Here is a 72089-nt window from a genome sequence, read left to right on the forward strand (position 1 = left end):
GTCAGAGCCTACCTATTTCACCACCACTACCACTGCACATATAATTTATTAGATCCTCTCCTTGGGTCTTTGCAAATTTCACTGCCTTGCATCTCACAGAAAGCCATCCCACAATCACATTTTTGCCATGTTTTTGGGTACCCAGCATAAAACCCACCTTCATCCCGACCCCATTGAGCACCTCCAAGGAGGCCTTCTTCAAGAACTCTTACTGACTCCCTTGTTCTGGAACTCCTAGGCACTTATACTATACCTGCCGTGTTAATTTGCTCATACAGCTCAAGCCTATGTGATAGGCACGTAGACATATTTTGCTTTGTTCTATTTCTGAAATCATTTTCTCTGGGGAGGTTTTTCCTTACCACCTCAAGTGTAGTCTTCTAAGGGGTAAGGACTTTGTCATATCCAAGTTACATAATTTCCTGTGTATGCACCAAATATGTAGCATAGATGATGCTGAATAAAGGCTTATTTTTTTAATTTAATTTTTTAAAGAAGGATATTTATTTATTTATTTATTTATTTATGGCTGCATTGGGTTTTCGTTGCTGTGAGCAGCCTTTCTCTAATTGTGGCGAGCGAGGGTTACTCTTTGTTGCAGTGAGTGGGCTTCTCAAAGCGGTGGCTTCTCTTGTGGAGCACGGGCTCTAGGTGCACAGGCTTCAGTAGTTGTGGCACAAGGGCTCAGTAGTTGTGGCTCATGGGCTTTAGAGCGCAGGCTCAGTAGTTGTGACGCATGGGCTTATTAGCTGCTCTGCAGCATGTGGGATCCTCCCGGACCACGGCTTGAACCCGTGTCCCCTGCATTGGCAGGCTGATTCTCAACCACTGCACCACAAAGGAAGTCCCCAATAAAGGCTTATTTGTTTCCAGAATCTCCGCTTACCTGTTCTTTCGAAATGTGTTGCTGGATAGGCCCAAGGTTCTGGGAACCTCTGGAAGACACCAACAGTCCTAAAACATGAGTCACCTCCTTAGCAATGGGCCCACTCTCTTCCTCATTCTTATAGGAACAAGGTATTATGTTATAAGAAAAGGAACGAACCTATTTAAAAATAGGTTATAAGTAAAGGAATGAAAAAAGTATTTATGCTAACACTAACAAAAACAGAGCTGGAGTGACTATTTCAATAACAAAGTACATTTCAGATAAAAGAGTACTACGCAAGGACAAAGAAGATGCTTTCATGATGATAAATGGGTCAATTAATTGAAGGACATGAAAATCCTGGAAAAAGCTAAATTATAGTAATAGAAAGAAGACAACTGGTCAAGTAGACCTCCCATTGAGCTGCAGCAGTACCTTTGTTGTTGGCTCTCATGCAATGCTGGGGATGTGGGAAGTCAAAGGAGGGTAAAATTGGACTTCCCACCATTCTGGAGCATAAAGGTTTGAAGTGATTTTATTTAAAAGAAGAATCAAAAGAACTCTTATTAAATCCTAAATGTTTGGTTGTGAAGCAATTCATAAAAATTACATACAAAAAATTTTGTTTGTTAAAGTGAGAGTTGGAGCAACTCAAAAGTCATCAAGGGAGAGGAGATTTGTTACTATCAATCCTTCCAGGCTTATCTCAGGCATTTCCCCCATCTTATTAACCTCTAGTCCAACTTGCCTGATTGCAGTTCCTAAACTGCACCATCCTCTTTCTTATTTTAGGATTCTATACAGACCTAGAAGTTGCTCCCCTCCTATTTTGCCTACCTAACTTTCTCACTTTTGAAAACTCAACTTGATGTCGTTTTATGGAAGAAGTCTTTCCTTATCCTCTTCCTTAACTAATTAGGGTCTCTCTGCAGTTATCACTGGGATCACTCATCACAATTCTATAAAAATAGCAAGAATGCTGGCTAACCCTTTTATAACACTTATTATTGCCAAGAACTGTTCTAAGATGCTTTACTTGTATTAACACACTTAATTCTCACAATAACCCTATGTGATAGGCACAATTATTATTTCCATTCTACAGATGAGGCACAAAGTCACTTATGCAGGATCCTCCAGTTAGAAACTGACAGATTCACATCCAGGCAATTTGGTTCTAACATCTGTGACTCCATTTTCTGTCTTGCCCTCAAAAATGTAGGTGCCATGAGAGCAGATCATATGCTGCATATTCATTACTGTATCTCCAGCACCTGGCAAAGTGCCTGGCACACAGTGGATTCTCAAAAAGTGTGTTGAATGAACAAATGAATGAATGAATGAATCAAGTAGTTGAATAAATCTATACTATGGACAAACAACATAAGGAAGTAGTTTTGTAAAATGTGAGATCTCAAAGTGCTTGAGACTGGTCATTACCTACCTTTTCTGGCTCCTTGAACAGAATGCACTGTGCTCACATCCTCTCTAGGTGGAACTGGGCGTGACTTTGCTCCCAGGACCTGGAGTTCTTGCTAGCCTAGACCCCAGGCTAACACAAGCATTGAAACCAAACAGAACCCTGCGAGGCCTTCCTAGGGACAGAAGCTTTAGCCTCCTAGGCCTTCCCTGAGTTCCAAAGAAAAAATTTAATCAGAGAAGTAAGAAAATGCAGAAACAAAGGAAAAGAGTCAAGCAAGACAAAATAATAGTAGTTTATCCATACAACAAAGTCAAGGACCTTCAGTTCCTCTTCAAGGGCTATAGATAATACTCTGAGCCATATCCTTGAGTTGTTTTACAGATGCTAAAACCCCCACCAGGTGAAAGAAGTTAACTGCATGCTGACCACCAGCATGTAGACCCCAGACCAGTTGGAACCAGAAGGTTGATGATGTTGACTCCAATTACCTCATCACCAACCAAGCAGAAGAATATCCCCTAGCTGATCAGGTAGCCTGCGACCCTCTCCCTCACCTTGTCTTTAAAAATCCTTCCCTGAAAGCCAATGGGAGTTCAGGTCTTTTGAGCATGAGCTGCCCATTCTCCTTGCTTGCTTTATGTTGGATGCCTTGCAATAAAGGCTGTACTTTCCTTCACCACAACCCAGTGTCAGTAGACTGGCTGTACTGCAGGTAGGTGAGAGGGCCCAGGTTTGGTTCCTTAACAGCATGACACAAAGCAGTAAGCTCTGCAGCTTATTACCTGGGTTAACCCCTGTAGCTAAAATATCAACAGGGAAGGAGAGTAAATAGAGAAGCGACTTACTTTCCTTGTTATTGTGTGCTTCATGGTAAAGTTAGGCTTCAAATTCTCGGCACTTATGGGGATTAGACATAAATCTGCGATACTTAAAAAAGCTCTTGATAAAGGTGATCATCTTTAGCCAGCCTCTCTTTTGGGGAAAAAGAAAGGAGTATCACATATTCATTAACATAGCTTGCTGTTCACTGAGAGTCTATTATGTGCCAGAAACTTGACATTCATTACATTTAATCCTCACCACATCTCCTTTAAAATAATGTTTTAGCTCCAATTTAAAGGTGAGGAAACTCAGGTCAAAGAACTTGTGTAATCTTCTCCAGAATAAGGGGCTGGTAAGTGGAAGATTCTGGCTTCACCCAGGCATGGCTCAGGCCATTGACAATGCTCTTTCTGCCATAGTCTTTCTACAGTGAAGTTTTGAGATACCATGATTGGGAGAGGGAGTGTGAGAGCTAAAAACAGAAAGAAACAGAGGGCAGAGATAAGCATGACTCACAGGAAGGGAATAATGGCTCAGGCAGATTTTGAAATGTTGAAGAAATAAGGATATGAGTAAACCATTTCTAAGCATTATAAAAGAAAAATATAATTACATGCACACACTCATACAACCCCCCGCCACACACACAGGGACACACAAAAATGCATGTTATGTTTCTTCATCTGTTTCTTAATAGATACCCAATGATCATTCTCCAGTTTATTTACCCCTTGATAAACTGATACTTAGAGCCAGAAAGATCTAGTTGATCAGCTAGTTCAATTGTCTCATTCTATAGAGAGGGAACCTCAATGTAAGCATGGCTTTAGACAGCCAGTGGTAAAGCACAAAAAACACTGGATTTAGTATCAGAAGCTTTGAGTCTGGAGCCTAGCTTCACCTTAACTGGGTAATTTGGATCAACTTCCTTAACCTATGTCTCAATGTCTCTATGAGGAAGATAGAAACAACAGCTTTCAGGGTTGTGGTGAAGGTTAGTGACAATATATGTAAATCACTATGTGCACAAAGTGCACAAGTACCTGCTGAATCCTTTTTATACTTTCTTAACTAAGAGCAACTGGAAGACCTGAAATTAAAACAAGGCATCCTTGTGCTGGGTGCAGTATTCTTTTTACTGTCCCACATGATCATTCATGGTACACTGACATAGAGCTGATCCATATACGGAGGAAATAAAAAGGAGAAGTGAGGGAACAGCACGTTTTCATAGCTGGGGTATTGCTTCAATGGGCATAGGCATTATTTTTTTTCACTATTCTAATATAATTATTTTTATTTCACCCAGTGTGTATATAATTTTAGATAGTTGTGATTATAATACATATACAATTTGGGGATCTGTTGGGTTTAAATTTTTTTTTCTCACTTTTTTTTGAATTGCATGAAAGATTCTTTAAACTCTACAGTGCTTTACAATTTTCAAATGTCTCACACACATGATTTCATATAATCGTATAACCCTTTTCCTCCCCACCCTTATATTGCCCCTCCCTGATTCCCTCTTCTCACTGGTAACCATTAGTTTGTTGTCTGTATCTGTGAGTGGCATAGGCATTATTTTAGAGATACTTTAGCATTATCTTTAGAGTCAGATAGAGCTGGGCTCAAATCTTTCTGATGACCAATTCTACAACACATTGAGCAAGTGATTATTTAAGAGGAGCATGTATTTTTTTTCTCAAACCATATGAAGAGACTTTGCTGATAACATTCCTGTCTCCTCTTTCTTTCCTTTTTCTCTCCTCCCATGGGAGAAAGAATGAGTTAGATAATTGATGAGTTTGGAAGAAGGAAATGGGCATGCTTTGCTCTTTACCCTTTGGATTCTCTCTGGGAGCTGCTTGACTGCAGACACCTATGTTCAAGTCTGCCCTTTGTCATATAGTAAGGGGTTCACCCAGGTAGGTGGAGGCCTAATTGTTCCTCTATGTCAGTGACTGGACTTGTAAGTAAGTAAGGGTGCAGAGAGGATTATCAAACCTACCTGGCTTCACAGCCAATCCATGTCCTCCAAACTAGTTTTCAGCAGTAAAAAAACCCTGACATTTTGATCTCCATGTGACCAGCCCCTGTGCCTATCACTCAATTAGTTCTAATCACAGATAGTGAAGACAGGGATTTCCTTAAATTCTCACTGTAACAATTTCTCTGAGCCTCAGATTCCTCCTTTGTAAATGGGGATTTGAAAACCTATCCCAAAGAGTAGTTGTTTTAGTGAATAAATAAGCTAACGGTGAAACTCTTGTGTAGTCGACAATGCCTAGGCAGTGGTTTCCTTTTCTCCAAAGTCTTGTCTTCACCAACTTTCTCACTGACCTGCAGGTAAGTTGCTGTCTTTGAGGGCTTCCTGGGTAAAGCTAGTGGTATTTCAGTTTCCTTTTCTGGAGGATGAGGTGGAAAGAGATCTTGGTAATCTTTAAACCTGCCAGCAGAAGAGCAAGACTATCAAAGAAGGCAAAAACCTGGCACATAAAAGGTAACAGTCCAGGAAAATGTATCGCAGCTTTTAGAGGAAGGGGGATTTGGGGAATGGTGCGATACTCAAGAATACACTTCTTACCATTCCAAACCTTTGCTCATGTCAACCTGTTCTTCCTGATCAATACTGTAGTGTTCCTTGCTCAGGCAGGTGAACAGAAATGTGTGTGTGTGTGTGTGTGTGTGTGTGTGTGTGTGTGTATGTGCAGGTAGGCAGGTAGGTAAGAGGGTTCAGGATAAGTTTGGCTTTTCTTTTGCAGGGAAGCTCTGGCAATGAACCATGAGTGTGGATTAGAGACCAACGTGGCTTTCAGAAGCCAATGAGCAGCTCCAGGGAAAAACTGCCTTCACCCAGCAACACTCACCACTTTTCTTCCAGAGATTTCATGACACAGCCCTGGAGTATTAACAATGTTGTTGTGCTGACATGATGCATGTGAGAGACTTCTTTGATAATAGGGGCATCACACTGCAGCATTCCTTCTAAAAAATGCAAGAGAGAGAAGAAAAGCCATCATTTTCTTCTGTACCATTTCTGAGGTAGCTGGGGGTGTTTTTCATCTTAGGGCCTTACAGTTCCTTATTCTCAATCTGCCTAGACTCAACTCTCCAAAATTTGTTTGAAAATCTCAAAAACACATTTGGAATGTTATGTGCAAGCATACTTGTAGAGCAAATACTTTCCTGGTTTAGTTCCATTAGAATTTCAAAGATAAGTGCTTAAAGGGAGAGAAATGTTTAAAGGACTTCATTTCTGCAGCTAGTTTGAAGTTTTCAGTTTAGAAAGAGAGCAGAAGAATAAAGGATTCAAGTTAAATGGCCGAGGCAGATGGAAATCCAAGATTACCAATAGGTCTTCTGAGGGCAATATGATCCTTCAGGTGTTCAAAGACTACAGTGTTCATTAATGAGACTTAAAAACTTACCGAGGACAGGATCTGCATACTCTTCTTCACTTCTAGCTCATTCAAAATGATGCACAGAACTTGATATCCTGAGACTCAACAAATAAATATTACTTACAAGTAAAGACTTGTCAATTTTACCTCTTTTTGTACTTTCATAATGTTTATAACCTTATCTTGGTTTACTACAAGCAAAACAAACACACACACAACCTATCTGTTCATCTGTGCCAAAATAGGGGGCTTTATCTTCATTGCTTTGCAATAAGATTTGTTTACCTCCAGGTTGGGATCATGCTCGCCCTCTTTTGTTTTCCTCTAGAATTACAGATCAGTATTTTGCTTGCAACTTCTGCTTCTGGACAAGATGAATTTACATGAGTCAGATTTACCCTCCTGCCTTAGGCAAGAAAATAAGACAAAACCTATGAAACAGATTTTCAGGGAGACAGTTCTCCTTTTTGGTACTTTTCAGTACTCTTTACAACCCATGGATGGTGGATACTCCAGGTTTGCATGCTGCTAACTCTTGCTTTTGTATTTAACTACAGTCTCCTTGATTTGAGCATCAAATGACTTGAGTTTGAATTCAGGTTCCACCAACTGGACAAGTTAGTTAACTTCTCTGTTTTACCTTCCTCATTAGTAAAATGGAGTTTTTTATCCCTATCTTTTAAGGATTAAATAAAATCCTATGTTCAGGGTTGAATAAAGTTAAATGAGAGGATATAATTCACATATTAAGTACAAGTGTCTCTTTTTTTTTAACATCTTTATTGGAGTATAATTGCTTTACAATGGTGTGTTAGTTTCTGCTGTATAACAAAGTGAATCAGCTATGCATATACATATATCCGCATATCACCTCCCTCTTGCGTCTCCCTCCCACCCTCCCTATCCCACCCCTGTAGGGGGTCACAAAGCACTGTGCTGATCTCTCCGTGCGATGCAGCTGCTTCCCACTAGCTATCTATTTTAAATTTGATAGTATATATATGTCAATGCTACTCTCTCACATCGTCCCTGCTTACCCTTCCCCCTCCCCGTGTCCTCAAGTCCATTCTGTAGGCCTGTGTCTTTATCCCTGTCCTGACCCTAGGTTCATCAGAACCTCTTTTTTTTAGATTCCATATATATTTGTTAGCATACGGTATTTGTTTTTCTCTTTCCTACTTCACTCTGTATGACAGTCTCTAGGCCCATCTACCTCACTTTTACAAATAACTCAATTTCGTTTCTTTTTATGGCTGAGTAATATTCCATCGTATATATGTGCCACATCTTCTTTATCCATTCATCTGTCAGTGGGCACTTAGGTTGCTTCCATGTCCTGGCTGTTGTAAATAGATCTGCAGTGAACATTGTGGTACATGACTCTTTTTGAACTATGGTTTTCTCAGAGTGTATCAGCCCAATAGTCAGATTGTTGGGTCATGTGGTAGTTCTATTTTTAGTTTTCTAAGGAAGCTCCATACTGTTCTCCATAGTGGCTGTATCAATTTACATTCCCACCAACAGTGCAGGAGGGTTCCCTTTTCACCACACCCTTTCCAACATTTATTGTTTATAGATTTTTTTGATGATGGCCATTCTGACCGGTGTGAGGTGATACCTCATTGTAGTTTTGATTTGCATTTTTCTAATGATTAGTGATGTTGAGCATCCTTTCACGTATTTGTTGGCAATTTGTGTATCTTCTTTGGAGAACTGTCTATTTAAGTTTTTGGCCCATTTTTGGATTGGGTTGTTTGCTTTTTTAATATTGAGCTGCTTGTGTATTTTGGAGGTTAATCCTTTGTCAGTTGCTTCGTTTGCAAATATTTTCTCCCATTCTGACTGTTGCCATTTTGCCTTGTTTATGGTTTCCTTTGCTGTGCAAAAGCTTTTAAGCTGCATTAGGTCCCATTTGTTTATTTTTGGTTTTGATTCCATTTCTCTAGGGGGTCGGTAAAAAGGGATCTTGCTGTGAGTTATGTGAAAGAGGGTTCTTCCCATGTTTTCCTCTAAGAGTTTTATAGTGTCTGGCCTTACATTTAGGTCTGTAATTCATTTTGAGTTTATTTTTGTGTATGGTGTTAGGGAGTGTTCTAATTTCATTCTTTTTCATATAGCGGTCCAGTTTTCCCAGCACCAATTATTGAAGGGGCTGTCTTTTCTCCATGGTATATTCTTGCCTCCTTTATCAAAGATAAGGTAACCATATGAGCATGGATTTATCTCTGGGCTTTCTATCCTGTTCTGTTGATCTATATTTCTGTTTTTGTGCCAGTACCATACAGTATTGATTACTGCAGCTTTGTAGTATAGTCTGAATTAAGGGAGCCTGATTCCTCCAGCTCTGTTTTTTTCGTATAAGAAGAAATAGATACTCTGAATATATATGTATTTGAAGTATGAAGATCTTGTATTGTATTGTAAAGCCCATCAATAAACAACCACTATCAAAGAGGCACCAAACAGCCAAGAAGCAGAGTGACTTAGCCAGTTGATATCAGCAAGTCTCTGTCATAATCCACCCTAGCACTGGCACAATGAGCTCATGAACAGAGCATGTAGGTTGCAGGGTTGGAGGCTGCGTATGGACCCAGTAGCATGAGCCCCACATTCACCAAGGCTGACTTAGCTACCAAGGTGGCCAAACGTTCAACTTGCCAGCAACAAAGACAAATGCTGAACTCACATATTTCAACATCCCTTGTAGAAATCCAACTACCCACTTGGTAACAAGTTGATGACACTGGACATTTTTACGCCAGAGGGGGCAACTGTTCATCTGGACTGGAACTGACATGTATTTCTAACTTCAAGGCTTCAGTCAGCATTGATGTTTGGGGGCTTACAAGTGTTTGATCTCCTGAATAGGATCCCACATAACATTGCCTCTGATCAAGGGATACACTTACAGTAAAGGGAGTTGGCAATGGGCATATGGTAATGGGGTCCACTAGTTTTGTCACCTGTGAGAGCTGCTAGCCTGGTAGAGTAACAACCTTTTTTTTAAAGGTCTCGCTGTGAAACCAGCTTGGAGATGATACCTTGGGCCACGTCTTCCAGGATAAAATAAAGAACATTATATGGTGCTGTGGCCCCAGTAAGTTGAATATTGAATATGAGAATCAAGGGATGAAAGTAGAAGAGATCCATTTACCATCAGAATCAGTGATTTACTGAGGGAAAATTTTAATCCTTACAACTTTAGGTTCTGTGGGTCTAGACCAGCACTGTCCAATAGAAATATAATGTGCACCATGTATACAATTTAAAAATTTCTAGTAGTCAAATTTAAAAAGTTAAAAGGAAAAGAGTGAAATTAATTTTAGTCATATATTTTATTTAACTTATTGGTACCAGCTACACACCAAGAGCTCAATGGCCACATGGGGCTAGTGGCTCCTGTGTAGGACAGAACCAGCCTAGAGGTCCTGGTTCCCAGAGTGGGAATGCTTCTACTAGGGACACAGTAGGAGCTCAATCACTTCAAGTTTCTTATGCCAAGAGGCTAGCAGACAAGCAAAGGAGTCACCACACTGACAGGGCAATTGACTATAATCATTAGGGTCATCAGTTATGCAGCAGCGGCAGGGGAGCTTTCATTTGGCACTCTTAGTATTCCCTTGTCCAATTTTAATGATAAATTAACAAGTGAGCAGTCACAGCCTGAGAAGTCATGATAACCAGGGGCTCATGTTCTCAGGGATGAAAGTCTATGTTATCTTGCCAAGTTAGCCCCTCAAGACCAGCAGAGCCACTAGCTGAGCATAAAAGGAATCTATCATGGGTAGCAAAGCAGGGAAAAGTATTTGTTGTGATCTCCAGACAAGCTGTAGTAAAGTTTGTCAGCCTTTCTTGTATAAGTTGCCTAGGAAAAGAAACCAATCAGACTCCTGGAAGAACTGTTCCAAGATGGGTAAAATTTCCTTACAAAGCAAGTGGACAGTACTGAGTTCTGTGGGCATGGCTTAGCTCCTTTCTTTAGGAGCAAAGCACTCATTCCCCCAGCTGCCTGGAGTCATTGGCTGCTGACACTCACAGCTCAGGTCCCCTCTGGAAGTGGTCTTGGCCAAAGGGCACTGCCCAGCCTGAGGTTATGTCCTCCCAAAGGCAGCCACATTTGAGTCAATGAGAAGATACAAAAGTTTCTTGCCTCAGTGAGGGACAACTCTGAAGGCCCATCCTAGCTTTAACAGCTTCCTATAGGATCTGCTGACATTTATCATAACTACCTCACAGTTCAGCATCTACATCAGCCCAGTTCTGCTTTCCTCACTCCCTTATGGGTGTAATTTCTAAGACACGCCCCAACAAACCTCCTTCCACAAATCTCTGACTCCAGGAATCTTGGCAGAAGACAAATCTGCATTATTTAAAACCCCAGAGTGATAACTAGGTAAGAAGGTAGGAATTAACGATTTCATCCCCATCCTCCTTCATTTATAATTGCATCTGATTTTCATTAAACCCTTCTTTGGCTTTGTAGGAGAAAATATAAACAAGGTCATTCTCTGCTGACCATTCTTCTTTTGGCTTATGCCTCTTGAGTTTGGAGATTCTCTCTTACCTGGTTGTCTCAAATCTATCCCTGAGTTTAAACACTTACCTATTTGAGGTCCTTTTTCACAATATATTTTGTAGTCATCACTGGTCTTCTCTATGGCCACCTTTGGATACTTACAGCAGAGTTCCTCAAAGGACATTTTCTCTATGTCTATCAAGCAGGGAAAAACAGGAATGGAGTCTAGTTGCCCACTCTGGTTTCAAAGATTCATGTACTTTTTTTGAAGGTATTGCCTTTAGAATGTTATTTTAGTAGGACAATAGTGTTTTAATGAAATGTTTACACAGGGACACAAGTTTCCTAGGCCAAATTAGAAGCAAGATTACACAGCCTCCCCTGTGCTGCAGAATGAGGGTTTCTGCCCTTCTTGGGGACACCTGACCCATGGAGATTTTCTGCCTAGGGTATACTCGGGTAACTGATATGACTTTGAAAGAGGCACTTATTGTTAACACATATACAAGAAGTAATTCATCCAAATGAATACTGACCCCTTCAAACCCCGTCTATTATAGGGAGGAGCTGCGAATGCATTTCACATATTCTGCTACTGTGTCAAAGAATTTGATGCACTTATGGATAGTAGATGGCAAATAACATGCTAGGAACTTTTTCTCTTTCTTTGCTCTGTCTTTGGGAATTACTTTCAAAATTAGACAATTCATATATCTGAATATCATAAATAGTTGTGAATCATTGTCCCTTGAGAGTGAATTATTTTTTCTAGGGGTAGCTATACATCGTTTCTAGGCATGCATGGTGAATTGAGAGGGAAAGCCTTTTTGTATCCAAAATGAGATGGGGCAGTAAGACTGAGGCAGCAAGAGAAGTTTTAATGATGTATTAGGCAATGGCAGAATAGCAGCGCCTTGCCTACCAAGGTCAAAACACTCATTTGTGTTGTGAGTTCTGGGGTTTAGAGTAAGTCTAATCACACACAGCTCCCCTGGAGCTCTCCAGGGCAGTCCAGTACTTTTTGAGGTTATACTGGTGGAGTCTAGAAGGAATACGGGGTGTGGCCCTGTGAATGTCATTTGTCCCTATGCCAGCATTGTCATTGCCATCATTACCATCTCTCACCAGGGGAATCTGTGGTGGTAAGAGCAGTGGATTATTGCTGTAAAGAATCCAGGTTTCTAGTCCTGCCTCAATCCCTCCCTTGTGGAGAAACCTTGAGCAAGTCTTCTTACCACTCTGAGGCTCAGTTTCTCCACATGAAAGATGAGAGTATTCTAGCTCTGATGCTCAGTGAGTTTATGGGATAGTCTGAGTGGAGGCATCAGCCTACCTGGGAGTCAGGGCCCCAGCTTGGACAAATGCACAGGAGGCCTTTTATCGGGTTAGACTTGCATTTCCAAAAAGCACTGGTGGAGAAAGTAATGGGGTGTGCTGGGGGGAGGGAGGGGGCATCTCCATGGAGGTGATTCCCACTCTTCCTGACCACCCCTGGCATTCCATGGCTACCAAGGGAATGTCCCTTGCCCAGTATGTATGTGGTCAAATTTACCAGCCATCCATTCTTTCACTGTACTCTTGATCCCTAGGAGAGGATTTGGAATGTTTGGGATTTAGAGAAAAGGTGAAATCCTGAGGTAAAACAGAAGGCCTGTTCATGCTAGATTTAAAAAACTCATGCCCAAACATGTTCTGAGGAACAAGCATCCGAAGCATCCTGTTTTGTATACAGAGTGCACATCAAAGTTTTTAGAGTTGAGGGTTACATTTTTTAGTGTAATCTAACAAATACTACTTATTGAGGACCTGCTTGCTGTGCAAATGGATTACCTTCAATGCTTTCAATGGTGCCATCATCCCCATTCTATAGATGAGGAAAGGAGGCTCAGGGAGATAAAGTGACTTGCCAAGTAAGCTCACAGAGCAAGGAAGTGGTGGAAATGAATATTCAAAGCTTTTGCTTACTAATATGTATCCATATTTTTCAAAGTGAAGGTCATGACTCAATAGTATGCCAAAAAATAGAGTCATCACCAGCTTTTACAAAATAAAATGGAATAAAATAGAGAGTATGAGAGTGTATCATCTTATGTGATAAGTGCAGGTATTGCTTTGTGAAATTTTTTTTTTATATATACGCTCACATATATACACAGGTATATGTTCTCTGGATCATGAAGTCAAATGTATTTATTGTGCATTGAAGTTTGAGAAATATTGCAGTACTCTGACTGCCTCAGCATTGATAATTAAAGCTGTTTGTTCAATCTGAATAATAATGGCTACTCTTACTGTTGCCAAATGTTGTGTTAATGACTTTCATAGATGATCTTGGGTCATCTTCACAACAAGCCTATTATTCCCATCTTACAGATGAGAGAACTGGGGCTTCAAGAGAGGTTAGATACATTGCTCAGGTTCACACAGCTGCTAGTAGAGCTAGGATGTAACCCAGATCTCTGGGACAGGAGAGCCTGTGCTCCTAACCACTTCTTTCCACTGCCTGGGTGACTGGTGTGTTATGTTGGGAGGAAGTTAAAATATATAAAGGAAAAATATATTCGTTAAAATATATTAAAAATATATTCAAGGAAATGTTTTGGACCTGATTCTGGGGGAGATGTGCTGAGGTGGAATGTGCTTTTCAGATGCATGAAATGAAGTAGTCAGTGTAACTGTGGTTTTGCTTGGTGGGCAGGAGTCTGGCCAAACTTGAGAGCTCTGGCTCCCTTCAGATCCAGTGGGGGCCTCGGCAGTCAGTCAGTCTGGATTCAGATCCTGGCTCTGCCGCTTCCTGTGTGACCTTGGGAATGTACTTTATCCTCTCTGTGCCTCAGTTACTCTGTACTTACCTCATACATTATTTTGAAGATCAAATGAGGTCATCTTTGCATTGCACAGTGCCGACACATAGTAAATACTCACTAAATGTTAAATACTAATATTTCCCAGTGGCTTATGTGTAAGATAAAAAATTATGATGACTGACCTTACTTGCCAGAGACACTGGAGACTTCCTTTCTAGCCAGAGAGACCTGCCTTGCTTCAAATCCTCAGTAGCTATCTTTTGCCACTGCATAGATTCCACTTCTTCCATGTTAGCCAAACCCTGGCTTAACTCCAGAGATTCCTCAAATCTCTTATAAGGAAGAATGGTCGCTTCTTTGCTTATAGATTCTCTTTTATGCCACCTGGTTCTGGTGAGCCTGCTCTGAGTCTAAGAGAAGGGGATGGAGGCAGACAGCATTTGCTACAGGAACTAGACCAGAGGCAAGATTTTTACACCAGTCCTTCTGTGCCTCCCTGTTACAGGGAGTCTGATTATTTTCAATTTGTTAAGAACTATTGCTCCTTTACACACACACACACACGCACACACATGCACACATGCACACACACACACACACCCATCCCTCTTCAAATCAAACTCATTTTCTATAAGGCAGAAATTCTATATGAATGTGGCTTCTTCAGATTCAGCTTATGCACTTGAATCTTTTTCCTTGAGAGGATTATCTTTAGAACATCAGGGACCATGTCAACCCCCAGTTGTCAAAAGGAAAAATCAAACTTTCTTTTACTTTAACTTACAGCACTCCTAAAAGAGCAGTTACTCCCTTTTCTTTCCTCAACCTCATGATTCCTCCCCAACTCAAAGTCCCTCCTACTGTAAAAATGAGAAACCAGTAGTCCTCTTCATCCAGGAATTCAGCATACCAGCGGCTAAGCATCTGAAACCCAAACACTACCTAAGCGTTTTGAGGAGATGCTTGCTGTATCTCTCCTGCTAATATTCACGTGGGAGAAGAGTAGGCTGCAGATTCTGGATTCTCTAATTTGGAGATATAATGGAACAACCAACATTAGCCATGACTAACCAGGAGGTTCCTTTGCCTCTGTGAGTATGACAACTCCCACCGCGGCCTCTCTCTGAATCTCAGAGAACAGTAATCAATATTTACTTAAGAAGAGATATCACAAATCACTTACTGAAGGACAATTATTTGACATCTGCATACTTCTCTGTTCCTTTGCAAAGTACTATCTCATTTGATTTTTAAGATAATCCTGGAAACCAAGCATCTCCTTTTGGTATGTCTACTCTTAATATCTCCCACTTGAAGAACTTACCCACATGAATATTTCATTAGTTTAAAACAAACACGCAAACAACCAAAAGAAATCCCCTACAAGTCAGTGTTTAGCCAAGTTTATCTGTACTCACTTTTATTCTTCTTCTTTTTTTTTTTCTAATCTTCCTGGACCAGGGCTCAAACCCATGTCCTGTGCATTGGCAGGTGGATTCTTTTTTGTTTCTAATTTATTTATTTTTTATTTATTTTATTTTTGGCTGCATTGGGTCTTCGTTCCTGAGCGCGGGCTTTTCTGTAGTTGCAGCGAGCGGGGATTATTCTTTGTTGCGGTGCGTGGGCTTCTCATTGCAGTGGCTTCTCTTGCTGCGAAGCACAGGCTCTAGGCACACGGGCTTCAGTAGTTGTGGCACACAGGCTTAGTTTCTCCGCGGCATGTGGGATCTTCCCCGACCTGTGCTCGAACCCGTGTCTCCTGCATTGGCAGGCAGATTCTTAACCACTGCACCACCAGGGAAGCCCTATTCATTTATTTATTTGACAAATATTTCCTGAGTGCCTCCCATGTGCCTGGCACTGTGCACATGACGGGAAATATGCAGATCAATATGCTACAAGACTGGTTCTCAAAGAGCTCACCTTCTAGCATGATGAACAGCAGTATGACTTATGCTATGATAGAGGTGAGAACAAAGTTCTTTGGGAAAATAGTGGAGGAAAAGTTATCTATGTTTTGAGTTCAGGAAATCCAGGATAAATTCATAAAGGCAAGGAGATTTAAGCCAGAATTTATGCTTTGCAGGATAAGTAGGCGCTCACCATGTGGACATGGAGTAAAGGGCATTCCAGGCAGTGGGAAGAACTTAAGAAAAGACACAGAGAAGGGATGTATGTATGTATGTATGAGTATGATGAGTACTCCAGCATGGCTGAGGTGTAGCATTCCTGCAAAGAGCTCAGGGATGGGGCAGTGGCAAGGGATGAGGCAGGGAAAGTTGGTTGGGACCATATATAAGGGACTTGAATGCTTCGGTACGTAGTCTGGACATTATTTTGCAGGCAATAAGTTGCCAATAATAATTTTAAAGGTATGCAAGATTGTCTCCACAAACTGCCCAAGTCATTGCTGCCAGAAGTGAGTTTAAGAGTATGAATTCATAACTTTCTCAGATCTCCTAGACTCCTAGGGGAACCAGAGTGAGGTATATTCCTGAAAGAATTCAACTCAGTGATTGAATAATAGCAATACATAATGTAATATAGTGTTATTGACTAATGGATGAGCTCTAAATATCTATATTAAATATGAAAAATAGACTTGTGAAATGACTATTCTATTAATGTCTATTCTGTTTTCAAAGATTTATGAGTGGTAATGACAACATCATGGCATCATGAGATGCTCTCTTTGCCTCTCTCCTTCAATTTACAACCAGTAAAACATCCATAATTAAATAAATATTCCTCTGCCCAACACATCAGGATGCTGAAGGGTTCCACACATCTATCTGTACATCTAAAGATCGGTGGACTGGCAGAGGCACCTTCACCCCCAGCTCTTACCCCATTTTCTCCCCTCCTTCCCAGTCGCTAAGCCCATGATCCAGGTTCTCCCAGACACAGTGGAGGCGCCCAACATCCCAGTGCCTCAGGTGGTGATGCCCGTGACAGCAATGGCACTGGCAGCAGCAAGGCATCAGCAACCTCAGAGTCACAAGCAGCAACCATGAGGGCACCAGTGACAACTCTAGCAGAGGTGGTGGAGGATGAAAAGTGCCAATTCTCACATACAGCCAGAGGCTGCTCAGGTAAAAGAAGACAAAAACTTGTGCTATAGCACCACCTACTAAAAAACAAAAGAAAAGCCTCTAATTACTAACTTTTTGAATTGTTAGAATCAAGTTAAAAAGCTTTACCTAAAGAAGAAAGATGCTTGGTACTTCAAATGCACTGGCCAAGGAACAACTCACCAAGCACGATGAAAAACACAATGACACGGTATCACAAAAAGAAAACGACAATTCTCCAGAAACCAAACTTAAAGTCATGAAATATTGCCATTTAACTGATAGAGAATTCAAAATAGCTGTCATGGAGAAACTCAGTGAGCTACAACAAGACTTAGAAGAGCAGTTCAATGAGTTCAGGAATAAAATTAATAAAGAGAAGGAATACTTTACCAAAGAGGTTGAAACTTTAAAAAAAAACCAATCAAAAATTCAGGACCTGAAGAACTCAATAAATGAGGTGAAGAATACATTAGGAGGCACTGGAAATAGAGCCAACCATATGGAAAAGAGAATTAGCAAGGTCGTAGACAGAAATCTAGAAATGATACAGGGAGAAAGGGAGAGAGAACTAAGATCTAGAAGAAGAAAAAGAAGGGGACGAAGCAGAAGAAGAAGAAGGAGAAGAAAAAGAAGAAGAAGGGGAAGAAAAAGAAGAGGAGGAAGGAGAAGGAGAAGAGGAAGAAGAAAGTCTACAAGAATTATCTGATACATTAGAAAGGGCAGCATAAGGATAATGGGTATCCCAGAAGGAGAAAAGAGGGAGAAGGGAGCAGAGAGTTTATTTAAAGAAATAATACAAACCTGGGAAAAGAGCTGGATATACAAGTCCATGAAGTTAAGAGAACACCTAATTACCTCAACACAAAAAGACTTTCTCCAAGACACACTAGAGGGAAGAAATATGGGGATATATGTATATGCATAGCTGATTCACTGTGTAATAAAGCAGAAACTAACACACCATTCTAAAGCAATTATACTCCAATAAAGATGTTTAAAAAACCCCAAAAAACAGAAAACAACCTCAATGACAAAGAATTTTAAAGGCAGCCAGGGGAAAAATGGATGGTAACCTACAGAGGAACCCCCATCATGTGACCAGCAGATTTCTCAGTAGAAACTCTACAGGCCAGGAGAGAGTGTAACGACATATTCAAAATATTGAAAGCTTAGAAGCTACCAGCCAAAAATACTCTTTACAGCAGAGTTATCCTTCAGATATAAAGGAAAATAAGGGATTTCCCAGACAAACAAACACTGATTTCATCACCACGAGAGCTGCCTTACAAGAAATGTTGAAAGGAGCTCTTCTACCTGAAATGAAAAGGTAAAAGTACAAAAAACTTTGAGTGAGGTGATAAATAGACAGAATCAGAAAATTGCAACTCTGTATCATAATATGTTGTTAAACACAATTATAGCATAAAGGTCAAAGGGAAAGATCAGTAAAAATAACTATAGCTACTTCAGTTTGGTAATAAACTCAACATAAAAAGGGATCATTTGAGACAACAAAAACATAAAAAGGGAAGAGGAAAAGGACAGAACCCTTATAAGCAAGTAAAGATAGGATGCTATCAGCAGAAAAAAGACTATATCATCTATGAGATGTTTTATACAAACCTCATGTTAACCACAAAACATTAGTTTAGAGCAGAGACATGAAACAAAAAAAAAAGAAAGAGAGAAAACTGAGAAAAACATCATAGAAAACCACCAAACTAAAAGGGCAGACAGAAAAACACAGATAAAGAAACAATGGAGATACAGAGCAACAAGAAAAAAAAAGATAAAAGGCAGTACTAAGTCTTTATTTATCAATAATCACCCTAAATATAAATGGATTGAATTCATTAGTCAAAAGACCCAGTGGCTGAACAGATTAAAAAACAAGACCCAACTATATGCTGCTTCCAGGCGACTCATCTCAGCCCTAAAGACAAACACAGGCTCAAAGTGAAGGGATGGAAGATGATACTCCAAGCAAATGGCAGCCAAAAGAAAGCAGATGTAGTTGTACTCATATCAGACAAAATAGACTTCAAGCCAAAAGGGGTAACAAGAGACAAACATGGACACTGTATAATGATAAAGGGGACAATTCATCAAGAGGACATAACAATGATTATATATGCACCTAAAATAGGAGCATTAAGATATATAAAGCGATCATTAATAGACCCAAAGGGAGAAATTGACAGCAAGACAGTAATAGTAGGGGACTTTAATACCCCACTTACATCAGTACATAGATCACCCAGACAGAAACTCAACTAGGAAATAATGGCCTTAAATGAAACATTGAACCAGATGGATTTGATAAGATTTGTACAGAATATTCCATTCAAATGAGTAGAGTACACATTCTTCTCAAGGGCACATGGAACATTCTCAATCATAGACCATATGTTGAAACACAAAACAAGTCTCCATAAATTTAAGAAGATTGAAATTATATCAAGCATCTTTTCCAACACAATGGTATAAAACTAGAAATCAACTACAAGAAGAAAGTTGGAAAAATCACAAATGTGTGGAGGCTAAACAACAAGCTACTGAACAACTATTGAGTCAATGAAGAAATCAAAGGAGAAATTTTAAAAACCTGAAGACAAGTGAAAATGAAAATATGACATACCAAAATCTATAGGTTGTAGCGAAAGTGGTACAAAGAGGGTAGTTTATAGCAATATAGGCCCACCTCAAGAAACAACTCAAATAAACAACATAATTTTGTACATAAAGAAACTAGAAAAAGAGGAACAAACAGAACCCGAAGTCAGTTGAAGGAAGGAAATAAAAGATTTATGATTCTATCTAATAACTAGTGAATAAATGATCAAATTGATTTCTTAAGAAACAATGCTTAATAGAGCATTTTCCATTAGAAGAAATAATCAGACATGAAGCAAAATGATAGGAATAAATAATAAATAAAACAGTATCTAAAATCCCATGATTGCTTTTTAAAATTTGACCTATTTTTCTTTTTTCTCCTTTTTTTAAATTTATTTATTTATTTATTTATTTATTTATTTATTTATGGCTGCATTGGGTCTTCATTGCTGGGTGCGGGCTTTCCCTAGTTGTGGCGAGTGGGGGCTACTCTTCGTTGCGGTGCACAGGCTTCTCATTGCAGTGGCTTCTCTTGTTGTGGAGCATGGGTTCTAAGGCATGCAGGCTTCAGTAGTTGTTGCACACAGTCTCAGTAGTTGTCGCCCGTGGGCTCTAGACCTCAGGCTCAGTAGTTGTGGCACACAGGCTTAGTTGGTCCACGGTATGTGGGATCTTCCTGGACCAGGGATCAAACCCATGTCCCCTGCATTGGCAGGTGGATTCTTAACCACCGTGCCACCAGGGAAGTCCCTAGTTTTTATTTTTCTGCAGTTCTTTTTTGTTAGAATGTATTAGAGTTTCCTTCAGAATTGTGTTTGTCCATCACTTGGTAAACCTTCTTGACCTCTCCTCAGAACAGTGTGTGAAGAGCTAGATAGTAAATATTTTAGTCTGTGTGGGCCACAGACCAAACGGTCTCTGTTGCAATGATTCAACTGTGTAGTTATAGCACATGACGACATGTAAACAAACAGGCATAGCTGTGTTGCAATAAAACTTTATTTATGGACACTGAAATTTGAATTTCATATAATACCCATGTGGCATGATGCATTCTTCTTTTGATATTTTTCTACCATTTAAAAAATGTAAAACCACTCTTAGCTCACTGGTTATTCAAATACAGGAGGTAAGCTGGATTTGGCTCCCAGACTGAAGTTTGCTTACTCTGCAGTAGACAGGGGGAATCTGGACGCTGGCTCCACACTTACCAGGAAACAGCAGTGGGGCCTTAGACCCTGCTCTATCATCTGTACAATGAGAGGGGAGGCTGAGGTAACCTCGAGGGCTTCGTCCTATTCTAAGGTTCTATGGTTCTGATTAAGGGTCGTAAGAGGTGAACATTTGTGTACTACCACTTGTCAGACACCATACACACAGTGTCTTTCTTTGAGGGAGCCATTATGATCCCCAGTGTACTGAGGAGGAGACAAGGATCAAAGGGGCCTGGCAGCCTTCTGCCTAAGATCAAAGGATTTGAAAGTGGAGAAGCTAGAATTCAAATTCACTGCTGTCTGCTCTCCTCACTAAAACTCAATATCCTTTGTATCTTTTACTTTCTTTCAAAAAGAAACTTTTTATTGTTGTAAGATATATACAGCATGAATTTGCCATTTTAACCATTTTTAAGTGTACAATTCAATGGTGTTAATTACATGTGTCATTATGCAACAATCACCACCGTCTATTTCCAAAACTTCTTATCACCCCAAATGGAAACTGTACTAATTAAGAAACAATGCCCCATTTTCCTTTCTCCCAGCCTCTGGTAACTATGAATCTATTTTCCATTAGATTTTATTTAATTAAGGAAATTTTAGTTTAATTTCTTGTCATCCTACTTGGTCTCCTGCCAGTGTCTATGAAACTCCTTACCCCAGACATCTTCAGCAGCATCTCTCAACCTTCCTCTCTTTGGTTAGAAGCAAGAGCAGACTTTAAGGCTGATGCTCTGTCTTCCAGGTTCACACCCTTTTCTCTCTACTTATTTACCTTTTACAGTATAGTATCCTCAACATAAGTATAAACTTATTGAATTCACAAATATAATAACAAAATATGATTTTGTCCCAATTCTCTAAAATTAGGACAAATTCTAGAGGAATTTCCTCTATTCCATGTGGACTCTGTTTCCACATCAGTGAGTCAGAAGTCAGGATGTAGACATATTAGCTGGCATGCTATCAGCATTCAACAAAAGCTGATTGTATAATTGGAGGATGGTTGAACAGGTGGATGAAAATCAGAGTTCTCACCAAGACAGGTGTCTCAGACCAGAAAAGATTGTGGCAAAGCCCAAAGAAGGGTCATCTCCAACTAGGACTGATTGATTGACATTTGACTGTCTATCAGCCCTATTGAGAACTAAACACTGCACTGCCAGTAGTTTTCTAGATGCTGTGGAGACAGTACTGACGAATCAGACGAAAACTTCTGCCCTCATAGGGAGAAGGAAAATAAGCAAATTAAGTTAAATATATATGTATTTATATATACATATATATAACACAATATATATAACATACATAACATATATATAGTGTATTTATTTGAAATATAGTACCAGTATATTATATGTGTATACGATAGATGTACATTGCATACACAAATGCATACATGTGCATTGTAAGGATTCTACGTGTATTATACATGAATGCACACAAAGTGTGTGTATCTATGTATGTATGTAAGGAAGGATGGATGCATTGATCCAGATCGTGATAAGTGCTAAGGAGAAAAGTAAAATGGAGACGGGGTTGAAGTTTTATATAAAGTGGGCAGGGAAGGCCTCACTGAGATGACTTGAGTAAAGACCTGAGGGAGTGGGGGACTCAGCCGTGCAGGCATCTGCACGTTACATACAGCAGGAGCAGCACAACCGAGCTAGGGGTGTGTCTGGCTTAGCCAATGTGATAAGCACGGAGGCAGAGGAAGATGAAGCCAGAGAGGAGAGGCAGAGGACAGATAGTGTAGACCTTGTTGGTTTTAGCAAGGGCTTTGGCTTTTACTGGAGACAGCCATCTCTTTTCAAGGTCCTCACTGACTTTCTTTTACTTACTTTCAGTTAAATTACACAGTTTATGTTCTGGCAGAATCACTGTGGCCACACTGGAAATGAACCTGCTGAGGGCCAAAAGCAGACCCAGAGGCATCAGGTAGGAGGCCACTGTAGTGATCCAGGCGAGTTTGGACAGGGCTTGGATGAGAGTGGTTGTAACAGGTGAGGGGAGGAATACCAGACTCTGGATATATTTTTAAGGTTGAACCAACTGGATTCACCGGTAGACTAAACATGAATGTGAGACAAAGAGGAGAGTCATAGATGATATCAAGATTTTTAATCTTAGAAACTGTGATAGTCCAGCATTATCGATAACACAAATACCTTCAAAATCTTTGCTGAAGACCAAAGGCCTAGAGAGAGAGCTTTGCTGTGTGGATTTGCTGTTCCAGGAAGCAAAGCCTATCTAAGCCTTTAGCCCCAAATGCCTCTACAAAGGGTGGGGAAGGGAGGGGAGGGAGGACGGCTCTGGAGCTTCTACTACTCAAGAACTGTGCAAACAGCTTTGGCTGTGGACCCACTGGACTGATCTCATCCCTACACTGCCCAGATGTGCAACCCTGGATAATTAAGGTGCATTAGAAACTGTGCTGGACTTAGAGACAAGGACTCCTGGATTCTGACCCTGATTCCTCTGCTATCCTGCTGCGTGCCTTTGGGCTAATCCACACACCCTTTCTAAGTCTCATTTTCCTCATTTGTACAGTAGTGTCAATAACACTACCCTGTCTGCTGCTTGGAGGTGCTAAGAAGCCCAAAGGAGGTAATGAGTGTGCTTATCAGGTAAATATGTTATAATGTGCCAAATAGCTTTTTGTTTATAGCCATTGCCCTCCAGATCCACTCTCTACCCTTCTTCACCCTGCTTGTGCCTGGGGAAATTAACCTGTATGGACACATCAACACACTCCCTTGACCTCTCATTGGATATATCCGGAGCTGGTAGGAAAAGGGAAACAAAGGGTGGAGAGTGAGCTTGGACTACCTATTCCCCCCGATCCTTCCAGACGTCCCTCTACTGACAGTCACAGCTCCTGCCAAGTGCTCCACTCTCCACAGCTCTTTATCTCCTGGTTCTGGTAACTGCTCCCTCTCTTCCACTCTTCAGACCTAAGAGTGATGAAGGTGGCCCACCCTTACTGGCCCTGGGGTATTGCACAGGGTATCCACTGTGGTTTCCCTACCCTCCTTTGTAAGTAGTGCCTTTTTATTAAGCTCTCATCTGTTACCCAATTTGGCTCCACCATTTGTTATCTGCCAAGATCTTGACTTACAGTCATCAAACTATTACTTCCTGTGAGTCTCCAGGATAGTCCCGTGCTTTTATCTAATGTTTGGGGATAAGAATAAACCCTCCCACTTGGCCATTTCCGTGATGGCTAGTCTAGGAAAGGGAGACCCTGTATTTCAGTACATGAGGTTTAGAAAAGAGTTCTTAAAACTTCCCTCAGTAGAACAGTCCGAGGTTCACAGTTTTGGGAGCCTCAGTATAAGGGGGAATTGAAGACCACTCCTCCGCCTCCATCCTACTTTGGAGTTTTGGCTGCTTCTTGGGAATTTATATAACTTGCTCCTAAGTGATCAACCAATTCTTCAATATGGAAAGGGCTGTGTGGGTACTTATATCATTAAGTTAACCAGGATAGATGACCAGATAGGATTTTTGGTGAGTCTTGACCTAATCTTCCAGATACCAACCCATTTCTGTGAGGTATGGCCTACCTTGCAGATCTCCTTCTGGGCTCTGGGAATCCAGGGGTTCACATCCCCAGATGGCAGCAGCTCCTTCAGGCCTTTGATGGTTTGGGATTTTAGTGGTAGGCATAGACCAATCTGCTCATTCAGGTAGAGCTCACAGATCCGGTTGCCCAGCATGTGCCGAAAGATGACTTTCCCAGTCTTCCTGTTACTCATCAGGACACTGAGGAAATGGTGCAGGTCCTGCCAGAGGTCCAGGAGTTGGACCTCCACTTTCAAATTTTGCTTCTTCAGGTGGTGCCGGAAGGGACTCCCTGCACAGGCATCAGCACACAAGGCCCAGTGGGTGTACCCCAAGGAGAGGTTTTGCTTCACGGCCTTCTTGATTGTCATGTGGGGGGCGTAATTGATGATGGGGGTGACAGTCCTCAGGTGGGCAGAAAATGATGTCTCAATAAGGCCCTCCATGTGGAGGTGGCTCTTGGCTTTGTTCTTCACGTTGGACTTCTTGGCACAGAGAATATCCTTTCCCTGGGAACCAATGATTCTCTCCTTTGAAGAGGTCTCTTTAAGGGAAGGCATTTGTATAACCAACTTGCCTTGAGGAAACAGCTCCTGGGGGAGCAAAGTGTTGGTATCTGGATTGGTATCCACTTCCAGAGACCAAGAGCCATGGTCGATCAACTGCCACATCTTCCTCTTGGCCTTCCTTCTCGAGTACCGCTTCTGAGGGTGATGGCCCTTCTTGATGCTCATACTCAGAGGGAGCCCTCCTACGTGGGTATAGTAGATACTGTACAGGCGAGTCTCGTATTCTTGCATCAGAGCCTGGCACGATTACTCCTTGACCATGATCATCTTAGCGTGGGTGTAAAAGTTAGGGAGCCAATAGCTCTGGAGTTTGAACAGAGCCACATTTTGAGTGTGGCTCAGGATTTCCCTCCTGGTGGTTGACTGGTTGGGATGCCAGATAGAAAGGTTCAGAAGGGCCTCTGGAAAGAAAGATACAGGATGAAAATGATGTGGGATGGTGAGGTTTTTGAATTTTTCCAAATGTTTTTGTGTATAGCCTTTCATTCATTCCTCACGCAAACCTGGGGTGTAGACAGGTCAGATATATAGTGAACATGTTTTTAGGGTTTGTTCAACACACAGTGACCCCTTACTCTGATTACCTTCCTTCTTCCCCAGAGAAATAACCATTTTGTGGGATTCCTCTAGTTACTTTTTAGACTACTGAAAGTTATTGTAAAGAAAAGCAAGAGGTACACGAAAACATGTTCGAGAATAGGAAACATGTACCTCTGAATGGGATTTCTCAAAGTTAGATCTGACTGAAGGAAAGAGTTTGGACTGGACAAATTGAAAAAATCCCAACTAGCCCTGATTTTAGTGTCATCAATTCTCAGTTATCTATATGAATAAAGAGGAGTGTGACTAAGCCCAAACAGTGAATCTTCTGGAACACATTTGTATTTGGGTTAGGAACGCCTTCTCAGTTAATAAATAAATACATTGGAATGAATCTGATGTTCTAGAGAAGGGGTTGGCAAACTTTTTTCTGTAAAGAGCCAGTAGTAAGTATTTTATGCTTTGTAAGCCATATATAGTCTCTGTTGCACAGTCTTCTTCTTCTTTAAGCCTTTAAAAATACAAAAACACTCTTAGCCCATAGGCCACATGTACTGCATTTGGCCTGTGGACTGTAGTTTGTTCTCAAGAATCCCAATTGAAAAATAAAACAAAACAACAACAAAAACAAAACAAAACACGCCATGCAGGCTTAGAATTGCAGGAGCTATTCTATTACCCTGTCCCAGTTCCCCTTCATTCTTGCCAGCCATCCTTCACTGACAAGTACTATCTCAGGAACAGGCACATACCAGCTTCAGACAACTGGTCTCTCTCAAGCCCTTCCCTGTTTAGGGTTGGGGTTCCCACTGATATCACTGATGGAGAGGGAAGCAGTCTGCAAGGCAAGAGACTGAGGACTATCAGACACTGGACTGATTTTTTCTTATATCTCCCAGGGATTTCACTTCAGATATGCTTTATAATTCTTACCGATGTTCATATTGCAGAGTGTCACCACCCGCGAGCTTTCCTGCAGATGGGTGGCCTTCAGCATGAAGAGGAGGGACAGGTAGTGGTCTCTCATTTCCAGGTCCATCTCATTTATGCTCAGAATCTTCTCAGCAAGAATCCAGAAATCCACCAGCTCTTCACCTACGGGTCGGACAGGATAGGATAGGCACCGAGCTGCACCCCAATCTTGCCCCTCAGCGGCTGCATCTGCATGTGACCTCTGATCCCCCGACCCCCACCCACCAGCTTGCTCTAGTGCCTCCAACATCACCTTCAGCCACTCCTTTGGCTTAAGGCATCATCTCCAGAAACGTCCTAATGCAGGAACTGATGGGAGGCACGGAAAAAAGGGACTTAACGGATAGGAGTCTTTCATGAGTTTTTTTTGGTTGTTAGAAAAACTGTCAGTTTAGGGAAAACCACGAGACTCTGGGAATAAATCATTAGACATTTAGGTTTTGTCCAAAAAATAAAGATCAGGGGTAAAAGAACATTTCCTAGATCATGGCCCAGAGCAGCCTGCAGAAGGACACTGGAGCCAAAAGGTGCCAAAGACTACATTCCCTGTTTCACAACTTTGCCAGGCCGAAGTCTGAGTGACAAACTGTAAGACAGTCGGTCTAGTTCTTCCCTGCCTGATCCCTGGAGATCCAGAATTTCACCTTTAAACTAGGATTTGTTCCCCCCTGAAATTTAATGATGCTGAACTGGAATGTCAGCCAGTGCTCACTGCCAGCCTCCTAGACTCACCAACTACTGGACCCAATAGAACAGAAAGCAGGACACCCCAACCTTTTGCTACAGGGATTTACTTATGGACTTGTTCCTTGTCTGTCTCCCCACTGTCATGGCAGCTTTGGGAAGCAGGGACTTTATGGCTCTTGTTCACCTTTCTATCCCCACCTGCAAGCACAGTGGCTGCCGTACAGTGGTGCTCAGTAAACATTGTTAAATGAATGAATGAATGGAAGGGACTCTGATTGCTTTTGCCCTAACCTGCACGATGGACCCCAGTTTTAAGACTTTTACCCAAACTGCATTATAATATATTTTTTATATTCACCACAGACATACAGAACTGTTAGCAGTGCTCCGGAGGATCCTGGAAGCTGTTAAAAACTTGCAAAGGCCCCAGGAACAACCCCAAGAACCCACCTGCACTGCCCTTGAGGTAGGTACAGAAGCGCCACATCCCTCTGACCCCGCCAAGGCATTTCTGGAGTAGCCACTGGTCTGCCTTTTTCCATCTCATCATCTTGGCTGCCAGGAAAAGTCCATGGTGAGAAACTGAGAATGAGCTCTTCCCCCGGTCCCTCTCTCAGCCTTGCACATGGCCAGACCCCCATTAGCTCAGTGTGAGTGAGGAAAAATTGTGACCAGTGAGATGAGTTGGGCCCTGATTATGCGGTGCTTTTGAAGGTAGGCACCATACCCTCTAGTGACATTCATCACGTGACATGGGATGGACATAGAAGTATGTGTACAATCTACAGGTCAAAGTTACCCTCCAACGAAGGCCCCTTGCCTTCTATGGTCCCCCCCTGACAGCGATGTTCCCAATACATATCAATATATTGAAGGAGGGAGGTGAGTGTAATGGGAGATTTGTTACAACATTTTACTCAGTGGGATCTCCGGAATCTTAATGTTCCCTGGTTTCCTTTTTCCTTTGGCTACTTGAGCTGAGAATCAAGTTGTCCAATCAACCCTAGATGGAAATCTTATTCATTCATTCTTTCTACAAATATTTATTATATGCCTACTAAGTGCCAAGTACCATTCTAGGTGTTCAGGATACATCCATAAAGAGAACAAAAATCCCCACCCTCAAGGAGCTTATACTCTAGCAGAAGAGACAGACAATAAACAATAAGCATAATAAATACATTCTCTAGTGAGAATGAAAGTTATAAGTATTACAGGAAAAAATGAAACAGGAAAGGAGGATGTAGAGAGAGCTAGGGCAGGGGTTGGATGAGTGGGCAGTGGGCCGTCAGGGTAGCCTTCAATGAGGAGGTGAGAGCTGCCCAGAGACTTGAGGTGAAGGGAGATGCATGTGAATACATGGAGGAGGAGCGTTCCAGGCAGAGTGAACAGCCAGTGCAGAGCCTCGAAATGGGAATGTGTCCCTATGTCTGAGGAACTGCAGGGAGGCCAATCTGGCTGGAATGGAGTGAGCAAGAGAGAAGCAGGAGATGAGGTCGGAAAGGCAATGGAGCCAGGTCTCCAGGACCTGGAAAGGCATTTTAGGGGCGCTGGATGTCACACTGAGATGGGAGCCATTGGTGGTGGTGGTGGGGAGGGTCAGCGAGCAGAGGAGTGACATGAACTAACGAAAGTTTTAAAAAGCTCACCCTGGCTGCTGGGAGCAGGAGAACAAGAGCAGCAGTGAGGAGACTGATTCAGAGATGATTTCAATAGCCAGGTGAGAAATGATGGTGGCTTAGGCCAGGTGACAACAATGAAGGTGGTGCTACCTTTGATTCTGAACATATTGTAGGCAATTTGGCTGTCATTAACTCTCTCATCTCTGGCTGCAGTGAGACAAACAGCCCAGCCCATCAGACTCCTGCTTGTTGCTCTTGGTTCTGATTTTTCAGCCTAAGATTTCGCCACAACACAGCCTGAGCCAACCGTACATCTAAGGCTATGAAGGCAGCCCGTATCTGTACCTTACTGTAGGGCTGACAGGCACAGGATGCTGTGCAACCTAGCTGCCCAGATTTCTCCCCACACACACCCGCGTGCTTACCTCCTTCTGGGGACTTAACGAAAGTGAGGAACTCCTGACAGAGAATGTAATGGAAACACAAGTCGGTTTTACAGAAGAAAGGTAACCGGTATTTTTCCAACCAGGTCACTTAATCCATTGTACTTTGCAATCTAGAGTCCAAACATATAAGGAACAGAAAAGAGAAATGGAACTGAATTGCTAAGAAATGCAGCTTAGCAAGGGGCAATAAATAACCTCATGCTTGTAGTATTTGGCCCAGAGGAGAGGTGTGTTGATGAAAAATAGTATCTAAGGGAAGCAGAGACTGGGGTTGAGGTTCTCAAAGGACTGATTGGTAGGAAAGGAAAGGCTTGTTTTTTCATCAGAAAAATCTTTCTTATTCCTGGGTGAGGTTGTTTAAGAAAAGGTCAAAGTAAAAAAAAAAATCTAAGTTTTGCTTGAGAGAAGAGAAGCAGGAGAGATGTTAGTCTGTTGTGTCAAGTCATAACTCTACTCAACTTGCTTCTTTGTAAGCACACTTACAATTTCTCACAAGCTCCCAACCCATATCACCAGCACAACGTGTACAAAAACACACAAACACTCACACATAACATCATTTAGAATACGGGATGGATTCCTGAAGGATCTACCTACCAGAGAAAGGAAAAGAAAATAAAAATTTTAAGTCTCGGGGTTCTCCTAAGAAAGCCAAATATAAGAATCGAGTGGAGTGTCTTTCTCAGCTCTCCAGATCCCAGAGCAAAATAAAACCTTGTTGTGAGCATGGCTGAGTGACCTTTCTAATGCCACATGTCACAGGTAGGGCACGAGGAAGCCATTGATGAGTCCAAGGTCTACAGAGTGGAAAAGGAGAACAGGAAGGGGGGAAAAGGAGAAGAGAAAGACAGTGGAAAAGGACAAGGAAAAAACATATAAAGGGAAAAAAAGATTGGGAGAAAGATATGCCTCATGGTCAAGTAGTAACTAGGAACTGTTGAGTGTCATCTTGATTTGAGCTACACCTTACTATGCAAATAATTGCTATGTGGCCCATGGGATGCACTGCCTATCCCTCACCCATGGCAAGCATAGCCAATCAATTCTCAGACTCTTTCTGGCTTCGGTGTGGCCTCAGAGTTCTTCTCAACACAGTGCTCCAAGCATCTACTACCAAACAACCACAGTGGACACGAGAGGTTAATCCCTTTTGCTAACCATGGACTAAAATATAGAGGAAAGAACTCACCAGCAGTTGCTTGCCCAAGTGGTAAAAATCCAAAAAAGGAGAAATGTCTACCTGGCTTGATGCTGTTTGTCCTACTTACCTGCTTTATAGTTTCTTCCATAGTGACCCTCAGGAGCTCCTATCCCTCTCCCTCTCCCAATCCACACATCAAATTCAGCTGCCTCTTCCCCCATCCCAAACCATACACCATTCAAGAATCATACTCACCAAGTCATGGGGTATTTCTGGCCACAAGCTCCACTATGAATTTTCGAGAGTGTAAAATGGTGTCTGACCAAAGACCTGCAAAAGAAAGGTAAGAAACAGCCAAAGGGGTCTAGAGTTTCTCTTCATGAAAATGTCGCAGTTCATCTGCAGCCACAGGCGAAGAGAGGTTCCATTGCTTTTCTATTTCAAGGGACATTAATTCTTAACTTTATTCCACTGAATCAACTTGCTTTGTGAAAAACAACCAAGAAAGATTAAATTGCAAGATTCATTTATCTTTGGCTCCATCCTGACCTGGCCTGGGAGTTATCTTGCCTGTGTGCAAAGGCCAAAGCTCATGACATTAAAAGGTATTTATTTAGTGTATTGCATTATTCATTTCTACTGGACTTAGAAAGTTAGAGCAAAGGCTTAAAGCCTTTTCATGAAGAGAAATACCTTGGGATTTGCCTAAATTCTTTAACTGGAGAAAGTAGAGAGAACAGAGGATGTGAGGATTAAAGGTACAAATTACTTAGGGGGGCATTAAGAGTGTCCAAAATTGATAGAAAATTCTAGGCTACTGTCCTCTTTTGTCAGGGAGAAGGGTCTGTGACCTAGGCAGCTTTGAGATTAATGTGAAAGGGCTTCTATGTTTACAGGTAGCTATGCTTAGCAGTCTGACCGTAGGCATCAAAATGTCTCAAAGTGTCCCCAAAGTATTTGTGATAAACCAGAGGGGCTAAAGTGAACTCTCAGCACATCACGTCATTCTGACCATCTCCCCGAGACTGGAAGCCCCAAACTTTTGTCATTCTGTGGCCCCCTCCTTCCCTTCCCTTTGTTCTTGGCTGTATCGATGGAAGGTGATTGTGTTGCCTGCACTTCACAAATATCGGTCTATGAAGGAGACTCAATCCTTCGTGACCCCTCCCTGCTCTGCACTCAGTGTTGGACAAGACACGCCCTGCCTGACATGTGAAGTTACCTTTATGGGATGTGCGGTGGGACTGTGAAATCATGAGATTTTGTGGGAGTAGTGCGTGGGAGCATTTTCACCATGTGACATTTGTGCCATTGAGGGCAGGAGGCTGATGTGGAAAACATGCCGGGCCTGGAGCCACAGGACCTGGTCAACTCTAGGACTGCCCCAGATTTGCCAAGTGATCTTAGACAAGTCATTTAACTTCTGAGACCCATCTGTAAGGAGGGAGTGATGTTGACCTTACAGGGTGATTATGGAAATTAAATGGTAGAAATTTGTAAATTGACAGCAGCATTCAACATGAAATACCACTGTCTTCCTAAATAGACCACAGCTACTTAAATGGCCAGGACTTTCTCAGGATTCTACTTCCCACATTACATTCGCCATTTCTATGACATTATTGTGGGCTGCATAATTAAGCTGACAAGCTGATTAGCTAAAATGCCTTAAGGTTACTTCTGAAACCTTTCGTTAAGACAGTGGCAGATGCTGGAGTATGAGTGAGGATCACCCCCAAACACCTGCTCTTCGAGGCCTTTTCCTCCTTCCCTTTTTTACCATGTCGCTTTCACCGCCATCCACCCAGGCACCGAAGCGTGCTACCCTGATCCCTCTCTTCTTGTTACCACCTCTGTCTGACATTCAAAGTGATAGGTCCTGCATTTCGCTTTGGAAAAATCTCTCCTATTTATCCATCCTCTTCATCATTTTGCCTTTAGACTCTCATCACCTCTCACCTAGACTCTTGAAACAACCTCCTGACTAGTTTCCCTGCCTCCACTGTGGCCCCCTGACAGCGCTATCCATGGCCAGACTTCTGCAGAAATAATTTTCCTGGATGAAAGTCTGATCATGTCACTCCTTTACCTAAACCTCTGATGATTTTCTATCGCCCGCAGAATGATGTCCAAACTCCTAAGCTCGGCCTCCCTGCTCTCGGAGGCCTGGCTCTGCAGCCTCATCTCCTGCTATGTCTGCCGGTCACAACTTGTTCCTCAGCCTTACTGAGTTACTTAGAGTTTCCCCCAAGGTGCCATAGGACTGTATTCCATGGTGCCTTTACTTACTCTGTTCTGTCCCTAAAGCCTCTGCTTCTCTTGATACTCAGCCCCCCAGTCTTTTCCTCTTGCTTCTTTATCCACCCTTCCCTCCCCATCTTCGTCCCCAGCCAATTGTCAAATAACTAGTCTTCTTTCCAGGCTTGGTTTGTGTGACCTCTTCACTGGCACCTTTCTGACTCTTCCAGGTAGGAGTGGCCTCTTCCTCCGATGTACTCCACTACCTCCTAGAGACTTCAATCATGTCATCCACAACCCTTTGTGCACTCACCTTAAATATTGGTCTCTCACATTAGACTGGAATTCCTTGAAGACACAGATGGTATCATTAATATCTGTGTCCCCAGGACTAAGCCCAGTGTCTAGCACAAAGTGGCCACCCAATAGGTGTTTGTGGAATAATAGTGTTTTTTCCTAGTTTTGTGAAATTTCACGTTTTAACAGGTAGCATCCATGGAAAAGGGTGCACTGAGATAAGCAAATATTTATAAGGCACCAGCATTCAGATGTAACCAAATACTTAAACCAAAAAAGAAGCAGGATTAGTGTAGGTTTGGGTTTAAGAACATTTTGATATTTCAGGTTTGTTTTAGTTGCATAGATTGAGAACATATATAGATTTGGTTCCAGTTAACAACTCAGCAATTGCTATCTGCCAAACACCGGGTGAAGGGAGTAGAGCAGAGTGAATAATCCATGGTCCTTTTCCTGGAGGAATTCACAACTTCACAGTCCAGTGGGGGAGATACACACATATAACACAAGAGAGTTGCAAAGTGCCAAGGGGCACAGAGGCAGGGAGAAATAACTTCCTATTGGGAGGACCTAGAAACTCCTTAAGCAGAGCAGGATTTAACTAGAGATCTGAAAAATGGTTAAGAGATTGGTGGGTGAAACTATGGAAGTTAAGAACACAGTCAAGGAGAAGCGTAGAGGTGGGAGAATGCCAGGTGTGCTTTGCAAGTGTAGAGCGGCCATCACTGCAGCTCTGGGTACCAGCAAAGTGTGTGATGAAAGATAACTCTGGACAGGCAAAGGAGATCAAGGAGGCTGGGGATTTAAGATATCATTATATCAATAATTGGAACTCCTGGAGATTTTAGAGGATTTTCTACTTCATATTTATTTGCTCAAATTGAAATAGTTTTGATTTGGTAAGAAGTTAATTTTTAAAAAAATGCTGGAGAGGGTGTGGAGAAAAGGGAACCCTCTTGCACTGTTGGTGAGAATGTAAACTGTTACAGCCATTATAAGGAACAGTATGGAGGTTCCTTAAAAAACTAAAAAATAGAATTACCCTATAACCCAGCAATCCCACTACTGGGCATATACCCAGAGGAAACCATAATTCAAAAAGACACATGCACACCAGTGTTCATTGTAGCACTATTTACAATAGCCAGGTCATGGAAGCAACCTAAATGCCCATCGACAGATGAATGGATAAAGAAGATATGATACATATATACAATGGAATATTACTCAGTCATAAAAAGGAACAAAATTTTGGGTCATTTGTAGAGATGTGGATGAATCTAGAGACTGTCATACAGAGTGAAGTAAGTCAGAAAAAGAAAAACAAATATCATATATTAATGCATATATATGGAACCTAGAAAAATGGTACAGATGAACCTGTTTGCAGGGCAGAAACAGAGGCACAGATGTAGAGAACAAGCATATAGACACCAAGGGGGGAAAGTGGCGGGGGGTGGTGGTGGTGGTGGGATGAATTGGGAGATTGGGATTGACATATATAGACTAATATGTATAAAATGGATAACTAATAAGAACCTGCTGTATAAAAAATAAATAATATAAAATTTAAAAAAAAAAGGCACTCAGCTCAGTAAGATTCATTATTCAGCTGTTGATGAAACATTTGGATTTAAGTCTGAGAATGCTTACTAGGAGAGAAAGAAATGTGTTGAAAAAATCAGCAAAGATTTCATCCTCTAGAAGAATTATAAGATATGTAGAACCAATTATCTCTATATGGGGAGAAAAAAATCTCTCATAAGCAGGATTGCTTTGAGGATGGGAAAATGAAGCAATTGAATGGATCATTTCACAGGGGTAAATCTCAGCCTGATGATGGCTTTTAGGGTCATCTAACTCAATTTCTCCCCTCTCCAGGACCCTCGTCTGCAACATCGCTCTGCTTAAACACTCCCAGCTGTGGGGAGCTCCCCGCCTCACAGGACTGCCCATTCCATTTATGAAGAGAGAAAATAGTTTCATAAGGTCTTTCCTACTGTGAACTGCCTTCCTTTACCTTCTTTCCATTTGTTGAAACTCTGCCCTCTGAAGCTTGACTGAATTCTTCTAAGTCCTCTTTTAATGGACAAAGAGCCCATATTTACAAAGTCATTACAACCTTCTGCCTACCTCCACCCCTTCTGGCTAGTCACTAAGCATTTCTTCAATAATTCATCACATGGCCTCCTTTCTGTCTGGTTCCCTTCTCATTGGCTGAAGGGGCACCCACAACTCAAGCATTCCACATCCTTCCCAGCGAGGAGCATAAGACAACTATTACCCATGTTCTATGTTATATTAGCATGGCCAGAAATGGGGTTAGCTTTCACCATCTTTAATTTGTGCAGTCACTTTTCAGAAATCAAGTCAAATTTCAACTTGTCGGTTTGGGCCCAACAGTAAAACCCCAAAAAGAGGTTTTTTGAATATATTGGTAATGCAACATATTTATTATTTCTCTCAAGCTTGATCATTGTGCTTCCCAAGTTAATCTAAGGAAATAAGTGTTGACTGTCTCAAAGCCAAGCATAGAGACCACAGGTGGACTAGGTGGCCTCTCTAAGTTTATTCTAATTCACTGTCTCTGCTTTTTAGTGTATAATGTCAACTGGTAAATAGTAAGTTAATTGTTCTATCAATGGCCCAGCATTTTTCCATCATGCCTAAAGTGTATAATGAAAGACTTATAGGGCTTCCCTGGTGGCACAGTGGTTAAGAATCCACCTGCCAATGCAGGGGACACTGGTTCGAGCCCTGATCCAGGAAGATGCCACATGCTGCGGAGTAACTAAGCCCGTGAGCCACAACCACTGAGCCTGTGCTCTAAAGCCCACGAGCCACAATTACTGAACCCGCGCACCGCAACTACTGAAGGCTGCGCGCCTAGAGCCCGTGCTCCACAACAAGACAAGCCACTGTATTGAGAAGCCCACATACTGCAACAAAGAGTAGCCCCTGCTCGCCGCAACTAGACAAAGCCCGCACACAGCAACGAAGACCCAACACAGCCAAAAATAAATAAATAAATTTATATATTAAAAAAAAACACTCATAAAATGAGAAACTTAAATATTATACTCTAGTCCTATCTCTCAGCCAGCTAAATGTCTGGTGAGAAAAGTACATGCCACTCCACTAGGGTGAAGTTGTAATAACATAAGAAAGCTAAACACTCTCTTTCATTACTTTTCCTAATGACACTTTGGTGGTTATTGTCTTCTAATAATAGAAATAGAAATAGAAACCCAGACAATCAAACACGATTGTAACACAACTGATGCCCGTTCTTGCCCTCTGCTCCATAGATGTCTTTTTCTTTTGCTACCTAGTGTTGTAAAGATTGATGTGTTTTTTTCTATCTGCCTTCTCCTCAGCCCTCTGCTCATCTTTTAATGAGAATTCCCTGATTTAATTAATCTATTCCACATGGATATTTTCAAAATCTATGTTCTCAGTCCAGACTTCTTTCTTTGGCTCTAGTTTTAAATATCCAATGAGCTATGGGACATCTCCACATGGACACCCATCAAGCACTTTCATCTCAACATTTTCAAAGCTGATCTGATCATTTTCCTTCCCAACCTTCTCCTTTTCCTGTTTTCCCAGTCTCAGTTACTGGAACCACCATCCAATTGTCTAAACCAGAAACTTGAAAATCATCTTTGATTCTTGTTGCTCTCTTTCTCTCTCTCTTTCTCTCAATACTCCCCTATGCAGTGGAGGAGTATTCCTCAACTGTCTTCCTCAACGGACTGAGCTCTTGAGAGGAAGGACTTTTGTCTTTTCATCTTTCTTCCTCTAGACACTAAGAGTGTTTGCACAGTGTCTAAGTTCTGTCAATGTTGAATGAATTGTTCTTTCAGAAAACATCTTCAATCGTTTGGACTTTTGTTCATTTGTTGTTATTCATAAATCCTGGCATGGATTTGCTGAATAACATTATTGAGACGATCTGAGTGCAGGAAAGCAAGGTTTTGGATAAATTTCTCAATCGATTGTTTTCTGTAGTCACACATACTCTTGGTGACAAGGGGCTTGACTGTGACAGTGCTTGGTATTAACACTAGTCTTCACGAGATATAGCAACAAGGCTCTCCATATCCTCCACTTCCCTGTCCTATTTCTCCATTCTTGTTTTTCCATTCTCACCTGTTTTGCCTTCAAACTTCATTATAATCTGAGCAGGGTTTCAACATTCGTTCCACACAATAGTGATACTGATGTGGTAACAAAGAAATTGTTGGATAACCCCAAACCTCATGCTAGCCTTCTCCCTGGAGGCGGTATGACACACAATGGCCCAATATGCATTTTAATTCTTCCCTCTTAGTTATCCCTCCTAGTTGCCTTAGTTGTCTTATGAATGGGACTCTATCTGATCCTAAAAGATGTGGTAGCATAAGGTGGGTTAAGGGGAGAAAAGAGAAGAAAAACAACTGGTATGAATAACATAAAATCTACATGTGGTGTCCCTGAATGACTCATTCCTGTTAACGACCACGAAGATGAGTGGTTTGCCTTATTTGGGGGGCTCAAAGCCGCAGAGACATCCCTCTCAGAGACTCACCAGCATTGCTCATGTTGCCTTGCTCTTCCTGCCACTGCGATTGATTAGGAGCAGAATTAGACCCCAGTCAACAGAACCCTGCTCCTTATGAATGCACAATGACACCTTCTCTTAGGGGTTCCAGATTCTATACTTCTTGTAGAGACCTCAATCTGAAAATAAGTCTTTATGTTACCTGATCTTCTGGATTCCCTTAACCATACAGACTCTTCCCATACTTAGGGCTTTAGTCCATACTATTTGGTGTGGTTTGACAGTTTCTTTATAATTGTTGTCTAGATCCTGAGTTTAAGTTCTGTCTTTTTAACTTGATTTTATGCTTCCAGGGAGTAGGAATCTGTTCATTTATTTCTCATGTGTCTTTTGGATCCAATATCCTGCTAGAAATTTAACAGGTACACAGTGAATGTTTAATGACTTGACTTGTCTCTCAGAGAAGCTGGAAAATTCAACCTAATATCCATGCTGTTTTCCACCCCTTCTCTTCCTTCCCAAAGAGTTACCTCTGGTTGGCTGTGGGTTACTATCCACTGGCTTTGAAAAAAGATTGAATAAACATTAGCTGAATGCCTTCCATGAGGAAGAATTAGACTAGGTGTTTATAGTTGCTTCTCATTCAATTCTCAGCCATGCAAAATAGGGATTATCATAACCTCCTTTTCAATGAAAGATAGTAAGTGCAACACTGAGATTGGACTCTGCGTATTTGATTCAAGAACCCATGTTATTTCAAATGTGCCAGTAAATGAAACCTCCCTTTCACATGAAAAACAAATTTTAATGGGCTTAGAAATAACTCTCTTGGACTTTCTCACAATGGTGTATTTTTCTGTATAATGTCTCCTGCCACTTCTTGTGTGTATCCTTATATGTTTAATTAGACTTTCCCACAGATGTTATAAAGGAAGATATAAACAATATCTATATGGAAAGGAGCTACTTAGTAAAAGGTACCCCACATATCTAGGAATTTTACCATAAGACTGAGACAAAGTCATTTAATATTTTCATCAAATCATAGCACACAAAAGAACTGCAGATTTTCTGTGACCAATTTTGACCAGAAATGTTCTAATCCTGATCAATCCCTCATTCATCTAAACCAATCACTCCAGAAAAATAGAGGCAAGCAAGAGGCAATACGGGAAAGAAGTTATAATTCTTTCATTTTAATTTTTCTCAGGATGGTATAATGGTTTTCTATTGTAAACTGGGCCAGGCCTACTTCTGGGGTCATGAGCAGCTCAAAGAAAAGAGCAGAACACTTTTTATCCACATAGAAAGAGTCTTATTAGAGATGAAGAACAATAATAACCGATGAGAAAGGAGGCAGAAGTAATTTCTAGCAAGGTCTAAAACATTTTTTGCAAGTTGGAAATTTGGAACTCAGCATGAGTTTACTCACAGAGAACAGCTTGCTGTAAGACAAGTGTTCAGAAGATTTTAACGTGGAAATTAACTTTTGTTACTCATTTTTTATTGCCTTCAAATGGGTTTGAAGACTAAGTTCTTGTTCACTTGAAGGAGAGGCAAATGATTTTGGGTAGTCCCGGGTTTGGGTCTGATTGGCCACATTTAGATCCCTCCTTACACTGTCCTAGGATACCTGTAAATCAGCCCAAAGAGGATCCTGAACACCGAGTGGGTCAGGAGCAAGTGCATTTATTAACGTTTTGTGTAGCTTTGTTTTGGTCACTCAGTCTCTGACCGTCCTTCTTATTTGGGGTGAAAAATTGTGTGAGTCTTGGAGGGACTGTCTCCTGCCAGAGGGGCCAGACAATCCCTCTCCTGTTCTGGCCACAAGGACATGGGCACCTGTCCTAGACTCAGCAGTCAGATCCTCCATCCAGAACTCTTCATCTTGAAGGGGTGACTCAAAGCAGTTATACTCCAATAAACAATAATAATTATAATAATTTTAAAAAGCAAAAGAAAAAAGCTCAGGGGCAATGGGAGATTATGCATGGTGGTGCTTATTACAGCAAAGGCTCATTGGTGATGGTGCCAGCAGTAGTGGCCCAGTGGAGATGTCCACAAAGTCTGAAAGGAGATGCTGTAGTTGAAAATTGCCTTTGATTGCAATGGGAGGTGGTGCTAACCACCGAAGACAAAGTATATGTGGGTATCATAATAGCAGCTATGGTGTATGGATATCAGAATGATCGAACCCACAGATCCTTTGTGGTGGCTATTGATCATAGGGTCCTTTGGAAACAATGTGTGGCAGCTCACTAAGATTCTACTTGAGAACATAAGCTACATGGTGGCAGGAATTTTGTACTTTTTTTTTTTTTTTTTTTTTTTTTTTATAAATTTATTTATTTTTGGCTGCACTGGGTCTTCATTGCTGCGCGCGGGCTTTCTCTAGTTGTGGTGAGCAGGGGCTACTCTTCGTTGCGGTGCGCAGGCTTCTCATTGTGGTGGCTTCTCTTGTTGCAGAGCACGGGCTCTAGGCATGCGGGCTTCAGTAGTTGTGGCACGCGGGTTCTAGAGCACAGGCTCAGTAGTTGCAGCGCACAGGCTTAGTTGCACCACAGCATGTGGGATCTTCCCGGACCAGCGCTCGAACCCGTGTCCCCTGCATTGGCAGGCGGATTCTTTACCGCTGCGCCACCAGGGAAGCCCTGTACTCTTTTTGAAAATGATGCATCCCAAACATCTAGAGCAGTTTCTGTCACGTGGAAGTGCTCAATAAATATTTGAGTGAATGAATTAATATGAATTTGAACCAAAAATGGGCTGTCATGTAGCATTCCAGGCCCCTCATCAAATTTCAGTCCTGAGTCAGACCTAGAAGCTCTTAAATGAAAAGAAAGTATTTTGCCCCTTAGGAAGAACCTCACGATATTTTTGCAAGTATTTCCTGGGAGTCTCTTCCTAACTTTTGCCAAAGAGATCTACTGCCATTTCCAGGGTAAGTGTGCACTGGAGTAAAGGAGATGCCCAGAGCTTTGGGAAATGATTGCACACTGGATCTGCTCCAACACACAACTGGTAAGTGGTAAAGCTGAGATGTGAAGTTAGGTATAATTTTTTTAAATAACAATATATTTTAAATAACAATATATACTATTATATATAAATATATTTATATATATAATAATAATCATCTGGGGCACTTGTAAAATATACAAAACCCTTGAGCCTCCCCCAGGCTCTTCTAAGCTAGAGTTGTCAGAGCAGGGACCTGGTAATGTATGTGTTAACCAAGCACCCCAGGTGATTCTTATCATCACACAAGTTCGGGAGACATCTGGGACCCTTTCACTTTGGGAACTAGAAGGTCTTGAAAGGTCAGGGATCTAACCATCATGTAATTCAAACCTCTAGCTAGCGTTTTTGGCTTTTAGTCCTTGCTATTATTGGGGTGACAACACTCCATTTGGTTGCTAATAGCTCCAGTAATCAGCCTCTTTGAGCTGCAGGGAAGATAGTGGGGCAGTGATTAGGAGGAGAAGCTGGTTTCACATATCTTCATTGAAGACAACTCTAAAACAATAGTGTCTTAAGGAATGTGGGTATATACCAGTGCTGTATAGGCCACTCTTCTAGGAAGAGAACTAAAAGAATTTCCTTTGCCCAGGTTATGATCTCTCTTTTCCAAAGGAAGTGATAATCTAAGGAATAAAATGTGATTATTAAATTATTCAGAGCTTCACCCTGAATTGTCTTAAGATATGTGCATGTGGGTGTTACACTGATTAATGAATGAGGTAATTGATGATTGAAGAAACATTGTAGGCTACAAACTCATCTTGGAACACATGAAACATCAAGACACACATGCAAATACATTGTACTTTTAAAAAATGTGTGCTATTTTGTGTATGTTGTTTCTTATACAATAAAATGCTTAAATTCTGTTTTGCATTTTAAAATCTGACATTAAATTTACAAGAGTCTTTTTAAGTTCTTAGGAGAAACTTCTTTGTTAGGTTTGTAAATCTGCCTTGTTAGGTATGTAAAGCATTTTTTAAAATCATATTTTCAGCTCATAATATGAAATGCCTAAGGAATTTTAGTTAACAAAATATGGAAGTGGTATCTGTTTAGGAAAATTTGATTTATCAAATGTATGATTCTACTGAAAAATGAGGAAAAAGTGAAAACAATTTAAAATAAAATTACATTTAAAAGTAATTCTATATGCCAAGTTTAAAAGCTTAAAAATTAGTTTATAAATGTGTACCATAATATATTGAATATTGATTATAACACAAGCAGTTGCAAGCATTTTGTTGTTGGCACTGTGCTCCATTGGAAGAGCCCATTAATAATCTTCTACCTTTCACCTGAAATGCAAATTAATGAGCTTTCCATGAAACAATTTGTGTGGCTCTTCCTTAGCCACCCTTCCTAGGGGGCAGGAACTCAAGAGTTTTCTCGGGTACCATCGGGCCGTGAAATCCCATCACTGGAACTGCACTGCTGGGCTTACGAGTACAGGAATGTATGACCTCATAGTGCCTGCCCTGAACTCCTCTAACAAACTCCTGCGTATCCCTCAAAACCCAAATCAGAATTAAGTTGACATTTCATCCATGTTACACCTGTACTAGATGTTTTTATTTACTCATTCACCAACTATTTACTGTATGCCTATGTGATGAGCTAAATGAGCATTTTGATGACTTTTATAGAGTTGCTAAAAAACAGCCATTTTAGCTCAAGCATTTTGACACTGCTGTGTTTTTGAGACAAAAAAAATATATATCTATATATTTATGTATATACAGCTATCTGTATCTCTATATCTATCTATATATCTATCTATCCATCTATGTATCTATGTATATAGATCTATACATATATACTCTATATCTATTAGCTGCATTTTACGCTTATTCATGTCCACACATCTAAGTTTAATAGGAAACAAACAGACCTTCATTATGCTTACTAGATGCTTAGAAAACACTTGCTTATGTATTTTTCTACCTTCCTCTTCATCCTTCCCTCATTTCTTTTAAAATTGATACCTCAGCACAAATGGAGAGCAAGGGCCCTTTCCTAGCTCATGCAAAGATGGTGCCCTCTGGTGGATGGTGGTAAAGATTACACATTTGTCTCCAGAATTCTGTTTGGGCTTTTTAGTTTTCTTTTTTTCCCAGATTTATCTTCAGTTGATTTTACATTCCAGCGTCATTAGGATTACTGTCAGAGTGCTCATACCTACTGTGATATGAGGAATGCAGAAAGTTCCTTATCACCCAAACAGCAGCCCTGCCCATTCCACCATGATATCAGGCCTCAGTAATAATCCTTTGTGGCTTTGAAGGTCCCTGCTACTATTTATTATTTTGCCTCAAAGATACACATTGTGAGACATCATAATATTTTGAGGCATTAATTTACTACAAGAGATGAGCTCATCAGTATCTGATCTCAAAAGTACTCAAGCAAGACAGATCTGTCAAAAAGTGGCTTAGGTATGTCTTCAACTTTTACTTTTGTAGAGAGAAAATACCTTAAAATAGTAATATTTTGTCTGTTCTTTTCTGCCCTTGTATATAACTTTTCTCCCTATTAGTGAAAGATATTGCCTCAAGATGAGGTCAGATTGTAATACCAAAAAAAAAAAAAAAGTCAATTTTTAGGTTCAAAAAAATCGAAAATATGCTTTTAATATGAAGAAAAGGAGGCCTGAATGAAGTAGAAAACAGAGTTTTGTCAAATCACTAGGAACGAATATAGAGGAAAACCAGACTCCCTGCCACCCCAAACTCAAGGCACTAGAGGAGTTCGAACGAGGCCACAGGAAGGAGGAACTGCAAGGCTGGCCAAGGCCTGAAAAGATACCCAAGGTTGTGGGTAAGAAACAGGGGATGGGACCCAGAGGTGACAACCAGGAACAGAGTAGAACCTCCAGCGGAAAGTGCAGAGCTCCACAGTCACCAGGAGCAAGGAGAAGCACAGAAGCTGAGCTAATGTCTGGGGAATATTTTATTTCCACCCCGGGGACCATGGCTCATGTCCTGTAGACAGCATCATTACCTGATCATCCCAGTGGTGCAAGGTGTAAGCCTCCCATGGAGAGCTGCCCGCTGCTCACACACTGGGCGTTCAGCACATGCATGCCAGCCTGCATTCTGAGACACTGCTGAGCCCCCTGTAAATAACACTGGGAAGTACCTCTCTCCTTTGCAATCGTCAGAATGCTCACAGGTCCCCAAAACCAGAGAGTAGAGGCTCTTAACAGCCAGACAACAATTTACGTCTGCTACACCTTAACTTTTGAACAAGAAAATAAACAAGGAAGAATAGCACCAGAACCAAAGGAAAAGGGTTACATCTTGTTTTCCTAGGAACTAGAAATAAGGGAGAAACTAGAAGGATAATGGCTCTCTAGAATCCTTGTCCCAGCCTCACTCTGTTCTAAGCATAAATATTTTAGCCGTGACAGCAAGTAGGGAAGCTTAGATTCTCCACATCCTGGGGACAGCAGGGAGAAAAGCAGAATGGGTGGCATAAAGACATTCTTTTGCAAGTCCCCAATACTTTAACTCTACCCGCACAGAATTCCATTCCCTTTGACTCGCAGCTATAGCATTATGTGACATGGCTAAATGTCTACCTCCATTAAGCCACTTTGTTAAGACTTTTGAGTTTTAGGTTATCATCTATAAGTCTACCTCATAGAATAGTAGTGAGGATCAAAAAGAAAAATATGCAGAATAAACAAGCCATTGGATTTTTTATTGGAGTATAATTGCTTTACAATGTTGTGTTAGTTTCTGCTGTACAATGAGGAATATCAGAGATATATATATATATATATATATATATATATATAATCTCGCTTCCCTTTTGGACCTCCCTCCCCTCCCATCCCACCCATCTAGGTCATCACAGAGCACTGAGCTGATCTCCCTGTGCTATACAGCATGTTCCCACTAGCTATCTATTTTACACATGGCTTTGGGGGCGGGGTCTAGGTGGGGGTGGGGTTTAGGCGGTGGCGGGGTCTAGACTGAGGACATGCGCAGCTGGAAACGGCAGCATGGTGGGAGGGGGCCTCGGAGCGCCGAGTCTGGAGGTAAAGACCTGGGTGGGGGTGTGGGTGTGGAGCTTAGGCTCAGCGTGGCTAGAGGGAGCCTTGGAGGGTAGAGGATTAGGCCTGGGACCTCAGCAGACTCCCTGCAGCCCAATTGGGCAGGGGAAACACTGGCCGCATTCCCTTCTGAGGGAATCTCCCCATCCTCATTGATCCTCTCACTGTGGGTATGCCCCTCCTGAGCGTGGGAACCCCTCCCCTCGCCCAGCAGCCCCTCAGGGGCACTGCTCGCATCCAGCATCTACTTTCCCTCCCCGCCTCCCACCCTCTCACACCCTCAGGAGCCATGCAGCCAGAAGGGGCCTCGGAGGGCAGAGGATCAGGCCTGGGACCTCAGCAGGCTCCCTGGGGCCCAAGTGGACAGGGGAAAAGCTGGCCGCATTCACTTCCAACCCTCCGATCTCCCGAAGATCTCTCCCCATCCCTCATGACAACCTCACCATGAGTGGGCCCCTCTGGATGTGGGAAACCCACCCCTCCCACAGTCACCCCTCAGGGGCACCGGTCCCATCCCACCTCCACTTCTCCTCCCCACTCCCTCCCCTAGACATCCTACCGGGTGGCTTGGGGTTTCCTCCTGTCCCCTTAAGTGTCAGTGGTCCCCCACCAGTGCCTGGTAGATGCCCTAGTTGTGAGGAGGGGCAAACTCCGTGTCCTCCTAGTCTGCCATCTTGACTTAGCTCTAAGCCATTGGATTTTATTTTATATGAGAACCAGAAAAGATTGGGTGCAGGTGAGTCTTATTTGGAAATTCGTTGAGGTGTGTACACAGCAATGGGTTGATCTACCCAGGTAGAAGAATCTGACAGAAACTACACTTGGCAAGAAGGGGCTGGAGAAATTCTGGAAGCAGACAAACACTTTTGAGCCCTCACTATGTGCAGGTTGCTGCTCTGTTCTTCTAGACCCTGAAGAGGAAATTGCCTTTAAGGATTGTGGTGATGGTATCACAATATATTTATGCCCAAACTCATCAAAATGTATAACTTATGTCCAATTTTTTTATATATTAAGTACACCTCAACAAAGCTGAAAAAAAAAAGTATCTGACTTTCTGTTTGATAAACCATAAAGTAATCAAAAGAAAGACCTCAATAACAGTTCTCTGAGTTCTAGATGGTCAAATTAACAGTTCAGGTTTAGTATGAGTATTGAAGTGATCCAGAAAGAAAAAGGATGAGGAGGTGGTTATTATGATGGGTAAAATATTATGCTGCACGAAAGACTGTAAATCATTATAATTACTAAATGTCAGTGACTCGTGGTAAGTATTCTATGTGGTGGGTGAGGGATATTTATAAAAACCCAAAGGCACATTATAGTACATTTATATTCACTTTCTACTGGGTTGGGGTGGTGGGTGAGGAATGCAGAGAGGAGCAGGGCAAGCAGATTGCTTTGGCTGGAGCTGAGGCGAGTCGAGGGGAGATGGGGGAAATACTTGGGGAGTTGAAAGTGAAGGTCATAGTAACATGCCTCCTGGGTTCATTTGCCTTTTCCCTGCTCACTGCTTAGCAAACAAGACTGAAAGAAGCCAAAAGAGGAGAGAGCTGTATGCCCCTCCCAGCAGAGTGAGCTGCCTCGGTGGCACCTCTGAAGGAAAGACACTTGGTCTCCCTCTCTGACAGTTCCTCGCCCCACAACTTCTCCTCCAGTTGTTCCAGAATGTGCAGGTGAGAGGTACCCTTCCGGGCTCACCCGGTTCAGACATCAGCAAATGTAACAATACCACAAAAAGGAGACACCATAGATCCAGATCATCAAAATGACAAGGGAAGCCACATGCCAGCAGAAGAAGATGGTGACAAATAAAATATCATTTTTGTCATCATCCATCCATTTATGGCCAGAGATTGGTTTGTAAAGCATAAAGCCTATCTGGATGAGCCAAGAGCCTATAATCATATATAAAAAGGCCTTCATCACCCAGAGCTGCCACACGTTGGGAGCCCACAGCTCTGCGATCACCACCAGCAGCAGCAGGAACAAGGCCTGGATGAGCAGGACGTGACACTGCAGCTCCACTCCTTCTGAGTCCTGCAAGTGAGACACCATCAGGGGCAGAATCAGAAACATGCCCAGGGCTTGGGCGCCTTGTTCCAGGGCAGGAGACCTCTGGGGCAGCAGGTTCTGGCTCACCACATCTACACACCCACTCAGGAAGAAGGTCGTGTAGAGAGTGAGATGTTGCCACTGTTTGTGGTACAAAAAGTTTCTCTGGTGATATATCTTGCTGATCAGTACAAACTGCCCTTGAATGTTATGCAGTTCTTGGGCTACTAAAATGAAGGAGCTCAATATCTTCGCCACTCCCACACAGTATATTTGCTGCAGCCTCGCCCATCTTCCTTTGCTCCAGGGACGGCGTGGCAGATACTGGACAGGGTAGTTGCATATCAAGGCCCTGGAGACGAGTCGTGCGTGATAAAGTCCATAGAAGAAGAGAGACAGTCCTGGGTACAGATGACCCTCAAAGCCTCCCATGAGACTGAAGGTAGGTCTGAGCACTGGCAGAGTCAAGAGGCTCCGGAGTGGCCACGTCAGGCTCTAGAGTGTGGAGGGGGCTTCGTGAAGTCTACTTATATTCTCTATTCAGCTCATTGCATCCACATACAGAAGGAAAAGGGTTTTGGAGAAAACCCAAACTTTTTTTTGGGTGGGTGTCATGGTTTCCATTCTGGTCTTCTGCTCTGGTTCATTGATAGCTAACCAACCATTGCCAGATGAAGAAATAAGCATATTCACCAGCACAATGCTTGAGCGTCTCTCCTTTTCAGAGACAATGCCATAGGCCCTCCATTGCCTCTCCTCCCCCTTGTCCCCATTTCTACCTTCCTTACTTCCCTCCCAAATTCACAGAACATAAGCAAGTACTCAGAGACAGCAAGGAGAACACACAATATAGGGTAAATCCGTTAAGAAAAAAAAAAAGAAAGAAAAAGAAAGCTTCCCTCTTCTGGGAAGTGTCCCCTCAAACCATCTGGGTCAAGTGGGAGCTGTCATCTTTTATTCAATTCTCCTTTCCTAGTCATAGATCAGCCAAGGGATGGACACCTGACCCAGCTAAGTCAATCTAAGCCCTTCACCAGATTTTTTTTAAACCAAAGGAAACAGCTCTCAGCTCTTCTGTTCACTATAGAACCAAGTGGTGTATTAGGGTTGTATTTCCTTCTCCATGGATCCATCTTGTACTGGGTATTTGTCATTGTGTAACTAATTAACATAAACTGGTGGCTTAAAACAACATACATTTATTCTCAGTTTCTGTGGGTCAGGATGCAGGCATAGCTTTGCTGGGTCCTCTGCTCAGAGTCTCACAAAGTGCAGTCAAGTTGTCTGCCAGGATGTGTTTCATTCTGCAGCTGAGGGTTCTCTTGGAAGCTGATATGGTTGTGGCAGAATTTGGTTCCTTGTAGTTGTAGGACTGAGGTCCACATTTGCTTGCTAGCTATCATTTTACACCTAACAGATTGGCAAAAATTAGCCTGACAATAATCTGACGATGTGAAAGAAATAGAATAATTAATACATTCTGAGGGGGAATGTAAGTTAATACAACCACTTTGGAAAAGAATTTGGCATTATATGACTTTATATAGTAAAGTTGAAGATATATATCCTTACTTGTATATACTGTACAACAACTCTCAGGAATGTCCACAATAGCACTGTTTAAAACTGACAGAGAGAGAGACAAATACTCAAAATGTCCTTCACTATTCAAATGCATAGATACATTTATCAAATACTCATAAAATAAAATATCATAGGGGAGTGAAAATGAAAATTACATCTACATTCAACAACAACATTGTGACAGTTTTATGTGTCAACTTGGCTGGGCATATGGTACCCAGATTAAACATTATTTCTGGATGTGTGTGTGAGATTAGCCTTTGAATGGGTGGATTTAGTAAAGTAGATGGCCCACCCCAATGTAGGTGGACCTTATCTAATCCTCTGTGGGTCTGAATAGAACAAAAGACAGAGGAAGGAGGAATTTGCCCCTTTTTTTTCCTGCCTGTCTACTGAGCTGGGACATGGGTCTTCTGCTCTTGAACTGGGATCTACATCAATTGCTCCCCTGGTTCTCAGGTCTTTAGACTCAGATTGGAATTATATCACCGGCTTTCCTGGGTCTCCAGCTTGGAGAGAGCATATGATGGGAGTTCTCTTCCTCCATAATTGTATGAGCCATTTCCTCAAAATAAATCCCTCTCTATCTATCTATCTATCTATCTATCTATCTATCTATCTATCTATCTATCTATCTATCATCTCCTATTGGTTTTGTTTCTCTGGAGAACCCTGACTAAGACAAACATGGAATCTCAAAAATGTAATTTTGGATGAGAAAACAATGTCACAAAATATACATAATTTTGTGGATGATTCTATATACATAAAGTTCAAAATCATTCACAACTGGGGCTTCCCTGGTGGCGCAGTGGTTGAGAATCTGCCTGCTAATGCAGGGGACACGGGTTCGTGCCCTGGTCTGGGATGATCCCACATGCCACGGAGCAACTAGGCCTGTGAGCCACAACTACTGAGCCTGCGCGTCTGGAGCCTGTGGTCCGCAACAAGAGAGGCCGCGATAGTGAGAGGCCCACGCACCGCGATGAAGAATGGCCCCTGCTTGTCACAACTAGAGAAAGCCCTTGCACAGAAACGAAGACCCAACACAGCCAAAAATAAATAAATAAATAAATAAATAAATAAATAATTTTTTTTAAAAAACAAAAACATTCACAACTGAAAAATGTGAACACATATGTGGAACTAAAGACAAAATTCAGGAAAAATGGTTACCTCTGAGAGGGAAAGGATAGGATAGATTTGAGAGGGATACACAGGACATTGAAAATAATGTCAGTGTTTTTTCTGTTCTTACAGTGGGTAATGAGCACAGGAATGTTGTATCCCAATGTTTACCTGCATTCTATAAATGTTATTTCGTATCTACTCAATATTAATCTTTTTTTAAGAAATAAGAAGACTAAGTAGAAGTGTTGTGTAGGTGAGTGAGACTTGATGCCTAGTAAGTCTACTTTAGGGTGAGAAGGTGGGAAGACAGCTGTTTGCAAAGGGGCTATCCCAAATGCCAAAATGAGTTTTTCTCTAGGCCATCAACACTTCTATGCGTCATCCTACAATACAACTGACTTTTTTTCACTCAGTCATGTATCCTGATGGAGACAGAACCATTTGTCATATAGAGGTGCTGCTTACTCCTTTTAATGTCATATTCTTTATCCAGTTCCTTATTGATGGAAATGTTGGTCTATCTGTTTTTTAAAAACAAATAATTCTGAGAAAATATTCTTCTTTAGGGTAGATAACCATAAATGACATTTCTGAGTTATAGACTAGTATTCCCTTTTTCAGTTTTAATAGATAGTGATAAATGTCCCATCAAAGTGGTGGTACCAATTTTCACTCAACCTCACAGCCCATTAATCAACAAGTTGTCTAGATTCTCCTTCCTAAGTAACTTTTCTGGTCAGTTCCTTCCACTCCATCCCCACCCACCGCCCTTCTTCAGGCATCACCAACCCTGCATTGTTGCAATATCTCTTAACCAGGTTCCAATCCACTGGCTAATCTGAATTCTCTAGTGGCATCCCCTTGACTTGTGGTTAAAATCCATGTCCTTAGAATGAGCTTCAAGGCCCCTCGTGTTTTGCCCTGGCCTCATTTCCAGTCCCTTCCCACATGTACCATTCTCTCCAGGCATATCAGGAGCTTCCAGCTCGGTCTGAAATGGGCTTCCTATTACACATTTTTTCTCTATCGGAGAAACTCTGCCTTTCCTTCAAGGCTTAGCTCAAGCACTGCCTCCTCTCACCTGGGAAGGATACCTCTCCATGCAACTTCTAGTCATCTCTATCGGTACACTTGTCACCCTGTTTCACCACTCGTTATTTACTGGCAAGTCTTTGAAGTAGGAAACCATGTCCTGTCTTGTCTCTTTAGAATCTAGCCCTATGCCTGGAGGTGCTCAATGGATGTTTGATGGATGAATGAATACATAAACGCATGAGCTCCACCATAAAATGCTTATGATATAGTTATAAAGACAGAACAGATACATACAAATGATGCAAGGTCACTAATGCTAAGAATGAAATACCAAATGAGTGGAACAAATGACCAGAGCTATGCAATTAGAAGGGAGAATTCACCCCAGCTGTTGAAGTCAGGGCAAATTGGATCATTCCCAAAGAACAGCTGGAGAGACTAACATATGTGTGTTCAAAGTTTATCTTGACTCCTTTCTCCTTAATTAAACACAGAAGAGGCTGAATGAAAGGGTGTGGATGACTTGGCATAATTATAACTTCCCAGAGACATAGACCCCTTTTGCGTAAACCAGTATTTTTCAACCTTTTTTTCATTTTTGTCCTCCCTAAGGAAACTTTTCAACATTTGTTCCCTTATCACATTCCTCCCCCCCCCACCGCATGAAAATTTAATAACGAAATATACTGTCTATCTGTTTTATGTCCTATGGCCCTTTGGAAAGCCACACACCATTGTAATATCTAAAATCACAAATTTTTACTTCCTTGGGGGTCATAATGCCCCCTTTGAGAGCACATGGGGTAAACCAAAGGCAGAGTGTGATCCCAGCAAAGAGCTTGGTGATGCAGCACAGAGCTCATCTTCAAACACACTGGTCTTCAGAAAATGTTTTTTAGCAATAGGCAATGAGGGTTCTTTAGTGAGAGGTAGACTAGGTGGCCTCAGAGACACTTCCAACTTCTACATATGGAGCTGTCAGAACCCAGAGATCGCAGGGGGAATGTCCTGGTATTTAATTAGAAAACTAATTTCATTTGGAAACTAATTAAAGTAATTAGGAAATTCATGTTCTATTAGAGGGACTTGAATGAAAATCGCTTTCCTCTTGCTCTTCTCCAGTCAATAACCGGGGTGACAACTATAGGAGAGAGGGAAGTGTTATCTAAAAGGATGAAAGGGATAAGCATATCTCTGGTTTAGGGACTTGTAGCCAAAAATAGATGAAATGCAAATCAGGAGACTCAGCTTGCCCAAATGTGGTGGAAGCAAGGAGCTCCCTTCTATTCAGCCAGACATATCACCGATGGGGTATCCAACTAGGGCGGGGAAGGAGCGGCTGCCAAACTCACTAGCTGATGTTCTGTGACCTGCAAGCAAGGCCTCCACCTGAGGCAACACTCCTGGTACTATGGTGGACACTTGGCCACTCACTGGCTTACCCTCAGGGACAGGGTCTGATGGGCACAGGTCTCAACAGTAAAGTATGCATCTCGCTACACATCAGAATCATCTCAGGAGAGCTTTTCTAAAATACAGAGTACTAAGTTTTGCATGACCCTACTAAATAAAGTCTCTGAGTTGGGGCCCAGGAATCTGCATTTTGAATCATACCCCCCTCTCCCACCACTGGTGATCCCAGTGCAAGGCCATCTTTCTCCTGATGTTTGGAGACCATTGCATTCGACTGGAAAGCACCACCCTAGTCATCCGGTCACACCTGGAAGCTATCTTCCTGCCCTCACTGACCCACAGACTCACACAGGAGTGTGGGGCAACATCTTTATAAAAGCAGAACCCAAAAGGATTTACCAAGAAAGGCTGGCATGCAGGAGGAAAGGGAGGGCGGGGGAGGGAGGTGGCTAAGAGGGGGATGGAGAGGGAAGGGAGAAGGAAGGGAGGGTGGAGGAGAGAAAGAGAGATGGAGAAGGCTGAGGGAGAACATGGAGAACTCCGCAGAAAGAAGATAAAGAGGGTGAACGCAGCCCAGACCCTGGAAAGGAGAGGTGAGGAAAGGAGGAAACAAGGGAGCCAGAAGCCTGTGCTTTCTCTCTCAAGGTGGGAGAGAAGTAAAAGGTCCTGCTTGTCCAGGCCCAGGAGATATTACCAGTTGGTGATTAAGAAAATGTGTTTCTGGCCAATTGCTAGGCGGGTGCTCTAAGACAAGGTATTTACCTTCTCTAACATTCATTCTCCTCACAGGTAAATGTGGAATTGTAATCGTGAGGATTCCATGAATAGTGCATTTTAAAGCAGGTTATAAATATAAAGCACTTTAAGTTGTTTATCTTAGGGCTGGATGAGACCATTGGGTCTATTTCCTCCAAATCCCTCTTTTCACAGAAGAAGAAACCGAAGCCCAGAGACAAGTGACCCACAGGGTGTCACATGGTGAGCGGTGAGTTAGTAACAAAGTATATGCTGAGATACTCAGTCACCAGCTGTCAAGAAGTACGAGAGAACTCCAGCCCAACATCAGGCAAAAGGGGAGGTAAGTGGGCGAAGGCTGTGAGCCCTCTTTCCCAGTCAGCCCCCTCGGCTGGCGGCCCCAGGCCACAGGAGGGCACAGCACTCTGGCCAGCCCACGAGCTGGATCTTGGTCTGTCCCCCCCTGCCCACCCACTCAGCGGTCTTGTCAAGAGGAGAGGCCAAAGGAGGCATCCCCAGAATTGGGGGACGAGGAGAGTCAGCCTCAAACACGCAGAATTGTCCCTGCAGAAGCACCCCACCCTAAGAGGTACTGGGCGCCACACTCATGTCCACCATTAAAATGCTCCCTTGAATGTACCCTCAAGACTGGAATGCAGCTGGAAAAGGCTAGAATAAAATCAGTTATTTTGAGGCTGGGCTTCGTGGTAGAAGGATGTGTTGGCTGAAGGCGAGTCGCTGGTCAATATGGAGCCAGAAACACATATAGTTAGAAGCAAGAATTTGTCTGCCTTCATCCACTGCTAACCAAGGAGAAAGACTACTAGGGAGGAAATAAGTATAACAGAAATGAAATCCTTTTGGAGAAGGGACAACTCGTCAAGCTTTTCCTTTACCTGCTTTATTTTCCCCACAAGTACATTTAATTATCTATGTTCTGAGTCAAAGTTCTGAGCTAAGCTATCCCTTGCTACTTTGATCTCAGGCGAGGGGCAGGGTGGGGGGCGGAGCGTGGATGGGTGGGGGGGCGGGGAGCATCTCATAAGCAGGCACAAGTAATTCAGTCACCGGAGAGACATATCCTTTAATGTGAACGAATACACGGGCCTTCTGGTTTATAAGCATCGGTCAGTCCTTCAGAACCTAAACAGACTGATAAACGTGAGTTTCTGGATCTGTAAAGATGAGGTCTTGGTCCTACTCCGGATTTATCCTGCCTTGCTGTGAGCCCCATGCCCTGCCCCACCCTACTTGCCACCATCTCAGCTACAACAATACTCTAATACTACCCAGATCACACACTTACATTTAAGGGAAACACCCCAGAAATACCAGTGCCTTAACCCATTTCACGTCAACAAATGTGTATTAACCAGCTATAATCAGCCAGACACTATACTACAAGCTGCTGTTACAAAGATGAATAAGACATGGCACCTGCCTTCCAGGAACTCAGAGGCAGTACCTTGCCACTGCAAGTGTGGTCCATAGGCCACCAGTGTCAGCTTCACCGTAGAGCTTGTTAGAAATGTAGATTCCCAGGCCCTATGCCAGACCTACTGATTCTGAATCTGTATTTCGCTAAGATCTCCAGGTGATCTGTGTGCATATAAAGTTTGAGAAGCGCTGATTTAGTAGAAAAGATTCAACTAAAGCCATCTTGAATTAAACGTTATGACGATGAAGTAAACTCAGTATGGTGGGAACATCGAGAAGGGTTTGGTTAATTCTGAGGGAGAAGTAGCCATTTGCACTGAAATTGAACTGGCCAACAAGTTGGGGCTGGGGGCAACTGAGAGTAGGTAGGAGCATTCACCTGTGGAAAAGGGCATGAACAAAGCTGTGAATGTGCCTGGTGTGTGGGTCAGGGGTGGGGGGTGAGGGTGAGGGTAGGCCATGTGCAGAGCCAGACTGGGACAGACTGGAAGAAAGGTCTTTCAAGGGCTCCTTAATCTCACCCCAGGATGGATGGCTGCCCAGCCTATAGGTGCTGTGTTCTCTGCACTGCCCTTGTTACTGGCCCTCCATGCTAGGGTCTGACCAGTGCGTGAACAGGGAAAGGCCTCTTCCCAACTTCTGGCCCTCAGTGACCCCTTGGGGATGAGGGGCTGATGTTTGCAGACAGCACAGGGTGCCGAGTCTCAGATCTCATGCCAGGACACCTGGTCCCTGGCAGCAACTCTGCAGAACGACCTTGGTAGGAAGTGGATGCACAGATTCCCACGGATCCCGTGGATTACCGGCAGCCCAAACAGCCTCCGAGGAGAGGGCCTCCCGCTTATTCAGCTTGTAAGCGAAGCTGACTCTGGAGAAAGTTGAGAAAGTAATGACATATTATGGAAGGGGATTGAGTCAGAGTTTGGAGGCTGGGTTCCAATCGTGACCTGGACTCTAGCTGTATGACCATCAGGAGGTCTCTGGGTCTCAGCTGTAAAATGAAGAAGATGGACAAGGTGATTCCCAGGTCCTTTCCAGCCCTGATAGTCTGTGATTCTGGAACCTTCCAGTTTTAGAAAGGTCTGCCATGTTCCCCTTTTTCAGACTCCTTGGATTCTTGTGGAATTTACTGCTGAGTGGCAAAATAAAACATCCTGAGGACAGGATCTCTATCCAACTAACAAGGGCATCTGCATTATATTGTCCATCGAGGTTACATTTAGAGGACTAGATAGATAGATAGATAGATAGATAGATAGATAGATAGATAGATAGATAACACATAGACAGATTGGTAGATAGATAAATTATGAAACAGACATTAAACCTCTGCCATGGGTTGTGTTTGGCAACTGAGTTGAGCACCAAAAATGCAGAACCTTTGAATCTGGCCAAAATGTTGTCGTATGTATTTGGAGAAATATGACACATGTTAGCAAAGAAGAAAGCACTATGTAATTCCATAATAAAGTGTTCTGTTAATGATAATTGTTAACATTTTACAGTGCCAAACACTTTATAGGAATTTCCTCATTTATCTCCCTCAAATCTATAAGGTAATAAATCATGTAATATGTTTTTGCCTGTAAATAATAGAAAACCCTGATGATGCTGGCTTAAGCATTAAGAAATTTATTCTCTCACTTAACAAGGACTCCAGAGGTAGTGTAGCTCTAGAGCTGGATAACACAGTGACTGAATGAAATTATCAAGGGTTCAGTTCATTTCTACTTTTTCTCTCTGCCATTCTCATTGTCCTTCTCCTCAGATTAGCGACCATCACCGTTTCAAGATGCTTCCACACTTACAGATGCCGTATCCTCACAGAATGTCCAGAGGCAGAAAAGACAGCTCTATCATATACATAAAATATTCCTTTATGACTGGGGAGCACGTTACCAGAAGAACCAGAGCAGGCTTCCCCTCACATCTCCCTGCCTGGGCTTGCATTTCATGCCCACCCCTAAACCCACCACCAGCAAGGGAATCACCGCGGGGCTCAGCCTGCTTTACTATTGTTTTACTGCTTGCCTGTGGTGGGCACGAAGGCCCACCTTCCTCTGAGAGGGAGGGGAGCTGGTGAAAAGAAAAGGAGGGGGTGTTCTATAGGAAGAAAGAAAGGCAAGTGGTTTTAAGGCAAAAAAAGAAAAAATCTCATTTTACAGTAGAAGAAATGGAAGTTTCGAGAATTAAGTAACTTGTTCAAAGGCAGGCAACCTGCAAGCAGCAGAGTTGGGATTCAAAACAGAGCCCATACCCTGACACATTCCAAATCAGGTCAAAGTCACCTGCCCCCTGCAGCCTCCCCTGCATTCCTGACCTCAGCCTCCAGGCAGTTACTCACTCTGGGGTCAGAGGCTTCTTGCCCCATCAAGGTCACAATACACAGATGTTATTTGCTCTCCCAGCCTTCTCCAGGGCAAGGACTAGATCTCATCCATCTATTTATTTCTCTTTTATCCCCACCCTCTAACATCATGCTTAGTTTCCTTTTTTTTTTTTAAATTTATTTATTTATTTATTTTTGGCTGCATTGGGTCTTCATTACTGCGTGTGGATTTTCTCCAATCATGGCGAGCAGGGGCTACTCTTCATTGCGGTGCGCGGGCTTCTCATTACAGTAGCTTCTCTTGTTGTGGAGCACGGGCTCTAGGCACACGGGCTCAGTAGTTGTGGCACGGGGGCTCAGTAGCTATGACTCGCGGGCTATAGAGTGGGGGCTCAGTAGTTGTGTCGCACGGGCTTAGTAGCTCCGTGGCATGTGGGATCTTCCCAGCCCAGAGCACGAACCCATGTCCCCTGCATTGGCAGGTGGATTCTTAACCACTGTGCCACCAGGGAAGCCCCTTAGTTGCTTTTAAAATAAACCTCCATCTACTCTCCTATGAGACTGAATTCTCCTCCTCAGTATAAAACATATCTCTTTTCTTTTGCCTCTTCCTCAGCCTTACCACTGCCCAGAACTCAGTAATAATACCAGCAAACATTTAGAATAAGTAAAGGCTCAGACTTTGGACCCTGACAAGCCAAAGTTTCAATTCTGGCTCTGCCACTTACTAGCCATGTGACTTAAGGCTCATGACTGAACCTCTCTAAGCCTCAGTCTCCTTACCCGTAAAATGAGGATGTTTCCCACACGAGGTTATAATAAGAATTGAAAGAGATAGAGTTTAGCACAGCGCTCAGTAAACGGGAGTTATCGTTCTGAATTAGTATAATAAAAATGAAAACTCACGTTATCACAGTTTGTGGCGCTTTCTCTACATTATCTGGCCTGACCCTGATAACAGCCGTCTTAGGGGAAGAATGCTGCCTCCCTGAGATGTTGAGGAGACCATGTCTGAGAGAGGTTAAGAGCCTTGTCTCTTTCAGATTCTTCTATTACATTCTATGGTACACTCTTGGGGTGCTACTCCCCCATTATGTGTGTCAGCTCACCCTCCTTGTTGTGGATTACCTCTTATGGGTTAGATTGTGTCCATCTCTCACCCCCAAATTCATATGTTGAAGTCCTAACCTCCAGTACCTCAGGATGTGACGTTATTTGGATATAGGAGTATTGTAGATGTAATTGAATGAGTTAAGATGAGGTCACACTGAAGTAAAAATGTAAGTCCTTGGACTAGCTATTCAAGAAAAGCTCATTTTCTAATTCATTTATACACATGAATTACTTTTTAGTGATGATAAAACCTGTTTATCTGCCATCAAGTTGTCTAGGAAACTGGAATTAAATTCAGCCCTTTTTTTCAGTTTTTAAAATAATTGTAGACATGAATATTGCTAAAATATGTTGAAACTTCTCTGCTACCTTTAATTAGGGATGGTGAAAACAATTTAAGTTTTTATCTTTTATGGCTCAGTTAGTTATCCTGTGCCATCATATAGGAAGGAACACCATGAGGTAGGGGGTGGGTTACAGAGGGAGCGCTGTGATTATCTGCACTTAACCCCAAACTGGTAAAATCGTTTAAGTTTTGTTTTGCTTGTCAGAGTTTTTTCTCTTAGGCTACCAGCTAGTTCTTCTCTGCGGTCAGTATGTCAATTTTCTCTTCAATTAATATACCATTTCTAATTTATGACCTAGTAAATGAACCAGGAAGATACACTTATTAACATTGCACATAAAAGCAGAGCGAACTGGCGCTGAGTGAGGTTTCCAGGTGCCTCTCTGCGTGATTGCCACTGCTTGAACTTTAGCACGTTGATTCCAGCTAAAGTGTTTAAGGGTGCTCTTTTCTCTTGGACCTTCTCTGTATTCTGGATACTTGAGGTTTCCTATCTATAATCTTCCAGAAGTGAGTGGAGTATAGCTATGGATATTATTCTCAGAGATTCCACTCTTTAACACCTAACTCCATGCGTAAAAGTGTGGATTTGAGCACTCTTTCATTTTTCCTTTCTGTGTTCCCTCCCTCTCCCAGCTACTATTGCCCTGTCCCCTTCTCTCTAAGCATTCATGCCAGCGGCATATTGTCATGAAATAAAATTGGCCTCTGAATTTGGACCACTCCGTCGAATTCCTGATTTTTCTTAGGACATAAACTTGGAAAGTCATATGGCTGCTCTGAACCTCAATCACCTAATTAAAAAGAGTGATAATTCTTCTTAGATGTGAAAACTGAAGGTGGTAATGCTGGGAAAGCATTTTCTAAAAGTATTGTCATTCACCAGTGTAACCTCTCACATATCCTTGCTAACAATTATTGACAATTATTCTGCGACAGACACTGAATTAGGCTTCATAGATTTTTCTCATTTAATCTTCACCAAAAAATCCTAATTTATGCTACAATAATGCTAATTTTATCCTCATTTTGAGAAAGAGGAAACTGATGCTTCAAAAGGTTAATTAACTGAAGTTCATGCAGGTAGTAAATGTTAGAGTTAAGGTTTAAGCTCAGGCAGGAGGATTCCAGACCCCAAATCTGAGTCTCCATACAATGGCAAAATTCAGATATCTTGGCTGGTGGGGATCAGGGAAAGAGGAGGGGTGAATTAGTGGAGCAGATTAGCAAAGGCCCCTCAGACCACAGCCCCACCGGTGGCTGTCTCTCCATCATTCTCCATTCAGGCCCAGGGCAGCCCTGGCCCCACATTCCCACGCCAGCTTTCAGAGTCCCACTTCAAAAATAATTCAAACTCCCTTCCAGGTAGAGGTCGGACCACTTCCCTCACAGGCCATGCTGAATTTCTATGGATTCCTGTATGTAGCTGGTGTTGCAACTTTTCCGTGGTGAAGTGGGGCAAGCAAGGCCCTAACACCCATGGAAACACATCTGTGTCTCCATCATGCCAGCCAGCACTTGATGATCTAAGAGAAAGCTATACTTCTATAGAGTTCTATATAGCTCCAAGCTGCTGATGGAGCCCAAAGTCACTTGTTTACAAGCACTTTCTTTGCCTGCTCTTTCCCTCTGGCTATGCACCTGCCTAATCTCTCTATGTGAAAAGCCCCAGGATCAAAAAGGATATTGAGTCATTACCTAATAATCTAACAATCTAAAGAATTCAGCAATGACTGCAATCTCCTGTAAGAGCTTTCCTTATAACTTGGACCATGTGAACAAAATAGGATTACCAAAGAGGGGACTATAATCTGGGGCTAAGTGAGGTTTAACTAGGTGGAACTGTCACGTTCTGGCCAAAAAGTACTGGCGCTTCTCTCCTGTGGTTCTCCATTTACCCCATCATTTATTGACTCCTCACAACTGGATGGCATTTAAACATAAACTAATGGCATAACCCTTCTTATGCAACACACTCTGTGGGTAGCAGATCCTTACGATAAGCATCACCCTATTTGACAGATAAAGTAATTGAGGTTTAAGGACTTGTCAGAGGTCACATAGGCAGGAGGTGAAAGACTGGGATTCAAACCCAGGTTCAGCTGGGACCAAAGCCTGGTGCTTGCCCCTGGACCACTTTGCCTCTTGGACTGACCCTCACCACTCATTCATTCCCTGGGTAACTGGACTGTGCCAAACATGCCTGGTCAGAATGTCAATACCATACGTGACAAGATGAATAATCCTACCTCTAAAATACCCAGCCGGCTTGCAGTTTGCTCGCCCTGATTCATGAAAATGAAGAAGCATTGTTAAAGCATGTATTAGGCCCCTGACTGAGAAACCAGAGCCCGCTGCTAACAGGCAGCTAACAGTAGTGCCTGGCTTTCTGCAGAAACAGGCTGTTTTAAAGCCAGCATCAAATGCACTCCTTCAGGAGGACCCCTTCTTCCCACCCCTCCTTAGATCCCTGGTAAGTTTCTATTCTCCATTAATCTTTATCCCAAGGATTGTATTCCCAGGATGGCCCTAACTCAGGGAGGAAACTGAAGGTTGGATTAGCATAAAAATATGTGCTTTTCATTAGATTGTAGGCAGGCAGCATGCGTTGTAACCTGCCCAACTTCAACACTTGGAATAGAAGCATAGCTCACAGTCTGAGAAATACAATCAGTGCTAGATTCCCACTATGCCCCTGACTGCTCAGGATCTCTGGCTCCCTACTGGTTCATCAGACCCAAAATAAATGCCACAGTCTGGCATTCAAGGTCTTCAGTCTGCTGTCTCCAGGTCTCCCTAGTCAACCCTGGCTGCTCCGCCCAAAGCTCCCCCGCTTGGCAGGCAGCTCCCCCACAGCTCCTCCCCATCATGGCGCCTTGGCTTATGCCTGAAACACCCTCTCATCTCCATCCTCCCCCTCTAACCCCATCATTTCTTTTAAGACTTTGACAAGGCTCCAGGAAGCTCTTCCTGACCAGCCCCTATGTCTACATTTGTTTCTATTAGCCCTTACTCAGTAGACCTCCCATGGGTCATCAAGCCCTTCTTTGGCCAACATTTTTTGAGCCCTTTCTGTGTGCTAGGCCCTGGGATAAGTGCTTTGCATATCATCCTCTTGCTCTGCTCCCCTTTACAGGAAACCTCCTCAAAGAAGTTGTTTATACTCGCGTCTCAACTCCTGTCCCCTCGTGCTCTTTTGAACCAACTTCAAACAGACCCTTGTCCCCACCTCTCTGCTGAAATTGTTCTTTTCAAGGTCACTGATGATTTCTACGCTACTAAATCCAATGATCACTTTCCAATCCTCTTCCTCGTTGACCTTTCAACAGGATTTGTAGCAAGCATCGGACTCTATCATACCCTCTTATGTTGAGTAAGTTTTACTTAAGAGAAGTTAGATATTACCCCTCCCAAAATTGTCTATTTCTTCCTATTTGACCTTACGAAATAAAGGCTGAATATAAATACACACACACACACCCCTACAATTACTATAATTGTTTCAGCTGCAACTGTAATCTGATATGTGGTGTGACTACTCAAATAATGGATCTTGCTGCTAACAATGTATTTGTTTCCCCAAATGATAACTTTGGATTAAATTCTGAACAAAGCAAAGTACAATGTGCCTTTGATTTAAATGATTAAATATTAAGCGTATATTGCCATACTAAAAAGAATATTTTGTAAAGTGGAAAGAGAGTCGAGGTTAACATAATTCAAATAATTATAATTTTTTTCACTTAAGTGAATGCCTGACAAGGCATTCAAAGTTGTGTGGGACATGAGATCGTTCTCTTTGTGTGATACTTGTCCCGCACGTTGCAGGATATCGAATAGCCCTGACTCCTGCCTATGAAATGCCAGTAGCACCCACAGTCATTGTAAAAGCCAACAGTGCCCCTTAAGATTTCCACAGTGATCCTTCAGAGGTGACACCATGTGGGGAGACAATTCTCCTGCCTTTCTGAACAGCTCATGAGCAGAGATGCTGACTGCCTTTATTCCGGACTGTCTTTTCAAGGATCTTTGTGCAGCAAACAGCTTTGGAACATACAGATAGTGTCCATCTCAGAGCAAAGGATAGGCATGCCTATTGCCTGTTACAAAAGCTTCAGGCTCCCTCAGCCTGGGGTTCCTTTCCTGTCATGCAACCCACTGTGTGTATGCAGGCACTTCTGGCCCTCTCCACATTGCCTTAGGGAACTGAGACTCAGGGAACAGGGCAGGGAAAGGCGGGTACTCTGGCTACTGCTATTGCTGAGAGTAATAATGTCTTTTGTCTGTGACCCCAGGAACTCATGTTTTCTGCCAGCATCCATGAGGCTGGGGTAAGCTGACCTCAAATAGGGTCAAACTCAGATCCTTCACAGTTTCTGACAATCACTCCACTGAAAATCAGTAGAACTCTATGCTAATTCCCATTTCTGTATACTAGTCCTGACCTCTTCCTGAACTCCAGACACTTATAACCAATTGCCATCAACACTTGAACGTCCAACAGGCATCTCAAACTTAAAGTGCCCCCCAATACACTCCTTATCTTTCCCCCCAATCCTTTTCTTCCTGAAGCCTTTGTCATCTCAACAGAGTGCAAATTCATCTTTTCTTGCCTCAGGCTGAAAATCTTGGTGTTGGGGTTTGGGGAGGTGCTTTCCTTTCTCTTATACCACACATCTCATCAGTCTCTTAGTCCTCCTGACGCTACCTTCAAAAACCATACAAACTCTGACCACTTCTCACCGTCTTCACCTCTCTCACCCTGGTCCACACCACCATCAGGTGCCATCTGGATAACTGCCATCTTCTTAACTGGTCCCTTCCCCAGACAATGAATGACTCACTAGCTCATGTCACTTCTTTTAAGTCTCTGCTCAAATGTCACCATTATCACACAAGTTTTCATGTATGACCCTATTTAAAATAGCAACCCCTTGCAGGCCTGGTGAATCCTATTCCCTTTCTCTGCTTTATTTTTCCCTCTAGACTTTATTAGCATCTAATATATACATACATTGCTTGCATATCTTTTATGATCTATCTCCTCCTGTTAAAATGTAATTGTCTGTTGAATGGGTGAATCAATCGATATAATCTTCACAGCACACCCCTATAATTCCAAAAGTAAAATTTGCAATAGTTGCTAGAACTGAACTGCTCATAACCTGTGTGGAGGGAGAGGATTAAATGCCATGAAACAACTGACAAACAAAACCTGAAACCAGGAAGCCTAGGGTCAGATCCTAGTTATATCGTTGGCTAGCTCTGTACTACTGGGTAAGATAATAACATTGACCTACAGTTATTTCTTTTGTCAAACAAGCACATTCCCTGCTGATCCCGTGGGTTGCGGTGATTGTCAAACTCAGTAAGATATCCCCGAAAGCTCTGTAAACTGTAAAGGACCGTGAGGATTTGTTTTATGCTGTTTATCTTGAAAACATACCACCGTTTTCATTCCCATTGTCACAGTTACAGCCTGTATGATCTTGATCGGCAAGCATTCCTGTGCTTTGTTGTATACCTGGATTGTCTCAAGCAGTTCTGTCTGTACTAAATGCCTTTGCCCCACCCTTGCCATTTGCCCTGGCCCAGATCCCCTGCTACAAAGACTCCAGGTCCTAAGATGGAATGTCTTTCCCATCCCCTATACTACTTTGGAATGGTACTGTCAGGCTTTTCAGGGTGTGACTGTTATTAAAGATGTTACAGCTCCTTAGCAGCTCCTAGGTTGCAGGTATTGGGCCTATTCACCTTTGTGACTCCCCGACTCCTAACACAGTGTGGTTATAGCACAGCCTCTACTTGGCTGAATGAGCTCGACATGTCAGGGAGCAAGCTTTAAGCAATTTATGATTTCTCACTGACATTCTCTGTAAAGAAATCGCCACTTTCCAATCTCTTGTCAACCTCAGCTTCTTACATGGGCTGCGTGAGGGACAAAAGCAGCGTGACTCCAAGTCTTCCCTTTGAAAGTCTTGCGTAGAGGCTCCAGCACCTGCCCTTGGAATGACAACAGGATTTCCCATCAACGGTTCTATTACTAACCATTGAGGCCTCTGCCGAAACTTAGAGACAAAAGAGTGAGTTACAGGGAAGATCTTATATCAAGCATTTGTTGAATCGAATACCAAAAATGGAAAATGACAAGACATAGCTCCAAATGAGGTGTATTACACTTGAGACGAGTCCAGAAGACCTACTCTGCTAGGAACGGAGCAGCTGATGAATTCTTAAGCTCCTTTCTGGAAATGTCTTCAAACAGAAGACTGGGAAAGCAGTGAAGGAAATGTCTTTGAAAGAAGAGCTCTTTGGTGATGTGGATGTGACAAGACACTTGGAAAAGATGCTCATGCCATCGTGCAGTTTGTAACAAGATGGGAACAGTTCAATCCTGGACACGAGGGCCCTTTGATGTCAGGGAGGAACTACCTCTGCTGGGGACTGCCTGTGGCAATCCTAAACCTCCTCAGTTAAACATCAATATTGACTTGCCGATCCCTCCCTTTTTTGCCCCCAAATTCCATATCCCAGTAGAAATTCCTGGGAATCTGCTTCTCACCAGCTTAGGGACTGGAATGGAGGGGAGAAACAGAAACAGGCATGAGCGACACTAACTACCATTATTGAAGCACAAACAATGATCTACACACTTGCCTATTATAAGCCATTTAATCTTTACAATTATTCTTAGGAGTATACAGAACTAGCCCCATGGTTGAAACCGAGGCTCAGGTTGCTGAAGACATTTTCTCATGAAAACACAGCTAGAAGAAACAGGGTAGGTACAATTTGCTATTCCCAGAACCTTCCCTGGACGGCCCTGCTGGCGCTCACCCTGTGTGCTCCACCTGAAAGACCACTGCTCATCTTTACTGGTCCAGATCCCACTCTTCTTAAAGGGGCAGCTCCCATCTAACTACCTGCGTACAGCAGTCTTGATTCCTTCCAAGGTGGAAGCAACGGCTCCTTCTTCCATCAGATGGAACATTGTACCTTCTATCCGACATGTCACAGTGCCCCCCCCCCCACCGCCCCCAACGTGGCCATTTGTGTACATCATATTTCCTCTACTAGAAGGAAAAATCCTTGTGGGCAGTGACAGTGTCTTATTCACCTTGGTATTACCCAAAGCATATAATAAAAGCATTAGAGCAAGTTTCTTGCTCATAGTAGATATTCAACACATGTTTGTTGAATGAGGAACACAGAGGCATTGTAATACATGAAATCTCAGGTATTCTGGTACCAGAGCCCCTTGATTTCAGCTCAGATGAACAAGATCTGAGGGTTCGCTGTCATCAAAAGCAAACGCTGGCCCAATTCCAGAGGGCATCTACCCCTTCCTGGCTTCTGCTTCAAAGTTTCCCCTAAGTCCCAGTCGCAGCCATCTTGATCTTTCCCTGTTTGCTCATTAAAGTTAATTTGGGACATGAAAAGATCCAGGACTGAATATTTCATTCAGGCCAGGTCTTCTTCATACAGCAAATGCAGACAAAACGTACAAAGAGGGCAGAGGTTATCAGTACGAGGCCAGTGCATGTAGCACCTGTTTAAAACCTGGACCCTCTGTTCGTGGATATAGATGTTCAGTCAGCTTTGGGATGCTAAGAATAGCAGGAAAAGTAGATTATGTCTCTTCATAGAGATGTCATGAGTCTTCAAGAAGTTCCACAGCTCTCCTTGTGGGAGGGATTAAGAAAATGCCCATTTGTGTGAAAATGGTCTTATTTTGAGTCCTGGGTATGGACGAAGATCATTGTTAAGAATATCAGTTATTGGGACTTCCCTGGCTGTCCAGTGGTTATGACTCTACACTTCCCTTGCAAGGGGGCACAGGTTTGATCTCTGGTTGGGGAACTAAGATCCCCCATACCGCACGGGGCAGCCAAAGAAACAAGAAGAAAAGGAATATCAGTTATCACCTTCTGAGCTCTTACACTGTGCCGAGGATCGTGCTGAGTGTTTCCACGTGGTTTACCTCTTCCAATCCTCCCAGTCATCCTCCGAGTGGTATTATAATTGACCTTGTATTTCTTATGAGGAAAGCATGGCCTAGAGAAGTTAAGTTACTGGACTGAGATCTTACAGCTATCGGACGACAGGGAAGGTGACAAAGCTGAGATTCCAGCCATGGCAGAATAGGCCCAGGGTCTGGACTACCAACCACCACATCCTATTGTTTCTTAGGATGTCTCAAAATGTATTTTTTAGCAGGCAGAAAAGATACTAACCAATAACTGCTGCCTTAGATGGTGCTGCTCTGAAGAGTCGGGTAAGGCCTTGGTTTTTGTTAAATTTCACATATAAAATTCATTTATTTGAGGAATGAAAGAACAGAGGTTGTCGCATAAGCAATTGGTGCCATGAGAACCCAAGGACATCTTTGCCTATGTGCCATGCCTATATGGCATGTCAAGGTTCTAGGATTCAAAGAGATGGTCTGTAAAGTTTTACAAAGCTGGAGCCAGAGGGGTGAGCAAAGTGGACGAATACAGAAGCACAGTAAAGTATCGCCAGTCTCAAGTTCCTATCGCCTTCGATTCTAACAGACATATCTTTGTTTTAGAAGAAATTTTAATTCTAGTCAATGTAAGTTACTCAGTCCTATGGAAATATTTTTAAAAGCGGAACTGGGGTCAGGACTAAAATAAGAAACAATGCAAGCGTAAAATAAAATTCTACTAACAAGTCCAAATATATCAATGATCACGATAAATGTAAGTATCTTAAATTCCCCTGTCAAAGTAATAGATTTTCAGAACAGGTTAAAATACAAAGTCAAGCTATATGCTGATTATAAGACATATGCTTAAACAACTGGGCACAGAAAGGCTGAAAACATAGGCATTAAAGCACAGCAAAGGAAACCATAAACAAGACCAAAAGACAACCCTCAGAATGGGAGAAAATATTTGCAAATGAAGCAACTGACAAAGGATTAATCTCCAAAATTTACAAGAAGCTCATGCAGCTCAATAACAAAAAAACAAACAACCCAATCCAAAAATGGACAGAAGACCTAAATAGACATTTCTCCAAAGAAGATATACAGATAGCCAACAAACACATGAAAGAATGCTCAACATCATTAATAATTAGAGAAATGCAAATCAAAACTACAATGAGATATCATCTCACACCGGTCAGAATGGCCATCCTCAAAAAATCTAGAAACAATAAATGCTGGAGAGGGTGCGGAGAAAAGGGAACCCTCTTGCACTGTTGGTGGGAATGTAAATTGATACAGCCACTATGGAGAACAGTATGGAGGTTCCTTAAAAAACTACAAATAGAACTACCATACGACCCAGCAATCCCACTACTGGGCATATACCCTGAGAAAACCATAATTCAAAAAGAGTCATGTACCAAAATGTTCATTGCAGCTCTATTTACAATAGCCAGGACATGGAAGCAACCTAAGTGTCCATCATCGGATGAATGGTTAAAGAAGATGTGGCACATATATACAGTGGAATATTACTCAGCCATAAAAAGAAACGAAATTAAGTTATTTGTAGTGAGGTAGATGGAGTTAGAGTCTGTCATACAGAGTGAAGTAAGTCAGAAAGAGAAAAACAAATACAGTATGCTAACACATATATATGGAATCGAAGGGGGAAAAAATGTTCATGAAGAACCTAGTGGCAAGACGGGAATAAAGACATAGACCTACTAGAGAATGGATATGGGGAGGGGGAAGGGTAAGCTGTGACAAAGTGAGAGAGTGGCATGGACATATATACACTACCAAACGTAAAATGGATAGCTAGTGGGAAGCAGCCGCATAGCACAGGGAGATCAGCTCGGTGCTTTGTGACCACCTAGGGGGGTGGGATAGGGAGGGTGGGAGGGAGGGAGATGCAAGGGGGAAGAGATATGGGAACATATGTATATGTATAACTGATTCACTTTGTTGTAAAGCAGAAACTAACACACCATTGTAAAGCAATTATACTCCAATAAAGATGTTAAAAAATAATAATAATAAATAAAATACTTTTGAAGAATGAAAAAAAAAGTAGACTAGAAAAATAATAAAAGAAAATAGATGTTATAATACTAACATCAGACAAAAGAACACTAAAGATGAGAATCACTAACATTAAAAGGGACAAATATATTTTGTCCTTTCTGTTACCTTCAACTCACAAAGAAGATATAACAATTATCAATTTTAATGCATTAACACTGCGGCCTTTATATGCGTAAAATAACAACTGATAGAAATAAAAAGAGAAATGTTTTCCAGATAACTTTTTGGTTAAATAAAAAATAAATAAAGTAATAATGAAAATATAAATGGAAAAATTATTCAGAAGTGAATGACAGTGAAAGCGCTCTATGTATCAAAACCTATGGGATGAAGCGAGAGTGGACTCAGCTAAAAAAGTAGTCACCTTGCCATTTCCTGAGCCTTCAGGCTCTTTACACTAGCACTGCACCATTTGCTACAATGGCCACTGTCCACATGTGGCTAGTTAAATTTCAATCTATTACAATGAAAAATTCCCTTCCCTAGTTGCACTGACCACATTTCAAGTGCTCAATAGCCACACGTGGCTAGAAGTTATCATAGTGGACAGCACAGATTTTAGGAACGTCTCATCCTTGCAGAATGTTCTGCTTGGCAGTGCTTCTCTAGAGTTCGCCAGGGAAGTTCCAGTATGTCAACTTTGCTGACTGTAGGCCGCCATTGAGCCCAGGTTTCAATTGGCCAAACTAGCCAACTATCGATATTTATACCATTCCCAGATGCTCAAGCCACGTATTAAACCTAGAATCTCAGGAGATTCAACTCATATTGACAAACGAGGCTCAATCAACTCTTCAATTTCATTCTACATAGTCAAACAGCTTTAGAATTCATTCACATCCACGTTCCCTGTACTCTTGCCAATACCGATTGGTGAGGTCTTGTAACCCTTTTGGTGGGTCGATTCCCTCTCTCACCTCAGGCCAGGTCTTGTACCCCCTTGTCTGGGCTGTGTTGGGATCTACTCTTGTTAGGGACATGGAGGTATTAAGAGTGGTGGGAATAGGTCCTACAAAGACTGGCATCCCCTGGTGACGGGACCCTCCTGGGTGCAGTCACTGAAAGGTGTTTATGCAGAGGAAGACTTTTTCTCTCAAGTGGGAAGACGTGTTTCCTCCATCAGAAAGAGAGTTCCTATGGAATTGGGGAGTTCAAACCTCTCAGCCTCCCCTGTTTCCCCATTCCAGATCTCAAGGTCCCATGCCTTCCCCCACAGGTGCCCTTGTCTTAGCATTAGAGACTGGTGGGGCAGGCCTTTAATTGGCCCTGCCACTCTACAACACAGCCAGTACAGCCCTGGATTCTTAGCCATGTTGGCCCTGCAAAGATAAGAACTGAAGGATTCCTTTCAAGTTGGTATAAAGGCTTTTGAAAGTACTTGACACTAGAACCTTCCCTGAGTTTCTGGCAGTTTTCTAAGACATATCCAGGGATGATTCTGACCAACCTTGAACCTCCCCCAGGAACACCTCCTGTCATTGAACTATTCTAATCTGCACTGGACTCATCATTCAGCAGGACATTCTCTAATTAGTGTGTAATTTGTATATTTCCTGTGCGTGTCTGAGTCTACTACACCTTTAACTATATCGTAAGCTTTGTGAGGGCAAGATTATCTCACAACATTTAGTAAATTCATATGTACTGAATTCCTGAAGGCATTCTGGCTCATCCTGGCATTTCATGCCAGACAAGTGGCAGTGGCTGTGCTGGGGCCCCTTGAGAACGTGGGGTGGTGGTGGGGGGAGACAGGTCTAAGGGGGAGTCTCGCTGTGGAGCAGCCAGGCCGTGAAGGACCTCCGTGGGCTCCTGTGGTCAGGCTGAGTTTGCCTCAGGAAACTCTTTCGAGGCACTCGGTGTCCACAGACTCTGGAGCTGTCTGCCACCTCTGCTAATCATTCACCACTTTTGGCTTCCTTCTTGGAGACTGGTGAGCCATGTCTGGTTTGGGATGGGTGATTCCTATCTTCAAAGTCTTGGTCAGGATGTTCCTATTTTAATGAACAACATGCAGCCTTGGTGCCTGGCCAAGTTGGGGCCTGAGCAACCCGGACGGGACCTGAAGTGGGGCTCCTTGTCCCCATGCATGCCACTTGCAACCTCACATTTCTGTAGGCTCAGTGCTGCTGTCCTCTCTCCCCCTCTGGCCACTGGCAATCAGCTGCCGGAAATGGCCAAGAGGTGGAGAGAAATGTGGTGGTCAGGAGATGACTGGTGTTTGCTTGTCCCTCAGTGTCCACTCTGTCCCTTAGATCTACAGCTCTGAGGTGCTGCAGATATCATTAGGAGCGACCTAAAACAGCCTTTTTTGACACCTGCAGTCCAATGTAGGTAGAACTGGGCTACTCAGAAACGTGTACTGGCTCTTTGCTGATGGTGAATACTCAGCAGAGCAAAGGCCTTTGCTGCACAGAGGGCCACTTGCGCTCACAGCAGCTCAACAACTCCCCAGAGCACTGGCAAGAACCAAAGAGAATACTGGAGATTTCTCCTCCCTGGTTCACTCATCACAGTGTCATGTGTATGGCTTCCCTTTGTACCTCCTCTCCCTGAGCATTTAGCTTTTTGAAGTTTTCTAGGTGTTTTGATCACTAGTTAAAAAGGAAATACTGTGGGGTTCCACAATCCCTCCCTTCTAGGCAATAACCCCATGCTTCCCTCCCTCATTCTCTCTCTCCCTCCTTCTCTCTCTCCCTCCTTCTCTCTCTCCTACCTTCTCTCTCTCCCTCCTTCTCTCTCTCCCTGCTTCTCTCTCTCCCTCCTTCTCTCTCTCCCTGCTTCTCTCTCTCCCTGCTTCTCTCTCTCCCTCCTTCTCTCTCTCCCTCCTTCTCTCTCTCCCTGCTTCTCTCTCTCCCTCCTTCTCTCTCTCCGTTGTCTCTCTCCCTCCTTCTCTCTCTCCCTCCTTCTCTCTCTCCCACCTTCTCTCTCTCCCATCCTGCAAATGATGTTACATCATTTGCAAATATTTTCTCCCATTCTGTAAGTTGTCTTCTCATTTTTTCTTTTTTTATGGTTTCCTTTGCTGTGCAAAAGCTTGTAAGTTTGATGAGGTCCCATTTGTTTATTTTTGTTTTTATTTCTATTGCCTTGGGGGACTGACCTAAGAAAACCTTGGTACGATTTATGTCAGAGAATGTTTTGCCTATGCGCTCTTCCAGGAGTTTTATGGTGTTATGTCTTACCTAACATGTGTTTAGTTCTCACACTGCATGTTTCTGTTTCTGGAGTCTCTATTACATCATACTATGTTAATTTATGGGCATATGATACTTGCTTGCTCCTACACCACGGTTTTAATTATTGAATATGTATAATGTATTATGAAAATTGGTAAAGCAATTTATTCCTCATTTTTTCTTCTGGGAAAAAAAAAAGAAAAAGACCTGGGTTCTTCTGTAAATGTCTTTCCCAGATATATTTTAGAATGGGTTTGCTGAATTCCATTAAAATTATGGGGACAATTTTTTTTTTTTTTTTTGGATTGGGAGTGCATTTAATTTAAATATGTTTCTATAAATGCAGGTATGTTACCCAAAAGATATGTTTTACGAGGTATTATGTTGGTAGAAATTCATTAATTATCAGAGATTTGTCTAGCAGTTTAGAACTGGAGCACAAATAACTTGCTAAGAGCAAGGAGGAAGTGTTTTCTGAGTTACTTCATCATTTTCCATGACTGTATTAAAAAACGGCGATAAAAAAGTGGCATCCCAGAAGAAAAATAATGGGAAAGAGCCAAGTAACTAAGTGTAACGGGAGAAACAAGAAGGATTTGAAACACTCTGACCTGTACCCAGAAAGGTAAGCCCCAGCCGGGAACGTGGAGGCTTGTTAGCCTCTCCACACCCTGGGGAGCCTGGGGATAGAGACAGAAAGCGTGATGTATACCTACTGTTTAGGAGGATGCGGGATATTTTCACTGTTCTACTCATGCACACTGGGTCTCCTTGCTGCCCACTTTTTACCCACTTTGTTGTCTGATTAATCACCCCTTTCTCTGCAGAGAAGTCAGTGGAAGCCAGATGACAGAAGCAGGGGCTTGGCTTTCAAACCTACCAGCGTAAATCCCTGTCCTGTCCCTGACCAGCCATGAGTCTTTGGGCAAATTAACCTGTTGGAGTCTCAGTTATGGAGATTTCTGGAAAACCAAGAGGGCGCACCTTACGTAGGGATATTAAGCAACGATATACAGAGAAACGCTTTCAAAGTCAGTGGCAAGTTTTTATACAGAGACCAGAAAGAGAGTGGACCCGCTGCTTAGATAATTCAGACTTTAGACCGTTGATGCCTCCCTGAGAGTTCACAGGGCAATCAGACATTACACTGAGGAGAGACAGGAAAGGAAGGCACTAGAAGCAAAGGAGACTTTATTAAGCATCAACTGTGTAGAGGACAACATTATATTCTTCTGGAACTTGCAGAGCAAATTAG

The 72089-nt window shown here is 42.4% G+C and overlaps 2 protein-coding genes across 2 annotated transcripts; both read right to left on the minus strand.

Moving 5' to 3' along the window:
- Positions 1-3426: 3426 nt before the first annotated feature.
- Positions 3427-37403, minus strand: LOC137760723 (regulator of G-protein signaling protein-like). Its single transcript, XM_068537632.1, is given in 14 exon segments — positions 3427-3537; positions 5454-5559; positions 5981-6098; positions 11118-11225; positions 14025-14247; positions 14699-14761; positions 24311-25278; positions 26351-26512; positions 27527-27631; positions 29124-29232; positions 29234-29254; positions 30541-30615; positions 34474-34556; positions 37391-37403. Coding segments are annotated over 14 exon segments (2265 nt in total).
- Positions 37404-46154: 8751 nt separating this feature from the next.
- Positions 46155-46928, minus strand: LOC137761483 (transmembrane epididymal protein 1-like). Its single transcript, XM_068538408.1, has one exon. The coding sequence runs from the start codon at positions 46926-46928 to the stop codon at positions 46155-46157; it is 774 nt and encodes a 257-aa protein (XP_068394509.1).
- Between the last annotated feature and the right edge of the window lie 25161 nt (positions 46929-72089).

Source organism: Eschrichtius robustus, chromosome 3 (assembly GCF_028021215.1).
Source record: "Eschrichtius robustus isolate mEscRob2 chromosome 3, mEscRob2.pri, whole genome shotgun sequence".
Classification (NCBI taxonomy): domain Eukaryota; kingdom Metazoa; phylum Chordata; class Mammalia; order Artiodactyla; family Eschrichtiidae; genus Eschrichtius; species Eschrichtius robustus.

Excerpts from the sequence above, each read along its gene's own strand:
- LOC137761483 (XM_068538408.1), bottom strand. The coding sequence starts at position 46,928 with ATGGGAGGCTTTGAGGGTCATCTGTACCCAGGACTGTCTCTCTTCTTC.